Source organism: Pholcus phalangioides, unplaced genomic scaffold, assembly GCF_987345545.1.
Source record: "Pholcus phalangioides strain wild (caught in Gottingen) unplaced genomic scaffold, Ppha-v1.0 ptg000015l_1, whole genome shotgun sequence".
NCBI classification, from domain to species: domain Eukaryota; kingdom Metazoa; phylum Arthropoda; class Arachnida; order Araneae; family Pholcidae; genus Pholcus; species Pholcus phalangioides.
In genome coordinates this window covers 64,287,925-64,345,494 of record NW_028301608.1, presented here as the reverse complement: position 1 = coordinate 64,345,494, position 57,570 = coordinate 64,287,925, and the positions used below count along the sequence as shown (strand labels likewise).

The 57,570-nt window shown below is 36.1% G+C and overlaps 2 protein-coding genes across 2 annotated transcripts; both read left to right on the top strand.

The window, feature by feature from the left end:
* The first annotated feature begins 12,384 nt into the window (after nucleotides 1-12,384).
* Nucleotides 12,385-24,713, top strand: LOC149076505 (alpha-tocopherol transfer protein-like). The gene is made up of 5 exons (XM_089244080.1): nucleotides 12,385-12,555; nucleotides 14,872-15,117; nucleotides 19,131-19,324; nucleotides 21,621-21,731; nucleotides 24,467-24,713. Exons 1-5 carry the CDS (start codon nucleotides 12,405-12,407, stop codon nucleotides 24,641-24,643), a joined length of 879 nt encoding a protein of 292 aa, XP_089100206.1. The 5' UTR covers nucleotides 12,385-12,404; the 3' UTR covers nucleotides 24,644-24,713.
* A 5,124-nt stretch (nucleotides 24,714-29,837) lies between these two features.
* LOC149076504 (retinaldehyde-binding protein 1-like) lies at nucleotides 29,838-56,719 on the top strand. The gene is made up of 6 exons (XM_089245554.1): nucleotides 29,838-29,966; nucleotides 48,440-48,619; nucleotides 49,672-49,917; nucleotides 50,379-50,572; nucleotides 53,817-53,927; nucleotides 56,249-56,719. The coding sequence occupies exons 1-6, from the start codon at nucleotides 29,951-29,953 to the stop codon at nucleotides 56,423-56,425; spliced, it is 924 nt and encodes a 307-aa protein (XP_089101680.1). The 5' UTR covers nucleotides 29,838-29,950; the 3' UTR covers nucleotides 56,426-56,719.
* The last annotated feature ends 851 nt before the right edge of the window (nucleotides 56,720-57,570 follow it).

Sequence of the window (57,570 nt, the reverse complement as noted above, 5' to 3'; positions counted from 1 at the left end):
AAAACAACTTTGTGATAGTGTGTGAATTCATACATAGATAGTTAAAGAAATATTTCTTTTATTGTTATTATATGAATTATTTAGGAAAGCTTATCAAAGCATCCTGCAACAGCGGGTTGTGGTATATAAAAAACATGTTTTTGATAGTGTATACGAACGACGAACGCGTCGTTATATACGGAAAACGCAAAGGTTTCAATTATAATAAAACGTTCATTTAGAGATGAGCAAAGGAGCGACTTTAAGGCCAGACATGACCGAGTCTCTGTCCCTTAGGGGATAGCCAAGGAGCGACTGACTCGAGCCGATAAAAAATAACATCTGCCTCAAAAGGCGAGAAAAATAACATAGATAATAATTGTGTAAGCGGTTCCATCTAGTGGCGATACAGAGAAAAAGAATAATATGAAATACTGCAGCGACAAACACAAACATACTCCCACCCTATCAAGAATATATGCATGGTGTCATATTATTCTTGATACATGGGTAGAACACATATCTTACCGTCTGATTAACAAAAAAAATTTCTTTTAAAAATACCCCTAGTAGTTCGAATGGCGACTACTCGAACGTAACATTTCTACTTTAATGAATTTTATGGCAATATCAATATAAATATGTTTAGTAGCACCTCCAACAAAATCGTTGAAAGGCTGTAATAAATGCACTGGGTGTAAGATCACCCCTCCCCACTGAACCACCGATGCTTAAAGGGTAAGATCACCCCTCCCCAGCACGACCCAACCCAAACGGGTAAAAGGCTTATATCCCCGGGAGGGACAGAGCCGGGGCCGTGTCTGGTCTGTCGGGTGTAAGACCACTGACAACTTCGATACGAACAGCTTTCGGGCAAAACACAAAAACAGCAATATATTCCTTCGTCGAAAGAGATCCGTGACCTCTGTGTTGTTTTATATTGACAGGCCTTGTAAAGTCAACTCCTCAAACTGAAAGGAAACGATTCAAAGAGGAATGTTGCAAACGATCTCCCACCCGTGAGATACGATCACCACAACTTTCACAACGGATGCATTTTTCGAAGAAACATCCCAAGAAATATGTTGAATTGGTTCCAATGAATTAGAACACCACTTTCTCAAATGAAAACCATGCTCTTTGAAAACACCGATAAGCTGAGTCTGCGAACAAATGTTTATAGTGCTAGTGCTTGTCAAATCCTCACAACCGGATAATATATCTTCAACATACGTGTCCTTCTTAATGACGTCAGCAACAGCTGATAAGCTCTCCTCACAGTACAAGGCCATCTAATGCAATGATCTAGTAGCGAGGAAGGGGGCCGATGATGTCTCGTAAGTTACCGTGCACAGTTGATATTCCCGTGTCTCTGCACTCTTATAACCTCTCCAAACTATTCGTTGATACCTTTGGTCGACAGGATAAACTAAGATTTGACGATACAATTTTTCTATGTTCGATCCGTAAGCAAATATGTGGATAGGGAAATTGAGAAGAATAGGGAAAATGTGTCACGTTGCATAATGCTTCCTACGCAGAGAATAGCATTCAAAGATGCCCATATGGATGGCTGACAAAAGTTATCAAAGACTACTCTTAATTTAGTAGTGGGGCTTGAAGGTTTCAGTACATGATGAGGCAGGTAAAATATCTTTATATTATCTGCAGCAAGGTCTATCGAATATACCTCCACCATATGCCCCAAAGCTTCATATTTCTCCATGAAATGTTTATATTGAGTTTTCTCCCATTTTTTGATTTTTCCTCAAACTTTCTTTCCATACTCAATGAATGAGATATCGCTGGTGGTTTGAAGATATCTGGAGTATCTGGAGAATTATTTAATAGTAATTTTACCACAAATCTGCCATGTTCGCTGATACGATAATTGTCCTGAAAATGCCTCTCACAAAATTCCTCTTCGGGGAGAGACAGTTTTCATGGAACACTGTAGGAATCTCATCGATATTCAATTCAGAATGAAGACATCAAATTAGCATTAGACTGACAGTTATTATTAGGTTCATTACATTTTGTAGGGATCTTTCCTGACAGCACCCAACCAAACAATGAATTTTGGGCGATGAGTGCACTATCGTTATCCCGTATTTGCCCTGGGCGTATCAAAGAGAAAAAGCTTCAATAATAATGTCAATATTTTTAAACTTATCAAGTAAACATCAACTAATTTAAGCGAATCAGCACAAGAATTCAGATCATCCGAACGGACAAACTCAGTATGCAATGGAGCCGTTAACTTTCTCAAGCTATTCGAACCAATATCAATGTAATGATTATCATTATAGGTAGAATATAATTTTACGTTCACTAACCCTCTAGTTATACCGGCATTCACAGCTGCTACTCTTTTCACAGTGAAGTGGGCATTTTTGCGGGGAATTCTCGAAGCTTGAACACATACCTCACTAATAAAGGAACACTGAGAGCCCGAGTCGAGAAGTGCACGGATAATATGGCGATTACCCGACGTATCCAAGACGCACACTTCAGCTGTAGGTAGTAGAGCACAAAAAGAAACATTAGCGGAAATATTTGATTGCAACACTGTGGGATCATGCACCTTAGACTCGGTAGATTCAGGCATATCTGATGACACAGCGGTAACATTAGTGGAAACGATTTCGTACAAAGTTAAATGATGCCACTGATCACATCGCGAGCACCTGAACGACGACGAACATTCATAAATTTTGTGAGAGCTGGAGAAACAGTTGAAACATAACTGTTTCTTGCGAACGAATTTTTTTCTTTCGGTCACTGACCAGGACTTGAAAATCTGACACTTATGAAGCCCGTGAGGTCCGTTGCATGATGGACAGCTCTTGATGATACCGCTAGGTGACGATGTTGATTTCTGTGGCACCTTGATTCCGCTTGCTGACCTTTGATTGAAGATCTCGAGGGCAGCGCATCTTGAATTGAGAAACCCGAGGAAGTTTCCGAACTTAATCTTGTTCTGCTGTCTTATGAGCCCAAAGCTGCCGCGTTTCCGGATCAATCTTGTCCAGCAGGATTTGAATGAGCCAAGGGTCCAGAGTAACAGCTTCGTCAGCAATGGCACGCGAACTTCGAATAATCTCATCCGAAGTATCGGCAATGCGTCTCAGTTTCGGTTCATCAGGAGTACAAACCGGTTGCTGTTCGGGAAATGAGGTAATTTGCTGGGTAGGAAATGAGTACTGTATTTATAGAACTCCAGTGCCTATCCGTCCTTTCTGTTATCCATCCCGTCGTTCCAACACATTAGGCCGGATAGTGCGGAGTCTACTGTACTCTTTAATATTTATACTGTGTTATGTACATGTGTTTGAATATTTAGCTGATATTTTTCATTCAATTTTTCTTCAGGAATGTATACCGTTGCTGGCAAAAGCAGTTCATGGAATATATCCATCAAAGATCACGAAACTTCTCTTGTCATTGATCAGAGCAGTCGCTTCAGAAAAATTAAAAAACAGGGTAATTCTTCCCTCATTCGTTTTATGTGGATAGGCATCCGGATAATGCTTAACAAGCTATAATCTCTTCAAATACAGTCAAACCTCGTTAGTGCATCACCCGGTTAACACGTCACTCCTCTTACCGGATCACTGTTTGAAAGTCCCAATTATCCTTAGGCAGGAATTGGCACAACTATGGCTTACTCCGTTTAACGAGTCACTCCGCTTATCAAGTCATATTTTTGCTCTACCAAGAGTGACTCATTAACGAGGTTTGACTGTATTCATTCTTTGAGCAAACCTTCACATGAAAAACGAAAAATTTACATTAGTATAAAATGTATTCAGTTACATATTATAAAATGAATGAAATTACATCGTACAAATTGTAAGAAAATTTCATGGTACAAATTATAAAGAAGTTTCATGGTACAAATTGCAAAAATAATACATAGTACGAAATGCATAAAATTACTAGTATGGAGTGTGTGTATTACATGGAATGATTAAATTATGGAAAGATTGTTAGCACCTGAGTACATTTTCATGTAGTGTCTGAGAGTGAAGGATTGATAACTGCGCTACTATCGCCTCTTGGTAAACGAAGCCGTTCCCACACACAATACAATACAATACAATACAATACAAATACAACGCCACAACAGGCAAATTGCCCAACGAGGTGACTGACTTAAGAACATCATGGATCCCCGAGCCCCTACCTACTACTGCTACACCATACATGCACCCCCCACCCCGCGGAACCCCCCAACGAATCGGTACATGCGGGAATGTGCGTGTACGTGTAGTGAAACCTGACGTGAAGCTTGTTTCTGTGTGATGCTTGTTATGTGTAGTGCTGCCATCTGTCCCCAGTTTTTTTTACTAACTATGAGTGAAGTGTTATGGTTGAATGATTTACCGTTGTAGGACTGTTGCTCTCTGTGGCGAGACTTTTTAACGGGGAGATCGGCTCGCATTTGCGCCTTGAAGTTGGGAACCACAGAAAACCAACTTCAGCCGACCACCACTGTGGGGTTCGAACCCGGATCCTCGCATCACGAGTCCGGCACTATAACCACTCGACCACCACAGCGGCAAAAAGTGTAATTATTTGGAGGTGGGCGGACTTGAACCCGCGTACCCTGAGCTCTTCCCATCTCTAACTCTGTATCTTACCAACCCACCACTACAGCACTCAACACATCCACTGCTTTTTTTTCATTATTATTATTACTTTAAACGTTGAACCACTGACCGTTATTCCGAATAACTTCATTTCATACCATACAATCTTTATATTAACTGGCGCATCACTGCGCTATAGAACGAAAACATTTTTACCTCTGTGTTAGCATATCGAACATTTTTTTGCAAGACTGAGAATGTCTCGGAGAGTGCATTAAAAGAGCCCTTTTTGGCGAGAAAAATTTATGTGAGAAAGTACTGCGTACTGGTCTTGGAAGGATCTATTGGACACTTTAAAATGCATAATGTTGGCGAAGGAAAAGAGAGAAAAAAAGTGAGTTTGACCAGAAAAAAAAGGAAAACATATTTAAGGGGACCGTTAGAATTTGAAGATTTTCCTCTCGCCTGAGATTCTTAACCACATCCCCTGAAAAAACAAAAATTGTCTTATATGGACCGACATAAAATGCGTTATTGCATCAGAATGTGCTACAACCCTTGGTAAATCGATCCGTGTTTCACATCTCGAGTCTCCAGCAGTACAATGTTGTACTACCCTAACGCCGGCATTACACTATAAAAGTTTTGATAAATCTCTTTGACAAAACTTGAAAAATGAAACCAATAAGCATATCGGTTACATTCGAGCGAATGCACTGAATAAGCAAATTGGCTGGTTTTTTTTTTTAAAGTTTTTAAAAGAGCTTTTATTAAACTTTTATAGTGTATTCCCGGCCTTAGAACATGCAGCCACTTTGTATTGAAAAATACTGGCTTTTGTGCTATTATTATTTTTGTACGAGTATTTTTAATTATGTTATGAATATACACACCAAAGAAACAGTTGGCGCAGCTTGACCTAATTGGTCCTTGCGCCAGTAAAATTTAAATCCAATCCAAAAAAAACAGATTTCTCGAAAAACATATTGCAACTTTTTTATCCTGATAAAAAAAATTAATACCCTTAGGAAAACAATAAAGGAATTAATTATGCAAAATGTATCCTTGTATAAATTTATCACCCAACATCCAATGAAATCAATCAGATACATAGATCATTTATATACAGGGTGATTCAAAACTCACCGTTAAGTTTTAGAGTAGGTAGAAAACACAAAAACACAAAAGACAATCACATAAGAATGTGTGACCGGAAACCCCAACCTGATCAACTGGAGGTTAAACGAAGACTTGACAAGCCAATAATGGGTAGAAAACTTTATTTAGCGATACCTTTGTGAAGCGTGCATAACTATGGATAGTAGGAACTTTCAGCACTTGTTGTGAACCTTAACGTGTACACGTACTGTTCTCGTGTAAAGCATCGCTAAATAATAAGTTTTTCCACCCAATATTGGCTTGTCATTTCTGCATCTTCGTTTATTCTTCAGTTGATCGGATTACGGTTTACGGTCATACATTCCTATGTGATTCTTTTTTGTTTCTGTGTTTTCTACTTCCCCTAAAAGTTTGTACGTTGAGTTTTGGATTACCCTGTATTTCTTTTCTCTATAATCAAAAGGATGTTAATAAGTTATTGTAAAGTTATTGTAATGAGTTTGACGAATTCAACATAACACACAGCAAGCATAAGAGTAATTTAAAAAATGGAAATTTTTAGATTTATTACTAACCTATTTTTTGAACTGGATTTATCTCGACTCATATTTAAGTTCTATAATTCATTTATTTTCTGTATTATATGTATTTTACGCGTACCTCAGATTTTCTTTGTTTTGCAGATATTTGTTCACGACAAGTCAGCTGATATTATTCCATATATGCAACTGAATATTTTACCCGTTGATTTAGGAGGTACCCTGCCAAAAAGTGAAGAGACGAGGAATACGTTGGCAAAGACGTTAGCAATGCCTGACTACATGACTGCCATTTTGAAAGGAATCAAGTCAACGGAGTGATACAATTTGTGCAGTATTTCGCTCAGTGATCAAGAAAGATGTTCTACATCGTAATGAACGGACTTGTACATATATAAAAGCTTTTGTGTTCAATGTTCCTCTGCGTACTTAATAATTTTTATCACTTTACTACCGTTAATTACATTTTTGTAGAATAATATGACTGACTTAAAAAAAAAATTGGATTTCTGAGTGTATAAGAGTTGAGGTGCTGAGTCTACATGCGTACAATGTGTCCAAAGAAAAGAATGTACTTTTTATCATTATTATTTTTAATTCTAATAGCATGAGTCGAATTGTGTGATACAGAGACAATAAACATTAAAATCTTATTTTGCACGTCAGATTCGAGAAGTCTGTGATGTTTTTGTTTTAAAATGGTAAATATAACGAGCAATGCTCACAAAAATTAGTGAATATGTAACTAATTTTTCTCTCTCCAAAAAATACTCTCATAAGATCTTATTCCATTGTAGAGATAAAATATAAATTCACTGAAATAAAAACACGTAATCGTTATTATTCAAAAGGATCTATTGACCAGCTACTAATAAACTTTGTAAGTAGACTAACCCCAAAGTAAATACTAAAAGGTTAGATAATCATTTTTTTTTTTTTTTTGCTTCCACAGCATGCTGTGTGGAAAAAAACACAAACAAATAAAAATAAGCAATATGGTATATTAATTATATATTATGTACGATAGAAATGACGCATGGCACTTCCACACGTTTATGAAACGTAAATGAGAAAAAAAAATTTCTCTCCTTGCTTGGATAGAACTATATTTGGAAAGAACAGCAAAAACTGACGAACAACGATTCTTTCCTTTATTTACGTTGCTTCAGTGACCAATCAGTGCAGTGCTTTACAAAGTGTGTGTCGTGGTTCCGAAAGGCGTTGTAACGAGCTGGAGATATTGATTTTTGTGTCTATTTATACTTTGATGCGGTTCTTTTATGAGTGAAAATGTATCTACTAAATTATTCTGATATGATTCTGGGTGACAAAAGTTTGAGACACTGTATTGAAGCATAAAAGACCATAATATATCAAGCCAAATTACTGTCCGTCTTCGAAATAATCCATTCTGAAGGCAAGATATGAATAAATACCATCGTACACAACTTTTTAAATGATCTCGAACGAAGTGGAATTGCGTAACTGCAAATTTCTCAAATGTACACCACGGCTTACAAAAAAATAAGAAATACGTCCCAGAATCCCTGTGCCCGCTTCCTTAGAACGCGCCCTCGAAGACTCAGACCCGTGAATCCTAATACATCCCCGATATATTCTGCTTTTCTTACAAGATTAATTATTGACGTCGTTTTCGCTAGACGTCCACCTCAATTTCTAGACAGCACAAAATCATCAATTTCTTCGCATCATTAAAATTCTAATCACGAAAACTCACAATTAAATCCTTCTTTGAAAACAATAAAAATGTCAGCACAGCAAAAAAAAAAAACTAATCTTACAGCTCAATTTCATAAGTAATGCTATTCACGTCAATGTAGTTTCCTTTCCTGGTGATATTTTTTTCCGGATTTCACGAGAACATCATAAATAGTTCTTTTAAAATACTAATTCAAATCGCTTTTTTTGTCGATTCTTTTCAGAAAATAACTTTTTAAAGAGATAATTCGGATTTAATTGCTTTATTAGCATATCAGAGACATCCTCCCCCCCCCCCTCTTTCTTTCACTCACTTTTTATAATATGATTGATTCACGTTACATATATTCCTGAAATGTAAATTAGTAATGTCACTTGATTCGATAAGGTATTCAGAAGCGTGTATTGCGTCGTTTTGCAATAATTCGGCTGATAATTTTCGTGTCCTTTATTTGAAAAATGATCTCCTCACTCATTATTGATGGAATAGATTTGGTTTCATTGCGTTATAAATACATGAGTAAATTTCATGAAACCATCTTTTTTCGTTCTTTGCTTTGAACATTGGTGGCGTTGATTAGGAGTTACTTGGATCGTCACATGCGCGGATATATCTTCTCATAACCGGTAAGTACAATGCACAGTCAAACTTGGTTGATTCGAAGTCCAAAATCACACTAGAAAAAAAATTCGAATTATCCAATTAATCTATCCTGGATCTGTAAAATTAGTACAAATTGCTACTTAATCATCAACGTTCACATAAGATAATGGTTATCAAATATTAAAATTTCATCATCGGTTACGGAACTGTTTCCCAAATTTTAAGAACTTATCAATGTAATATATATGTATATGTGTGTTATGTGTTACGTTAAATGTGACAAATCAACTATTATATATATATTAACCGGTCATTAAACATACTTACCAATCGTCTTGGTAAGTTTGATAAATTAATCGCTTTTACCTTCGAATATGCATATTGACCGTGTGTCGTTGGAAAATTTGATAAATACTTGAAATTTGGGCCCATTTATCTGTGATTATGCATAACACCACAGTATAACTGGTGAATTTGATAAATATGAAAATAATTACTAATTTGTATGGTAATAGATATGGTAATGGTAAAATAATTACTATTAGTATGGTGCGATGAAAATAGCGGGACCCCGATATAGTGATAACAAATTTTACCATCGTACTCCGATATAGTGATAACAAATTTTACCATCGTACTCCGATATAGTGATAACAAATTTTACCATCGTACTCCGATATAGTGATAACAGATTTTATGATCTCACCCTGATATAATGACACACTACATGAATGAATTATCACGTATAGTATGTCATAGAGCAAGATTTATCATGTTTACCAACGACGCGACTCTTGGGTATTATGCACAATCGCCGGTAAAAGTGATAATTTTTTAGTACTTGTTAAATTTACCAACGACGCTTGGGTACTATGCATAATCGCCGCTAAAAGTGATAAAATTAGGGAAATTTATGAAACTTACCAAAATTCTTGGTAAGTTGGTAAGTATGCATAATAACCGCATTTATCACATTTATCGTAACCACATTTTTCCAAACTGAATTTACTAACAGAAAAGCATGATGTTTTTCCTTCAACTTCGAATTCTCCAAAAGATATCGGAAATTATTCGAATCAAACAATAAATTTTAACATTAAATTAGCTAGAAACTAGCTCTCTCGGGGGAGTTCGTAAAAGTGCGAGTTATGAAAGTTCTACTGTATTTCTGCACAATATTTTTGGTTCAAATTATCCGGCTACGTTTAAAACGTTATTTTGGAAGAAAATGTTGAATTTTATTTTATGTTTCAGACACGCTAACTTCTATAAAATGGTCTATCACTTCTTTCTCCATTGAATTCGTTCTCCATTTTTCCCCCCAAACAGAAAAAGCTTCTAGTCTTAAATAAATGTTCATAATATATTGTGAGGAAAGAGGCTTTTTTATTCAACCATGCAAATAAAAATATATTGTGGTATAGATGTGTATAAAAAACATTAAAAACAAAAATAGATGCGTTCGTTGGTTAAATTTTTGGCTAACGGAATTCGATCCCAGTTTATCGATTTTATTTATTTTTTTTCACATTTATTATTACTTTCATAAATTATGAAATTATTCCTTTCACTTATTGTAAAGTTAATTTCTTTTCAAATATTCCAAATTGATTTTTTTGAAAATTCTGAAATCATTTCTTTCTCTCATTAATTCTCAAATAATTTTTTTCAAAGATTCTAAAATAACTCCTTTTACAAATTTTGAAATAATTTCTTATTCTAAAGTTATTTTTCTCATTAATTCTAAAGTTGTTTTTCTCATGAATTCTAAAGTTATTTTTCACATGAATTCTAAAGTTATTTTTCTCATGAATTCTAAAATTATTTTTCCGAAAATTCTGAAATTATTTCTCTCAGAAATTCTCAAATCAGTTCTTTCAGGAGTTATAAAATCGTCTGTTTCACTAACTCCGAATTCTCACCGATTCTGAAAGTATTTGTTTTAATCTGAATGTTTCGTTAATTGGTTAATTTCTGTTTGGTTTGTCCATATTTTTCCATGTGCATTTTTCGTTATATCTCTCTGTTTATTTTATATTATCCTGCTTTCTTGGATTCTTGGATGCCGACTCTCTCTTCCCAAAAAAGTTTTAAATTATAGCTCGGGAATGGGAGAGTGAATTCATTGAGACAGCCCTGTGTAGAGAGATTATTAAATATTTTGCTGAAATCGGTTAGAAATATAGATTTATAGAAGATAGTGCCAAAGTTCGATATAACAAAGCTATTTGAACTTATCTTTAGGAAAGATATAAATAGGTAGTTTTTAATGTACAGTGATACTGCGACAAACGAAGATGATTCGAAATCAAGGAATCACGTTAGTCCGCTGAAATCTTCGTTAGCCGAAGATTTCAGTTTAATAATTCGATTTAACGATTCGTTTAAACGGTTATCGATTTCAGATAATCGTTTGAATCGTTCCAGTTTCTGCCCAAAATTTAAAGATTAGCTTTTTAAAACACCAAGGAATGCTGTGGAAAAGACGAAAAAACAAAAGCTGATTAAAGGCTAAGATGAATAGCTTCAAAACTGCATAAATGGGAATCAACAGGAGGATCGGACACGCTTTTTATTTCGCAGTGTGTATGCAACAAACACGAATCGAGTTAGTAGGTGTCCCCATCCATTTGTTATTTGGTCATTCCAGTGTCTGATACATGCAGATGAAAAATATAAGCTCTTAAAATGTCCAGACTGTTCAGCTTGAAGCACAGTCTTGCATTAAAAGAACGCGTGCTCTGAAACATGGGCAGGAATACGGGGGGGGGGGGCCCAGCGTCGAAGGTGGAGTCGACTGATCTAATATATAAATGTATATATGAATTCACATCATCATCATCGTGCCCCCCCCCAGCAATAATGACCGTGCCCCCCCCCCAGACTTCCAAGTCTATCTCCGCCTATGCTCTGAAAAAGCGCGCATGGGCTTCCCCCCCCCCCTTTTTTTTTTCAATGCATTCTCTTTCAGCTGAACCTTTTATTTGACATGAAATGGTTCAAATAAATTCAGAAAGAGGTGTCAGAGTGTAGGTACATCTGGAAAAATATTCCGAGGTGATCATGAGTAAAGGGGAGATCATAACTTTAACATGGGGAAATAATATGCTCTAATATAAAATATTATTTAACCATTGATTCATTTCAAATTTTTTACACATCTTTTTTATTGTATATGCTATCCTATGCTTATATAAAGTTTTAAGTATCTTCGATAATTCAATTATTCGTAAATTTTCAAAAAAATTCATTAAAAGCTGCTTGTGCAAATTATATTCAATTGCATTGATGTCATGGTATATTGATGTAACATACGCGCAAGCTGTTTTTAATACACTTTTTTTAATTTGTAAAACATCAAGTATCCAAGATATGTAAAACTTTATACCAGTGTAGAATAGCACATACAATCAAGAACATGTGCAAAAAATTTTAAATAAGTCAATACTTAAATAGTATTTTTAATGATATTCTATTAGAGCATAGTTTTTTCACCTTGTTAAAGGTATCAGCTCCCCTGAATTGGGCTCAAGTAACAGTAATTCTGAGGTGCGCGAGATGTCTGGCATGAAAATTCAGTTCACGACGCCGCTATTTTATGTTATCAACGAAAACGTTCGTTAACCGAGGCAAAAAAAAAATCTTTTGTCGAAACATTCTCATGTCGAGGTATGACTGTATATGTAAACCTTCCCTGACATTCATTGTATCAGTTTGGAAGGTGTGTACAAAACTATTAGAAAAAAAAAACTGCAGCTAATTCAATATTTTTCGAAGATTATGTATTTTTTCATTGATGAAATCGTAATCTTTCTTCTTTTCTTCAGGTGTTTGAAGACCATTATCCACAAGATGAAGAAGACTAGTGCCGATGATGAAATGTATTACAATTTTCAAATGGATCATATACCGCAGAAATTTCTGGATAAAGCCGAATTAGAGTTAAATGAGACACCAGAAACCAGACAGACCTGTACTGAAGATTTGAAAAAACTTATCAGAAGTGAGTATTGATTAATTTTTCTCATTCAACTTAACCGAATAGGCAGGAAATTAGAACCATAAGTGCAGGTCTGATTGGTACATTGAAACAGCGTGAATTCGTCACTATGTATGATCTTTGTCACGCATAAGTTAATGAAGTATATACATTCAGTCATAAAACGATACAACCATTTTTATCCGACTTAGTAATGTGTAGGAGGTCTTCAGCCATTCTAGAAATAATATTTCTTTCAATAATTCAGGAAATATTTTTCACCCTTAGGAATTTTCATGATTTGCGAAATACTTTTTACCTCAAATTTGTGAAATTATTTTTTTAATTAATTTCATAAATAATTATGAAATCATGTTGCCCATTAATTTAAAAATAATTTCTTTCATAATTATGACATTATTTCTCTCATTTCTTCTGAAAGTATAATTTCAAAATTTATTTTTTTACCGAGTTTGAAATACATTTTTCATTGAAGGATTTCCAGTGTTTCCTCATAATTATGTAACTAAGACTTTCCGTCGGTGGGCCAGTGTAAAAAGCTTCGGGGGCCACATGTGGTTCACAGGCCATTTGCGTAGATGACTCCCTCTAGTAAAGTAACAACGCCGATTCATCAGTGTTTAAGGTGTTTATCAGAAGAACAGTGAAAGAAAGATGATCTATCTCCCTCTATTGATACAAAGAGAATCCTTCGCATTGGGGTATCGATACAAAATACATAATACTGGATACATTGAGAAGATAAATTTTTGAAAGAAAAATTTTACATGCCTCTGTGTGGGCAACCCCAGTCCTCTCACATTCCGGACGAGTATGCTATAGCACTACCAATAAGAGGACTTTTTCTGGAGCATGGGTTTCCTATTTGAGGTATATAGAATGTTTTTTGTGTTCCGCATGGTCAAACACCACGGAATACTTAAAATCCTTAAATCTGGGAACCCGGAGAGCTTTCAAAGAAGACTTTCTTGAAACTAATAGGCTACTTATAAAGCTGTTCTTTATTTCGAATTTTAACGAGATATAACGAACACACGCACACACGGAGAGAGAACTCTATGATTACTAAGCAACTTAGGAAAACAAAAAGCCAACTTGATATTTAAGCAAATATTATTGCTCAAAAAATATTTATTAATATCATACTATTAAGGCGGCTTTCTCAGCAATGAAGACTCTCAAAAGAAACTTGTATTGATATTGCAACAACAACAAAAGAACAAAATTAACTATGGGAACATGTTAACTGAAACGGGAAAGTTCGCGAGTTACAATATTCGTTACGTATTTATACACGAAGAAACATGATATCGGTATTACATGAGCTTTACCGATTTGCATGAGTTCACGCCTGTTGCCACACTATAATGGACTTTTGCTATGTGTTCTTTCGAATTCTTTTCGCATTCATCAGAAACCTGTCACCAATTTCAATCGAAGAATTATCGCACAAGGGTTATTGATTCATAACCAAATTATGTTTATCACACATAATTTAATACTGTTCTGTATACTTATTTTCAATATTTGCAAAAAATTACAAAATTATTTTTTTCCAAAAGACTCCAAAATTGTTTTTTTACAAAAATTCTAAAATAATTTCTTTCAGTAATTCTGAATTTCCATCAATTTTTATCCACGTTAACTGTAGAATTAATAATTTTCCTACATTTCAACCATTGTTTGAAAATGATCGGAGGACCACGACAAAAAGCTCCGAGGGCCAGATGTGGCCCGTGTTGAAGACCTTTAATTTACGTATTAATCACAGTGAATTGCGAGATGGGAGAGAGAGAGAGAGATAGGGCTCTCTCTCACTCTCTCTCTCTCTCTATCTCTCTCGCTCAGTGATGGTAACTCATGGGAAAAACTGTCCAAACTTTGTCCACGTGGGAAATTTCTCAGCATTTGTGAGAAATTTTGAGAGTTCGTCAAACAAAATAATTTTTTTTCGAAAAAATAATAATATGCTCAGTATATTAAGTATCAGTATAATAAAGTATCAGTGAACCTTTCTAGTGAACAAAAACATGACTACGTATTTTCTTCGATAAATGGCTGCACATTTACTTATTCATTAAGTAACTGTGTTCATTATTCTTATTATGAAAATCATGAATTAATATAATAGAGTGAAAAATACATGAATGATGAGAACAGTATGTTCTATGTATACGCTGTATGATTCTTGCATTGTATTTACATGTTGAAGACACGAATACAAAATGGATTTCATTGTTGATACCAAATGAATACTGTGTGTTGCACAAATCTTCTTCCATCAAATTTGGATTAATTATAGTTTTATGTTCGATTTAGAGGAAGACAGCATGAAAGAGGAATGGTTCACGGAACAAGTTATTTTGATGTATTTGCGAAGTCGGAAGTTCGATGTCCGCAAGGCTTTCGCCGCCATGAAAAATATGGTTGCTTTCATCAAGAAAAATAGACAGTATTTTGAACCTATCAATCCCGAAGTTATTGACGAACTACTAAAATGCTGCGTCATCGGACTTTTACCTCGAAGGGACAGTGAAGGTAACGCCATCTTTGTGGTTCGAATCGGTAAGTTAACAAGCAGTCAGTCTAACTTCGACTTGAAAATCGATATCATGACGTATCATGTGTTTTCCTAACCTTTTATGCCATAGTTTCCCAACTTTTTTTGTCCCATCGCCCCCTTCTTCAAATGTTTTTCTCCCATAGCCCCCCAACACAATCTAACCCATAGCAACCTATGTTACACCCGTAGTTTCTACCGCCCGCTGGAACATTCTATCGCACCCCACGGGGCGTTAACGCCCACGTTGGGAATCACTCCTTTACTCAGCACAGCAGAAATTAGTGAATCCCCCTTCGAAATGCCATATCATTTTTTTAATTAAGTCGACATTCTTGCGATTTTTAGCAGGTGAAAACCAAGACTTATAAGGAAAACTGTTCCATTGAGAAATCAACTTTACGAAATATCTGGGCAAGTTAATTCTGAAATAATAGGCTTTTAAGGAGTCCAGATATTTCGTAAATGCTGCTTAAGGGGTTAATCAATATCTCAAAGAAAACCGGCGTATGCAAATAGATGCGACAAACACTTCCACTAACTCAAGTTTACGGTATTTCAAAAATTCGATTCTCGCTTATGGCCGAGATGAATTAAGGTTGTTGGACTTGTTAGGTACTGCATAAACTGAACAATATGGACACATATCTCACATGGAATGCAAGAAATAGAGTTGCTTTTAGAATAAGATGGTTCACTTTCACCCAATACATCAAAGAAGGAAAAGTTTTCTGAATATTATGTCGATGTGATTAACGGAAATAGAGTCTACTGTCCTCCGGGAATTGAACCCGTCCTCCCTTAATCGGACAAGCGCGCTACACATATACACCACGAAAGACACGACTTTGTTTTCCTTAGTGCTGTTCCCCCGCACTGGGATATATTATTCAGAATAAGTCTGGTTCGGCTGAGAAAAACCATCTCACTATTGCTGCTGCCGCCCCTTAGTATCCATTTGCTAAGAATGATAGGTTGCTAAGTCTCTTTATGAGCGCGTCATGTCTCCACCAAGCATGAAATAAGGGAAGAGAGCTAAGTCGTGTCCTCCATGGTGTATACGGATAGTAAGCCAGCCCGGCTTGCAAGACGACTTGGTTCGATCCCTGGCAGAGCCCTCCTCCTCCTAAACAGATCATGGTCCGCCGCTCTGTCTTAACGAAGACATACAAGCAAGTGCAGACCAGCAAGACTAGTCCGGTAACGCAACCGAACTCGCTGCCCTCGGCGGGAACTCCAGGGAGAGTAAGACCAGTTGACTTTTCTTTCCGAGTTCATTTACTGAATGTACAGAAAAATTCCGTTATAACAAATACGGTTTATAACGGGAATCTCGCTCACTATAAGTTTCTGTCAAAAAGCTAATGATAATCATGCAAAAGGGATTGTCAAAGAGCTAATGTCAAAGATACAAAAATATCCGCTTATAGCGAGTTATTTATGAATGTAAATCAGAACAAATTTGCTATAACGACAACGGAAATTCTCGAAAAGCATGTTCCCATTTCCCTTTAAGAAATGTACGTAAAATGGATATGTGTGACATTTTTTTCCATCCTATTTACAGGTTTTCATTAACGGGGGCATGTCAGTACTCCACATACATAAGAAGACTACATACTGCAAATTTTCGTGTTATATATACAGGAGGTGGAAAAAAACACATAATTTTATCCGTAGGTGTGTTGGTTGGGCAAGTGGGGCCTGATTCCTGATTTTGACATCGTTGTTTTTTCTTTTGAAAAATCCTCCCTCCCCCTGGTCTCTCCTTTCTTGGAATCTTCCAAAACTGGGCTGAGGGAAATAGGTCTTAATCATTTTCTCTGCCTCATAAATGTTATTAGATACTTTCATAGTCCAAACGATTACTCCAGTTGCAGAAACTGCTATGTTCCACAAGGTGCAAAATTTTGTTATGCAATCAAACATTGTGGATGCATAAACAGTTAACTCTAGAAGCATATTTAAGCAAAGTTAAGTACAAATAAAAGGGAAAAAAGAAAGGTGAATTTATCTATCCCTATTTTGTTCCCACCCCCATTTATGTTTCTACAGAAGACTAAAATTTTTAGAAAATTAAAATTCGTTAAAATTACGACAATTTTGCCTCGGGTTGTGAACAGTCGTTATTACGAACTTTTACTGTACTTGCTTTCAAAGATGGTTTTGCCTGAACTGAGGAGATGAAAACTGATTTTACAGAGGAGGAACATACATTTGATGGTGAAAGTATTCATTGTTCAAATTTCCAATGGAATCGTCCATCGAAGAAAATATCTATTCTCACCCCCCCCTCCCCCACTCTTTCTCTCCTTGAACATAGTTCATCAAAACTAAGACCACGGGCATTTCTTTCGAAATGACAAACCATCCTGTGTTACTACAATCGACTCTACGAGCCTATTTAAAAGCCGCTTCATGATCGTCTGATCATAGGACTCGCGGCGAGATGACACGGGTTCGAATTCCCACCGGTGGCACAGTGGTGGTCGGTTGAAGATGGTTTTCTGTGGTTCCCAACCGTGATTATGTAGTCCTGTTGACATCGTAAGAATCCAGGTTCGAACCAAATTGCTCGCTCTTTCGTGGCACTACCACGTCCTCCAGGACAATGAGCTTATATCGCGTAAGCGACAGAGATTGATCGTATTCCATCCGTTATGGTCTGTTGTTTCCCACTTCGAAGTGTGAACTCGAAATGACCTCCCATTAAAAGATATAGAGCACCAGATCTAAGATGATTGTATAAATATTCAATTATTACACTTCGATAAAAGTTTGAAAAACAGATGGCAGCACTGAAAATTCAAGCACAACGCTAGATAAGAACTCAGGATACGATTACAGTACATGTTGGTTTCCCATTCTGCAAGGTCCGCACCTGTACGGTTGGTTAAAAAACATAAAATTGAAGTTTTTTTTAAGAATCCGTAACGGCGCGAATTAGCAGAATTGGATACCAGCATGCACTATGTTCACACCCCCGGACTATAAAGTGCACGTGCACGCTTCCAGCACATTCATTTGGTAGTTAGCCCATGGCGATAGACAAAAGCTGTGTTCGATTTGGAAGAAAGAAAGTCTATTTAAAAACAGACAGAAAGAACGTTAGCCCATTTCATTTGAGTAATTCCAGTTTTCAATGAAATTATTAGAGAAAACCACATTTCTTGATATTGATCGGTTATTTGTGATTTTGTTGCGTAAGTTATAATATTTAGGAAAATCATCCGTCACTATAATACTCACAAGGAAAGGGTCCAAAGGTGTCATCCTTAAAATGTTTCGAAAAAGCAACTGATTCTACTCATTTAAATGTGCACAAAAATGAAGGAATATTCGGCAGAATTATTATGGACTACTCAGAAAAGGAGTAAATATTAATATTTTGAACGCCAGTAGAGGCCAAGAATTAATTTTAAAATCCCGCAACCCAGTTTCTGAGTCCAGTCTCTGAGAGTGACGTCATTCAAACAATACATGATTGGATATAGCCAACACCTACTACAGCGGAAAGAGCTGGTGACGTCACTGAAGTCGTCCATTTCACCTATAGTGATTGGACATATTGCAAAAAAAGGTAAAGATTTCTCATACGTCGGACTGCTATATCCAATAGATGCAGGTGAAATACACGACTTGAGTGACGTCAAAGCTAAACGCGAAGGCTTTCTGCTATAGAAGGTGTTGGTATAAAAGAGGGTACAAAAGAGAAACTACTAGTTTCTAGGGTGGGAAACCAGAGGGAAGGGGGAAAAGGTTTTTTATGGATATCACCAAGAAGTGTGAGAGGTGATGAGTAGCCAACTGTTATCATTTTTAATTATTTTTTGTGGCTTTTCCATTCTGCCGCCAATATTTTGTCTTTATGTGTTTCTGGGCGAGATGAAAAAATGTACTTAAATTTGTTCGTAATGTTTAGAGGATGACGCCTTTGGACCCTTTCCTTGTCAGCATAGCATCTCGTTGGTACTGATAACGACAACTCAGCTTCCGAAAAATAATTTTTTTCTAACAGGCGCTTGGAATACCTCGAAAGTCACGACACAAGAATTGATACACTGTGGTGCGTTACTAGCTCTCAATGCAGTGAGTGAGCCGATGTCGCAAATCAATGGTGGCAAGATCATTGCTGACTTCAAATGCAATACATTAAAATACATCCGTTACATAACGCCATTCAACATTTTATTTTGGTGCCAATTCCTATTAGTGAGTTTTTCGTTTGTTTTAGCTTCTTTTTCTTTGGGATTCTCTTATATTTATATATGTAAATATGTATGTACAGTTAATATATATGTACCGTAAATTATATATGTACCATAAATATGATAAATCGGTTATAATCTATAATAACCGGTTACTATGCATAATACTTGAGCGTTGTTCGTAAATTTGATAAATATTAAAAAAATTATCTCTTTTACCAGAGATTATGCATAATACAAAAGCGTCGTTGGAAAATTTGATGAATACTTGAAATTTATCGGCTTTATCTGTGATTATGCATTGCAATTGGCAAATTTGATGAATATAAAAAAGAGAAATTCCGAATGAGTCCAGTATATGTGATGAATACAGTTGGACACCGATATAAGGATAACAGATTTTAAGATCGTACCCCGATATAATGTTGCAATACATGTATTAATTATCTTGTACCGTATATCATACGGTGCGATTCATCATGTTTATCCACGACGCGACGCTTCTTGTACTATGTATAATCGTCAGCAAAAGTGATTAATTTAAGAAAATGTATCAAATTTAACTTTCGCCAACGCTTGGGCACTATGCATAATTGCCAGATTAATTTAGGGAAATTTATCAGATTTCAAGTTTACCAACGACGCTTGTGTGCTACGCAAAATCGCCAGAAAAATGTGATATATTCAGAGAAATTTATCAAATTTAAAATTCACGAACGATGCTTGGGCACTATGCATATTCGCCGGTTACTATGCATAATCACGACAAAATGGTCAGCGATTATGCTGACGATAATAACTGGATATTGTGGTGGATATACAGGGGTGGCCAACTTCCTCTCGACGGTCAATATAATGGTTAGACGCATTGTCGACCAGGAACAAAACTCCGACATATAAGCTCCGGCATATATGCCCCAACGAATATGATTGCTTGCTATGACATCGCGGGCCATAAACATTTTGATGAAATTTATTAACTAAACTCTTCATTTGATTAAATATTAATTTAAATAATTATTATTAAATTATTAACTGAATCCTTCATTTTTTGGTATATGAGAGTATTTATATGTTCTCTCATAGAGCGTGGGCAACAATTGTGGACGGATTCGAAAGTTTTCCCCCATGCCCAGCTCTCAGGACTGATGGTGGGATTACAGAGAGGTTGTGGTAAAAAGCCTATTGAGGTGTGTTTAAATACGTCAGTAAGTACAAACGGTGAGTAAGTAAGTATCTGCTCCCGGCTCCTCACTGGATAGAATTTTTCCAGAGTTTTTGTATATAAAGTCGGAAGATCCACTCCGCACGTCCGTCCACAAAAGCGGACAAACAATTTTTTGGGGTTGACACATCTTTTTTTTCCATGTTTCTCGGCAACTCATTAGATTCAGTAGATCCTTTATGTGCGGGTTTTGAAAAATTCTCAGTGATGGCTGGATTTTGGACATTGCTTTCTTCATGGTTGCGAAAGTTTTCCCAAGCACTTCGCGATAGAAATACGGTGCTGGAGATCTTTTCCCCGATTTTCCAAACGTTTTGAACTTAATCTTCTGAGATTTTCCTAGTTGTGGTTGTTTAGTCCTCGAGTTGATGTTGTGAGTTGCTCGGAGCTCGACCAAATCTTTTGTTGTGTGCTTCGCGTATTTTTCTTAATTTTACTTACTTAAAAGGGAAATTTTTGAGGGATGCGGGCCTTCACTGAGTCCCGATGATTGCGCAAGAAAATCTGCTGCTGTTACTTCCATAACTCCTACAGTAGGTCTTTGAAATCAATCATGTAACCTGCGTATTTAAAGAGGTTTTACATAAAAGCAAATCACTGATATATGCAAATCAGATTCCTATAAAGTGCAGCGTGTATGATTAACTGCTCATTGCTGACTTTTCCACTTGCCGCCGTTCACATAAGGTTTCCATTGTGATGTTGGCATTGGTGCATAAAGAGCTATGCTGGAAAAGCTGTTTTACCTCCACCATGAATCACCGGATTAGGTTTTATGAACGTTTCAGGCACAGATGAGATTGAAAAAATGCTCGGGACCAATCATTCATGCCGGACATTCGTGCAGCGTCCTCTAGCGACAAACGTTTTGACTGTTCTGTACCTAAAAAATCCCCATCCCTCCATGAGAATTACTATTCGCAAACCGCAAATAAAGTTTTCCTTCCTAAAATGAAAGTAAACAGAAATGATTATTATGAGTAAATTAATAAAATACAAATTAACATTATATTGAATTGTTAATGCGGTTGCAATATATAATTTAATAAGCGTATTTTTGATTCTTTCTAAACAGGAATGTATTCCCTTAAGAGCAAAAGCGGCACACGTTATAAACCCATCTATGATCACAAAAATCATCATGACAGTGTTTAAGTCGGTTCTCTCCGAGAAGATTAAAAATAGGGTAAGTTGTAAAACCAATTCCTTATTCATTTTGAAAGATCAAAATTGAAGTTGGAGAAAGATTTTTGCTCCTATTTTGTCGAAAACGTGTTTTTTTTTTTTTTAACTTATGCATGATGCTAAAGTATAATGGAAATATAATGTCAAATGAAATCCTTTCAGCATGTGCACTGTACAACGGCCCCTCCTTGATATGGGCTTCCAGAGCCCCACTCGAGTACACAAAATTATGCCCCATCGCCTAGGGTCGCGATGGGGCATCACCGCCATTGGACTGTTGACGACTGCAAACATGTCGCGAGTTTTGTTGGTCTGACGAGTAACGTATGGGGCTGATCAACATGTACGGGTGAGACCTGTACCCCATAAAACCATGAACCCAGCATGAAAAAAGAGACTGTTCAGGCTGGTAGAGGCTTTTTCGTGGTATGGAACGTATGTAGTTCGCATGATGTGGGACTCCCTGATAAGGGTACAGATGACTCTGAATGGTGACCAGTAGGTAAACATCCTTTCCGATCACTTACATTAATTCATGTCCTTTATGCATTCCCACGGGCTTAGGCAGTTCCAAGAGGACAATGCGACACCACGCACGTCGGGGAGTCGCTCCCGAATGGCTCCAGGAACACTCTTCTTACTTCAGCATTCTCTGTAGGCTGGATACCTAAATCCCCAGACATGAATATTATTGAGCATATTATGGGTTCCCTTGCAACGTGCTGTACAAAATAACCTAGCACCGTTATGGAATTGAGGACTGCACTGACAGAATCGTGTTGTGAATTGTCTTCATCATACCTTCACTCACACCAAGGGGTTAGCGAGGGCGTGGTATTGGGGGGTCTGGTTCCCCCCCCCACCCCCGAAATGTGAGAAAATGACCGAAGAAAGGGAAAAAGATGGCCAAATCTATTGTTCTGTCACTTCGGTTCCCCCCCCCCCGAACGAAATTTCTGGCTACGCCCCTGACTCACACATTAGTGGAGTCCCAGCAGTTTTCGAGAGAGTGCGACCGCTGTGCTACCTTGTGAATTACACAGTAGGTTTTTTTGCACAAATCGCTGTACTGCCCATTTCACTGAATGTTTTTTTTTTTCCAAATCAGTTTTTCTATTATTTTCGTTAGTATCTGTTTATTTGTTGCCTTGCTTCGTTCAACTTTTGAACATTTCAAATAAGATGTTTTGAATCTGCTGATTTGAGATAACTCCACTAAAAATATTTTTCTCGGATCAATTCACAGTAATCGTTGGCTGAAGTTGGTTTTCTAGGGGTTCCAAACTTCAAGACGAGGATGCGAGCTTATCCCCCCCCCCCCCACTCCGTAAATAAAATGTCTCGCCACAGAGAGCAACAGACCTACAAACGGTACAAATATAATTCAATCATTACACTTCACTCACTTCACTCCTAAAATGCAGATGTCAACACTGAAAAATCGCTGATCAATTGGAAGTGGTAGCTATGGTTATCTGCACGAAGGTTCGCTGTTCGGCTAAGATCGGCGAGCTCCTCGGCAATCGAATGGGACGCAGGAGTGCCTACGGCCAACACCTTCTATAGCAGAAAGCCTGCGCGCGAAACTCATGACGTCACCGAAGTCATCCATTTCACCTATAGTCATTGGAAATACTTGAAAAAAAGGTAAAGATTTCGCATACGTCGACCTTCATTGACGTAACGAGCTTCGCGCGGAGGCTTTCTTCTATAGAAGGTGTTGCTACGGCTCCCCTCTCGCTGCGGGTTCGATGCACGGGATCGCCCGATACTGAGGCATCCTGTCCCCCTGGCGCTTTGCATGGGTAACCGAGGCGCCGATGCGGACGCGGACCGAGCACTGAAAAATCGGACACAGCACTAGATACGCACTCAGACTGTTATGTACACACACTTGCACTTCCGGCACAACTCACTAGGTAGTAAATCGCCCATAGATGGCTATACGTCTGAAATCATCAAAAAATCATCAACAATGTCAGTATATCCACTCACTAGACGGTACAAGTTTCCAACGACCCTCATATACATCGGAAACACGGTGTTAACAAGAAAAGTTCAAGTCAAATATCTAGGAGGTAAACTAGATGTAAAGCCTGACAAACAGTTGGGATGTTATCCAGAATCACATTTCTACAGGGCCGACTAACGGTGAGGAATAAAGTAATTCTTTTTAAAGCTATTATTCGTCCTATTATGACGTATGCTGCCCCAGTGTGGGGTCATGCCAGTCTAAGGCCAAGATTACACTATAAAAGTTTTTGAAAGTTATTTTATAAAATTTAGAAAATCCAACTCGTAAGATTTTCGGTTGCATTTTCTCCAATGTAACTTACGAACTTTATTGGCTGGATTTTTCAAGTTTTATAACAGGGATTTTATCAAAATCTCTTTTCGCGAATGCACTTTTTATTCCTATCCAAACTTTTAATTCTGGTAAACGTAATTCAAAATAATCCGACTTACAAAAGCTACTATTGAAGAGATCTCGTCTCTGCGAGAAAAATGTAGTGGGGCCGTGACGTCACACAGTGGCTCCAAGACCACGCCCACTGATCCAAGACGTCAAGCGCAACATCGAAATGATGAAGCATACATACTTACTATACAGCACTTTGACCCTAGAGGGTTAACTACAAAAAAATCGAAAACATGCATTTGACAAGTAAATACTGCATTTGTTAATGACTGGAAAAAAATAATTAAAATATTTTGTTTTCTTTCCTTTTTTTCAAGATTTTCATCCACGATGATCCGAGTGAAATATTTTCGCACCTACCACGCTGCACAATACCGAAAGAATACGGCGGTACGTTGCCGAAGGAAGAAGATGCCAGAAAAACGTTGGCGAAGACGTTAGTTTGGCCCGATTACGTGACTGGAATCTTGGAACATTTCAAAAACACACAATGAACATTTGTGCTGTTACTATGCAATGTATAGATACCGTGCTCTGCAATAAATATTCAAAAACGTTTTTCTCTCCATGTCTTTCCGACCCCTGTTCTTTCTTGATGAGAAACACTATGATTTCAACGGTATGGTTTCGTCAAGTAATACAAGGTGGACGAGAAGTCCAGGTGCAAATTTAAAAAATTTACAAACGATCAACCAATTACCCTAAGAAAAGTTGCGGTAAAGGTTCGCTGTAAAATACTTATCATGGCTTATAGGTGGTTTTTTTCTGTGATAAATTAAAAAAGGGCAAATATTGCACTCACAGATGTCTCTCAAAGTAAAATTTTGAATTATTTTATTGCTCTTAAATTTTCTTCGATGCAGAAATTTCCGAGTATAAACGACTTATTAAGGTTTCTCTCTTCCTGGACCCCCCACCTAAAATGCAACCGGGAATTACCCAGGAATTCGAACATATTTCCCCTGATCCCGGAAGGAGAAATAAGTTCGACCAGATCCCATTTCTGTACGGAATCAGACATACCTAATAAATTCTAATCACTCGAAGCATGCATTTTAGAAGCTACAATCAATAAATTTTGAATAAAATCAGTCACATTAATATACATAAACTCTTAAATTAATGAGTTACATACAGTATATTTAACCCTTAAGGCAACATGGCCAGCATAGGCGGAGATTGACTTGGAAGTCTGGGGGGGGGGGGCAAGGTCATTATTGCTGGGGGGGCACGATGATGATGATGTCAATTCATCTATACATATATACATTAGATCAGTCGACTCCACGTTTGACTCTGCCCCCCCCACGCCCCCCCCGTATTCCGCCCATGATAGCCAGGTATCTATTCAATCTTTTGCTACTTTAGCATTTTTTTATTCAAACTTAGACATTTCTTAATGTCAAAAAATTTCACGTAATTTGTTGGCCAGCGGGAATCTAGAATAAATTGATCACTTGAATTCGCGATTTTTTTTTTAAATTTATTTAAATTCGTTTTTCAACACTTTAAGTGTCATTGACGAGATATTTCGCCTCCTCCAAAGCCTCTTACTTTAGCTTTGGCAAAAAACCCAGATATTTTGTAATGTGGACTTTTCCCAATACCCCTTAGTTTGCACCTACTGAAAATCAGAAGCAAGCTTACTCCACTAGAAAAAGATATGAGATTTTGAAGGGTGTTTAGTGATGTCTGCTGTGACGCTTAAAGCGAGTTAGCAAGTCCATCAATGAAACGTAGACCGTGAGGTGTTTTTGCAACGACGGCGAATCTTTTTATATTTCAAAACTTATTCAATAGAATGTTTTTTTGAAAAAAAAATGGTACTTACCTCAAATTTTTTGAAGGATTGTTGAAGGGGGAAAAAACCCGACTTTTTTTAATTTTATTATTTATAAAAATATTGTAATATAATTTACACTACGATAATTCTTGTTAATGAGAATATTATAGTGTAATAGTTTGATTATAATAATTTATTAACCGCACTCTTTATTAAATAATATTTTAGGCTTAAAGCACTATTGGCAATCCACGAGATACGTAAACCCCCCCCCCCCCCCAGACACTGAATTGTACCGGGGTCGAATCTTCGTTGAGAAGAGAACGAATTATTTTTCTACACATCACAATGTATTCGTTATTCAAAATTTATTTAATAGCAAATTAATAAACTTTAAATATCACACAAAAAAAACCCTTTTTATTTAAAAAGTTTATCTGTTATTAAATTTCTTTAAATTTACTTAAATTGCTCATGTGTTTACGGCAACCGGACCCCGGGATTTAGAAAAACCCGGGGAACGTTAATCCCTACCACTTATTACTGTGCTGTCATCTAGCTTCCAACTGCGCAACAAAGATTATTTCATGGAGATTTTTTTAACGACCAATGTTTTTATGTTGAGAAAGTAAATTATTATGAAAATGGTTAAAAATATAATTTTTAGGCTGAATATTACAATGTATACTATGCTATCCAAGTAGCCTATCATTTAATTCGAATCCTGTTAGTTACAGTTCAAAATTTGGCGGCGATCGGTCTAATATTGTTGATTTAGAGGTTTTCCGCATGTTATATCTAAAAAGCCTATTGCAGTCGTTCCCAAGCTTTTTGAGTCACGGAGCAACTTTCGGGAGAAAAGTTCCTCGCGGAGCATTAACGTTCACCGGAAGTCACACTCAACCTCGTTGAAACTAACATTTATGCTTCCGTATATATCATGACGATGCGTACCGATTTCACCAAAATGTCCCGTTTTCGGAAGACTAAAGTAATTTGATTAAATAATTTTTTAATTTGTCCGTCTCCCGAACAGAATTTTTCTTTTCTTGTGCCAATTTTTATTTAACTGCAAGGATATGATAAATAATTCCACCAGTTCTTTTTCCAAGAGTTTCTTGGGAGCATAAATACTTTTGAGTAATGCCCTGCGCGACCAAATCCTTTTCTATTGTTCACTTCCATAGCAAGGGCCATCCCCCATGTCGTGGCATTATAATTGAATTGCTATTCTATTTCAGTAATCCATCTATTATAGAGATTATGTAACATTTAGTTTAGCATGTGATGGAAGGAAAAAATATATTTTTTTAGTTTATTTAAAATCGTTTCGATATTTGTTTATACCGTTCAAGTCGTATGAACTAATTTAGTTCATCGAGACGAAAACGTGGATACACAATAGATAATAAAATACACGAACAGGGTTTACAGGGTTTTCAAAAAGGGAGCCGCTGTATTTTTAGGGTGATACGAAACATTTTGAGAGTCAACTTCTTTTAACTTCAGTATAACGTTGATCACGTTTAACGTCAATTTTACTGATAATTTTTCATTTCATAGTGGACTCAAAAATTATGAATTAAATGAAGAACCGAATAGTAAAACTAGGTGGAACCTGGTTCAACCGTGCACAAAAGCCAGGGCTGAACTCACTGAGCTTAAAAAGAGCATCGAATACGAAATAAAACACTACCCTCTCCCAACGTTTGTGCTCCAGGGATCGGAAATTCATATAAGCGTAATTGTTGCTTAAATTCAAGTATTCTTGCTATAATTATCACTTTAAGGTTTAAAAGTTTCAACTGTAATTTTTTAAACCGTTTCAGAACGATTTTGTCGTCACTCCTCTCTAGAATGATGATCAGTCAGCCGACTGTGATATTTGTGGTGACAATATGCAAGAAAAACCATTTTAGCGATGAGTTTTTAAAATCTACAAAAATTACGTGGATTCGGTGAATAGTATTGATATCGCTTTCCAAAGATTTTATGTTCATAGGCGAAGATGTGTATTTGAAAGGATGGGGGGGTAGGAGGGGCACGATGATGATCTCAATTCATATACAGTATATGCATATGCATTAGATAAATCAGCTCCTCCATTAAAGTTTTGGGGGGGGGCGGTAGTGCCCTACACCCCCCCCCCCCCGTATTTCCGGTAATGTTAAATTTCCAGGCAGAGTTATTTGTCGTATAAATGAAATATTTTAAGATTAAAATCTACAGGAAGGAATGGTGACCAGTGTTATCAGAAAAAAAAAATAATTTCCAAGAGTAATTTCACTTCTCTCCAAAATTTTAAGTGATAATTTTGTGTAGAGAGGAATATTTATTTTTAGTTTATATATATTTATTTTTTATTAAAATGTGTTTTTTCACCAACGGCCCATAAGATAATGGGTGTTATAAGGACTTAACTTTAAGTCCTGTTTATGATTCTTTTGATTTCTGCGTTTTTTTTTGGAAGCATTCCGCTGACAACTTTGCAACCTATTGCGCACCACCTTTTGAAACCCTCGATTCCGCGGAGTTTGTTTTGAAATTCCAATACAATGACCTTCACTAGGGCCATAAATCGTTAATTTCGCTTGTTGTTGATTATGCATACAGAGAAGGTAGTTTTTCTCTATTGTAATAGGACTCCGACCAAGAGCGGTCAGCAACAACTCTATAAACAGTGATTATATAAATATTTCTCAGTATCGTGATAGTTTGGCTTGACATTTCGAAAATATGTTTATCGATGGGCATTAATTTGTTATCCGATCCTATGGTGTACAACCACCTGAAAAATATACTCAATGGATATTTCCTATATTTACCCCCCCCCCCCATGCCTCTTCACATAATCTAACATTATTTGAATGGCGCGTTTTGCGTCATAGGAAATAATAATGTCATATGATAGAGAATAATTTGAAAGCAATTATTTTACGGGGGGGGGGGGGACACACACAACAGGAAAATGCGGACAATATTCCTCAAAGAACCTGCACTTTAAGAACTCGAGAGGATTAGACTTATCAATAGGCATTCTCAATGGAATGAAAAAAGTGCGTAATTGGCTGAAACAGACGCACAAAACTGACGTGAAACCTCATCTAAAAAAAGAACTCATGTGACCGGCAAACATCGTCAAGATTGTGTAACGATATCGCACGTGTTTCATATTTTTCCCGAAACAAAAGATGTTTAACGAGATTCTTCAAATATATCATCTACAAAATCTTAACTTGTCCTTAAAAAAAAGTGAAAAAAGTCGGATTTCGAATTCACTTCATGATAGATTAGTGATTCGAGGAAAGTGAATTTCCAACAGATTTTCTAGTACAACTAACTGATAACAATCATTAGAATAAAATAGACACGGTAAACAACTTGAATATACGATATTCTTAAAGATGGTTCTGTTGCCGCTTTGGTGACATTTAACATAAAGGATCGTTGGTCAGTTTTTTGTGTGGATTGTTTATTATTAATTTAGTGAAAATTCTACCCACTAATTTATGTTGCTGTTTATTAGAAAAAAATCATTAGCTCCTCCTACAAATTCATTTATATAATGTTCGTGCCACTCTTTAAAAAACATCTATTAATTTGATAGCATCAAATAGGTTTCAGCGTGCGTTACAAATAAATAAAAAATGCCAGGAAACACATTTATCACTGATTTATGAAGTGTATCCGATGATATATTGCTTAATCTTGTATTCAAGAGATTGTCAAAAACACACGATAAATCATATACATGCTTTCCAAGTAGTGGGCGGGGGAAATGGTCTGAGAATTCTCAATTCGAACGTATTATCTATTACGGGCAAAGTAACGACGCAAGATAACACCCACTATTGATTACAATACTAATCTTGTCTTCAATACTAATACCTTTCGTCTCTGGTAATGAAACGTGTTTTTTGTTTATTGCGTTCAATGCTACTTTTTTGTATATAACTCCGCGTTCGGACAGCGGCCAGAACAGGCACTATATAGTTGAACTTGGATTTGCTCATTGAAAATGGCCTTCTTGAAAAGTGAGTGTTTTTTCTTATGTTCCAAAAAGTTCTGGTAAAACGTCTAATTTATTTGAGCAACCCAATGACAAAAATGCAATATTCGTGAAATTTTTCTTCATGGATTTTAACTAAAACTCTATTAGCAGAGTGAAGATGATCCTTTAAAATTGTTAGTATCATTTTAACAAAGATCACTTCAAATCATATAAATAGGCCAACAATATCTCCAACTAGAGGGTTACCTGCAAATGTTAACCCCCCTGACAATAAAGCAGACATTGAAAGGCAGGGCATACCAGTGGTCAAGGTTTGTAATATGAAAAATTATTCAAATGGGAGACCTTTCCCACTTTTTTTGGTAGAAGTTTTGATTGAACATAAGCATTTTGCTAATCTAACATGCATAGGTGACATCACATTAGTATCGAAAGATACAGAGGAATACAGTCTCCCTTGCAGTGTAGGAACTGTCAGAAGTACGGGCACAGCAGTTATTTTTTTATGGACCTCCCTGCGTGTGCATTTTGTTCAGGGTCTCATGAGACTCGGAATTGTACTCATAAAGGTGATAAATCTAAATTGAAGTGTCTTTTATGTGGTGGCCCTCACACGGCTACATATTCTGGATGCAGTGCTAGACCTGAAGTGCCGGGGAAAAAAGGCAGGATTTTTGAATCTAAACTGCCTGTATCACTTACGGCCTCTTCAAATACAAATACAAATACAACGCCACAACAGGCAAAATGCCCAACGAGGTGGCTGATAAAAAGATGCCCATAAAAATATGGATGTCATATGTTTCAAAAATACAGCAACCCCATTAAAAATGCAATTAACACAAATTATAAACAATATATACACATGATAAAATATCATACAATGCCCATAAAGAATACTTATGGTTGTCTTATTCTAAGAATGGATAGCTTCTCGATTTACCCCAACATGTTTATCGTATTTCTTTTTAAACGTGTCAATTGTGTTACAATTTACTACCTCCGGGGGTAAGCTATTCCATTTATTAACAACCCTATTACAGAAAAATTCCCTGCGACACCGTAACCTTGCATTGTCCATCACCAATCGATATTGGTGTCCCCTTGTAAAAGCAGTTGATTGGCGGTGTACTAAAAGTTCATGGTCCATCCTATCCATCCCATTGAAAATTTTGAACACTTCGATCATATCTCCTCGACACCTGCGTTCATCCAATGTAAACATATTCAAAAAATGAAGTCTCTCTTCATAACTCAAGCCCTGTGTGCCAATAAGGACACGCGTAGCTCTTCTCTGCACCCCTTCAATCAAGTCTATGTCCCTCTGTAGGTATGGTCTCCAAAACCTTACAGCATACTCCAGTCCAGGACGAACTAAACCTCGAAAAAGCGGAAGAATGACTTTAGGAGAACGCGAAGAGACCTTTTTGAAAATGAGACCAAGCATTCTATTCGCTTTTTTGACAACCGCTGAACAATGTTCAGAAAACTTAAGTCGCTCGTCAATGAGAATTCCCAAATCGGTGACTCTAGTTGCATCCGGGATAGTGACACCATTCAACTCGTAAGATAACCATGGGTTGTTCGAACCAAAATGAGCGACCATGCACTTATCTACGCTAAACGTCATGCCCCATTCATTTGCCCATGCTGCAATCTTGTTTAAGTTGATCTGGAGCAACTCCCTATCGCTTTCATTCCCGATTACCCCCATTAGCTTCACATCATCTGCGAATTTGCTAGTAATTCCATCGATACCCTGATCGAGTTTGTCGATAAAAAGTGAAAAAAGTATGGGGCCAAGGACACTTCCCTGAGGAACTCCACTTGTGACGTCTGTCCAACCAGAGAATTCCCCGTTCACCATAACTCGTTACGACCTATCTCTTAACCACGATTCTATCCAATTCAGCAAGTTGCCCCCTATTCCAATCTCGTGTAAACGCTTCAAGAGTTTGCCATGTTGGACCCGATCGAATGCCTTCTGGAAATCAAGGTAAACAACGTCGACATTTTTGCTCTTACCCAAAGCCTTAGTCACGTAATCATAGAAGCAAAGGAGGTTAGTTACACATGACTTCCCCTTCCTGAACCCATGCTGATTATCCGACAATACATTATTCTCGTCTATCCACTTCACAAACTGCCTTTTGATGATAATTTCCAAAATTTTCGAGAAGGAGCTCGTCAAACTCACTGGACGATAATTAGACACCACCTCTCTACTACCCTTCTTAAATATCGGAACAACGTTAGCCAGTTTCCAATCTCTCGGGACGATACCCTCAGCAACACTACTCCTGAATATCTGTGCGACTGGCCCCAACAATTCATTAGCACCTTCCCTGAGAACCCTGGGATAGATATCATCTGGTCCTGGAGCTTTGCTTGCACATACATTTCTTAGAAGATTTAGGACCTCCACGTCTTCTACTTGAATATCGTTGAGGGCTTTATTACCCCATGCAACACCCGTATATCGAATATCATTATCTCCATTAAAAACCGACGCGAAAAAGTCATTGAAAGCACTACACATGCCTACATTGCTCTCTACCTTAGAGCCTCCTATCGAGAGGGGGGCCAACTGTCCCCTTACATCCATTATTGACGTATCGAAAAAATGATTTTGGGTCAGAGCCAATGTTATCTGCATCCATCTTCGATGGAAGAATTTCCAACTCTCCCTTGTCAAGATGAAGACAACTTTAACATAGGACACAGCTCATTATTCATAAAATCTACTAACAACACAAACATTACACCTAATTCTGATAAAACACATGACAGAAACATGGAATCTGAAATTTCTGAACTAAGGAAAAAACAAGAATTTTTGCATAATACTGTTAGGAAAGGGCAACCATCCCTTAGGACGAGGTAAAGTGATTAAATCAATTGATGATATTTACCGAGAATTGCATCAAAAGTTGTATAAAATGTGATGAACCAGCTTATTATATACACAGAAGAGCTGGACATGAGTGACATCGACATGGTCAATGATGATAGCTATCATACCTCAAATGAGGAAGTGGGCTTTTCTAATCAAAATGCTATCTCACTGGCTAAAAAAACACATGGTGATCATTCCAACTCTGATAACCTGTCTAAAAATTGCACGGACACCGAAAATTTAATCAACAATTTTGGAAAATTGTTGGAAGGGGCTAACATTGACAAAAACAAGATTCAACAAATACTCTCAGTTTTGATTACTATTCTAATATCGCCTAACAATAGCTCAAACAATTGATGCTCCTCCCAGGCCACTCATTGTAATGGCCTGGAATGCTAATAGCCTTAGAGGCTCTAAACACTTATTCACTCAAATGCTTTTTGATTATCAAGTAGATATTGCACTTATCAATGAAACTTGGTTCCTTCCCAGCACGGTTTTCAACATAGGTGGTTATCAATGCGTCCGACGGGATCGACTACATAACCGGGGGGGAGGAGTCTGTATATTTATTAAAAATTGTATTCCCTATCAACAAATTATTCTTTCTGACTCTACTGATATTGAAGCTGTGGCGGTCTCTATTCATATAAATAGAGTATCAATGGACTTTTGTGCAATTTATAAACCGCCTAATAACAGCTTGGACTTAAATTTGTTAAAAGAAATATTCAACACCAGCTCACCTGTCCTAGTAGCAGGTGACTGGAACTGCATGAAATCTCTGTTTTTCTCGAAGTCAACAAATAGAAATGGTAAAATTCTTAGGAAATTCTGTATTGACAATTTTCTTCAAGTAATCTCTTCCCCTCAGCCAACTCATTTTCCTGGCCAAAACAGAGGAACGCCTGATGTCATTGATTTTGGTCTAGCAAAAAATTTTTTGTACGATACACAAATGTATACTAAGGCAATTTTGTATTCTCCTCACAATCCCCTGTGCTTCAACATTGACTTTTTAATACCCAGAAAAAGGCTTTTGGTAAATCACATTGACTGGAATGCTTATAATGACAGACTTTCTTCAACCGCACTAAACACTGTTGATAACCCAAACAGTGATGACATTGACCAAGCTGTTGATAATTTGACCCATCTTATTAATGACTCAATTAAAGTCTCTTCTACTCAAAAAGTCAAATCTGAGAATCAATTTGGCTTGCCTAAAGAAATTTTGGATAAAATTAGGCATAAAAACCAAGTTAGGAAAAAGTGGCAGAGGTACAGAGGTGCCTTAGACAGAATAATTTTAAACAGACTCCAAAAGGAGATCAAAAAAGAAGTTGCATCTCACATCAATGACCGTTTTTCTGACTTTGTGGGTAATGCTACAGCAGAAAACTGCAATTTATGGAAAGCTTGGCGGATATGTAAGCCCAAAACTACACGAATTAACAAAATTAAAAAGACAGACAACACAATTGTTTACACAGATCAGGAAATTGCTGAAGCATTCGCAACTACTTATGAAGGGCAATTTTCACCCAATAGGAATCAGCCTAACAATACTAAATTACGGCTTCGTAGAAAAGTCGCACAATTTATTCACTTTCACACAAATAATTCTACATGTCACATGGATCTAACAACTAATGATGAAATCAGCTCAATCATCAACTCATTCTATGTCAAAAAAGCACCAGGTGCTGATGAAATTAGCAATAAGGCCTTAAAGTGCCTGCCAGAAAATATCATTACTCACATAACAGAAATTTTCAACAGTGCTTTAACATTAAATTATTTTCCAAAACCTTGGAAACATTCTGTTATAAAAACAATTCACAAAGCTGGGACTGACCCACTTATGGCACACAACTTCAGACCAATAAGTTTACTGCGCAACTGGAGTAAAATCTTTGAAAAGATTGTCGCAAATAGACTTACACAATTCATCAATAAAAATCATTTAATTAGACCCGAACAACACGGGTTTCGGCCTGATCACTCTTGTGTGGCGCAGCTGGTTAGAGTCTCAGAGTTCATAAATGAAGCTTTTAACAATTTTGATTTTGTGGCTGCATCATTCTTAGACATAGCAAAAGCATTTGACCGTAGAGATTATGCTACATTGCTTTCCAAACTCATTGACTTAAATATGCCTCCGTATATGGTCATATTCTTCTATCACTATCTTTTAGGTCGAACTTTTCAAGTAAAAATTCAAAATACACTTTCTTCAATAAAACAAATTCATGCCTCTGTGCCTCAGGGCAGTGTGTTGGGGCCACAACTGTTCCTGCTATACATTAATGACATACCTTGTCCCCAAAATGGCATAATATCTTTATTTGCAGACGACTGTGCAGTTTTGTGCAGTAGCAGGGATGCAAATCAGGCCTTCAACAATTTACAAGAAACCATGGATGAAATAGAATATTGGTGTGATCAATCTGCCATCCAACTGAATAGTGACAAATGCAAATTTTTATGGTTCACTAGACGTCGTAAAATACCGGACAGATGACTTCAAATTGGTACACAATCTTTAAGCCCTGTCAGACAAATAAAATACTTGGGCTGTATCCTCAACAAAAATCTATCTTTCTCTTCACACATTGATCATGTAATAAATAAATCTAATAGAATTATGGGTATGCTCAATCGCATCACATTTCCACAGGCAAAACTTTCATTAAAGAACAAAATTATTCTTTTTAAATCCATAATAAGACCTACTCTACTCTATGCTTCGCCAGATCGGGCGCATGCTTGTAAAACGAATATCAAAAAACTACAGACTATGCAGAACAAAATACTCAGAAAATTTGTTGGAGCCCCTTGGTTTGTTCGTGGAATAAACATCAGACAAGACTTGGACATACCTCACATATCCACATACATTAAGAAATTAAACAATGATCAATTCGAGCGAATGTTTAGTTCCCAATACGAACATCTGAGGGAAATTTTTGACTATGATGCTGACTGCTTAAGGAATATAGGAGGCCCAAACAAATTGGGCGCCTTACATGGGAGAGTTTGTAAAGATGTTTTTTTCTACAAATCTCATTGTATACATACTATTTTAATACATAAATTCTTTCATGCAATTGTATATACTCACATTACTTGCATACTATGTATCTATCCACTTTTGACATTTATTCGCATCTATTCGGTTTGTATCTTCTCATTATTGAATTTTGTATATACACATATACTTCCCAATTGAACTTGCATATTGAACTTGACCTGCATATGATGTACATTTGAAAAAGGTGTTAAAAAAAAGAGCGTGAAGACCCTTTTTGAACTTTGGATTGTTTTGCTTACATAAAATTTGTCAATAGTAAATCCCCATTAATTTCTGATGCACTGAGTTGGAACAGAACTTTATTACCTGTATTACATTTTTGATGTTACTGCTGGGGTTTTTGCGTCACGACTCCCTTGTGATGTTTTTTCCCCCATTCCACTTCGAATAGATGTTGCTAGCTGCAGATTGTGTGACCTGCTTCTGTGAACTGTGATGACATTTGCCTGCTTATAGCCAGATCATGACTTTTAACCAATTTGACCAGTTCTTTTTACATACACTACACATTCATGCAAACACATATCTATCTACAAACATGTACACATTTTCTTCTTCACAGGCCTTCTTGGCCAGTTTTTATGCCGGCAGTTGGCCCTCGCGGGCTGGGAACCGGCTTAAAGTTCAATTCTGGTCTGGTCTGGTCAATATCTCCAACTCGCTGCGACGCTCCTGACGAAGGTTGGCGGTGCCTCTAGAAGCCGCGACGCACACTTTCAGAAACACTGCCATAGAAAATGCTGAGTTTTTATAATTAGAAACTCATGATGCTTTTTGAGAGCGACATTGCCAAATAAAGAGTTAATTGAAAGTTTTTTTATTTCCAATGGTCCAAAAGATACTGGTTTTTTTTTTGAAGCATTCCGCTGACAACTTAGCAACCTATTGCGCACCACCTTTCGAAACCCTCGATTCCGCAGAGTTTATTATGAAATTCTAATGCAATACTCTTCACTAGGGCATAAATCGTAATTTAGCTTGCTGCTGATTATGCATACAGAGCAGTTAGTAATTTCCTTATTGTAACTGGACACGGATAGTGAGCTGTCAACAACAACTCTATAAACAGTGATTATATAATTTGGAAAATAATGTTTATCGATGGGCACTAATTTGTTATTAAGAACTGGTGTACGCAACCAACTGAAAAATTTATTCAATGGGCGTTTCCTATATTAAACCTATGCCTCTGCACATAATCTCATATTAGTTGAATTGCGCGTTTTGCGTCAGAAAATAATAGTGTCATATAATAGAGAATAGTTTGAAAGCAATTATTTTACGGATAACACACACGTAACAGAAAAATACGGACAATAGTCCTCAAAGAACCTGTAATTCAGGAACTAGAAAGGAATTGACTGAACTAATAATAATGACGCAAGATAACACCAACTATTGATTACAGTACTAATTTTGTCTTCAATACTAATAATACCTTTCGTCTCTGGTAACGAAACGTGTTTTTTGTTTATGGCGTTCAACACCACTTTTTATATATAATTGCGTGTTCGGAACAGGCACTATATAATTGAACTTGGATTTGCTCATTGGTAATGGCCTTCTTGAAAAGTGAGTGTTTTTCTTACGTTCCAATAAGTAAAACGTCTAATTTTTTGAGCAACCCAATGACGGAGAGAGATAGACGGCTTTTTCTCAGTCCAATATATTAAAGAAACAGATATTTTCTGGATTTTATGCAAAGTTGAATTCGGAAAGAAAAGTCATCAGGTTTCCACCGCGACTCGTGCCCAGACTCTCTTGCATTTCGGGCAAGCATGCTACTATCTACACCACCAAAAACACGACCCTTGCCGGGAATGCTGGAGGGCCATGGTTCGAGTCCCAGCGGAAACCAGATGAGCTTTCCGAATTCACCTCAGTATAAAATCCATAAAATACTGTAGCAGGACTGCTAGTCTGTCATCTTCATGGGTCCCTCCTTAGCAAATTTACAGTGGGGGAAAAAACAAAAAAACAGTATTAATTGTCCCAGGTGCCCAGGGCTGGAGCACTGTCAGCCCCACCCCTGCAGGGGTGAAGAGATAATTACTGATTTTCAAAAACAAATTTCATGTTCTTAAAAACTTTTATAAATATTTAAGGAGATGATGCTTTTCATGAATTGACAGTTTCGCGGATCTTCAAGGCTGGTAATTTCAGTTTAGAAGATGAGAAAGAAATTAGATGACGGTAGAAAATGACCTACTCTGCAGTATAATGATATCTTAAGAGCAGAAGTCATAGAAAATGTACCATTCCAAATTCAGTAAAGATTTTAAATGCTCTTAAATGTACAGTTCATAATCATTTCGTGAAACATGCCGCAAAAAAACATTGTAATATGTTGAGTGTTGGATATGCATCTGAAACCCACAAAGAAGGAACCATTTTACGCACCCATTTTTGCTTTCGTCACGCAAATAAAATTTTCTGAGATAGTCTAGGGTGTTTTTTTTATCTCAATTGCCATTCATTGAAATATAACGTTCATTTGTTGCGCTTCCAACAAAAAGTTTTGTGTGGAAAAATCACGCAATCAACTAATGCGCTCAAAGGCACACACAGACGAGTTTTTTCCTCTAGAAACCTTTGAAATCCCATAACAATGGAATTCTGAAAATGTCGGAAAAAATAGCTTGGAGTAGTTTAGAGGCGGATTTGAGCTCCAATACTAAAGTAAATTTCCAAATTTTTCCCCCCGCTCAAATATTTATTGGAAAAACGCTCAGAAAAAAAGAACTCAAGGAAAGACGCATTGTAATCAAGAACATTACAATGTGTCTTACCGTTCTTTTAGTGCGTTTCTAAGTAAGGTGTCGGTCGATCCTTGTTCAGATTATTTTTATTGAGGGGGGGGGGATATTATTATCATTACAATATCTTTTCTCCATTCATATTTGTACTGTTTCTTTCTCGAGTTGATATATAGTCATCTTTCAAATTTTCATTACTTTGGACTCTATAGTGATTTCCCCTTGGTTTTCGATTATAATCTTTCTTCGGTGGCCTCTTCGCTGTTCTCACATTTATCTGTTACTTTTTTTTCCTCACATTGTTTCCCGATTCACACCAAAACTGATAATCTGTGACATAATAATCACATTCTAACCAATGTCATATGGTAATCACGAACACAATTTTTCATCTTAATATTTCATCATTTCGTCATATTTCCACCGCAATAGTGAGAGGAAAAAAATCTCGAACAACGGAGCAATGATAAATACTCTAACATAATGGTTTACAGTCAAAACAAAAAAAAATTTCTAAATTGAATGTATATATAATTACCACTTATTTTACCAGTAAGTAAGAGCATTATACTGAATGTATCATAAAGATATTTCTGTTCGTTGATTTATTCAACGGTTCATGGTTTTTAATACGGTGGTGAATTTCTTGTAATAATCTCTTCTATTCATCTTTTGATAAACACCAAAGGTGCCATTTATACAGTGAATATCTCTGTTTATTATTGAAATAGGTCTTGGTCGTCTATGTGTCTCTGTAGTGTACCAAAAGTACAGGAAATTAATAGCGCTTATCTCATTTTTGAAAAAAAATGGACACAGTGCCTTTTTTACCTTTGACATACAGATATATAAAATTGATTTTTCTATGTGTGTGCGTGTTTTGTTCTCTGTACAAATCGACAATTTTCGACCGATTACCGACAAATTATGCATACATCTAATTTAAAAGAACGTCAGAGCTGGACAAGTGCTCGAAATGACCGAAAAACACGTGTCGGGCAACAATGGTTTTTGCACATCAACAATGATTTTTCGAATGTTTAGTTTGGTTACCGTGGTTCCTTTACAATATGTTACAATGGCTTTTCACTTTTTCAGTCCTCCCAGTAATTGAAGAAAACAAGCGCAGCGCCGGTCATTATAGCCAATAAATCATAAAAATATAGTATTGAAAAAGTATTGAACTCTCAAACTTTTTGCATTAAATTTTCTTTTTTCATTTTTTAAAGTCAAAGTTCAATTAGAGAGTGCTTTGACCCCAAAATAATATCATGCTATATATTACGTCTACTTATACTGTCATAGGTGACAATAAAAATATATATTTTTTTTATTTAAAATTTTCTTTTTTTAAATAAACTGATTCTCTGTCGCGCGCGCGCGCGTGTCTGTGCGCTGACTACACAAATCTACAATTTTTCACTGATGTTCGAAGAATTGCGCATATATATACCAAACAGGCCCCCCGACTTGAACGATAGGCTGCTTTGAAAGTTCGTCAGAGCTAAAAAAAATGACGAAATTGGCAAAGAACTGTCGGGCAACAATGGTTCCTGGGCCCTCAATAATGACTTTTGGAATGTTTGCTTTTGCTTACCGTGAATTCCTTACAATGAGTTTCAGACAAGTATAGGACCTTTACAATAGTTTGTCGCTTTTTTAATGCTACGAATACCTGGATAAAACCTGGGCAGCACTTAGCATTGCAGCTATAATAGTTATATATAGCAGCTATTATAGTTGTATATATTTACTTGAGTATAAAGTGATATATAAGGTGATTATAATTAAAGTTCCCGTAATCCGAGTTGTTTTTTCTCAAAAACTCCTTATCCGCATACAGTACGATGCTCGTCTACCACCGTGAAGGTTGTTGTCACGGTCTTCAAACCCGAGAGCGAGGACATAGATATTTTCCCTAACGAACCTGGCAGATGGCGCCTTCATTTCCAACCCAACTCATTGATGGCGGTAAATTGCAATACAGCGATATCGCCAAAGTTGGTGTGACAATCGGTCATTCAGATTCATGAACGTTTTCGAAATGTTTGCACGCCATCGAGTTGATGAAAATTAATACGTATATTATGATAAATCAAGTTTGAATGATGTCAAATTTGAAAAAATTTATATTTTTGTTCTAATTATTCACCAAAGTATTTAATTTATAATTTGTTAATTAGCATCAAGTAGTAATAGGAACATTGAATTAATCAATGATAAATTTTCAAATCTATAAAATTCGAAAATTCATATTTTTGTTGCAATTAGTTACTTGGAAATTTATATCGTCTCGGAGGGCATTTATCTTAAAATTTTAAAGATCACATATGAGTAGTTTGAAAAAATCCTTTAAAACAATGATTGTTAATTAGCAATCATTATTTCTAATAAAAGGTATCGACGTTAGTGACAAGAAAAAAGGAAATGACGTCAGTCAGCAAAACAGTAAATAATCACAATCAACAAAATAATCAGTGTGACCGTCAACTTCTTATCTGACATCCGACTGGCAAAGCACACACTCACACGTTCATGTCGCACAAATAACTTTACTTCCATTCAGGGAGGAAAATCGATGATTGTTATAGATAATGGACAGCAAGCATGTAGCATTATACATTTGGATTATAGTTATACGTAATTGAAGATGGAGATAAAATCATTGTCTTTTTCTAATGCCAAATTTTGTTTCTCGTTGAAATGAAAGGAGTTTCACAGGACAAGGTATTTACCATAGACTTAAAATATAAATAGACCGCGCATGCTATTCATAAAACTTGTCGAACGTGAAGAAAAGATGAGCAGTATTTTCGGGGAAAGAACAGGTTCTGCGCTATTACATTTGGCGCGTTTTCGCAGAAGCTAGGATGTTGCTGTAACGAAATTTGACTCAATTCGATCAAGTTGATGAAAACTTTCCTTCATTTTTTCAATGAATTTCACTCATTTTTATGTGAAATATTTAGGGAGTATCAGATTTGAAAAAATAAATTCTATAAAATAAACAAATATTGGAAAACGGAATTTTTTTATTTTCCATTAAGGGATAATTCTTAATAATTTCTTAACACATGGGTTTTTAAATTTTAATTGAATATATAATATTTGAAGGAAGTGAATATAAACAGTATAAATTTCATGAAATAAATTTTTTTGGCACAGTTTTTAATAGCTTTCTAAATATCTATACACACACAGGAAACAAAATATTGTATACAACAAATATATAATGGTTATGTTACTGTAAATTTGATAAATCCGTAGTGCGCGTTATCTTCAGAAATTATGCACAATAGTTGGTAAATATATGCATAATTACCAATATTTTTAGTAAGTTTGATGAATTTCGTAGCATTTATCACTTTTTACGAATGAATCGAATAATTCTCAAAATGAAGTTAGTAAGTTTGATGAATATGGAAAAAATCCATGCTGAAATATCACTTTATTTCAACAACTTCGTTCTGCCCGTATGAGATGCGTGCACTACACATATTTCGCCATAAAAATTAAATTAATAATAAATGCGAAGATAGAGAGAGATTTTTTTTCATCGGCTTTGTTCATGTTAGCTTTTGCTGTATTTATCAGCATATGCAAACATAACCGTTACGAAGAGGGGTAAAAATACTATTATTTTTAGAGGTTGTTATGCATTTTTATGCAAAACTGCAATTGTCTAGAGGGGGGGGGGGAGTTTTCCTCACATTCTATTTAAATAGAATATTTTTCGTAAATTTCTCCTTCTGAAAAGCATATTTTCTTCCAAGTTGAGCAAAACTCGAATGAACTCACCAGCTCGCCAAATCTCGCCAAATCTTGCGGAGACGTATATTTCAGTTAAAACTTCATAAAACTCCCAATTTCAATCATTTATTGCCAAAAATTCTATTAAAACATTTAATAATGATTCATGACATTTGAATTTTACCAAAACTTGGAACTTTAATTGAATTAAATCCAAAATGGAGTCGTTAAAAACTGAGATTACGTCAGAAATCCATTGCATCGTCAATTTAATATTCCAATTTTTAATTTATAAGAAAGGAAATAAGCAAAAAAGTATTCCTTTGTGAAAGGATAATGTTCCTCCTTTCCTAAACCGTTCCGAACATCCGAAAGCTGCACACGTGGTGACCATTCTAATGAAAAATAAGACAGCACTTGGAGATCGTCATACGAACAGCCATAAGGAAAGCATTGCCAGCGAGATTCCCTGACCAGCCTTTCGACTGGAGTCACGTGACTCCGGATCTTTGCTTCACATTGTAACCCCTCGCGCGCACTCTATAGTATTATTACTCTGTGGTATTTACACCACGGGTAGCCAACTTCGCACTTTTCAAGGGCCAACATAATTGTCAGCTGCATCGTCGCGGGCGCACCAGGGACCACACTTCTGTGTATAAGCCGCACCCGAGAAATGACCCAGAAAACTACCAGATTTGTGCCCGCCATAAGTAATGTGGTGAAAAAGGGGCAATTAGTTATTAAAATTTTACCCTGGGCTCCACTTCTTCATAAACTCATACATATCCATTATTTATCTGGTTTCCAGCTAGTAGATGCGATGCATCAAAAATTACTCTTTCTTTTTTAAATTACTCCACCCAATTACATCCAAAGTTTGAATTTTCACAGACAAAACATTTTATCCACATATGTCTGCAATTACTTGTATCCCTCACTCTTGATTTTGCAACCGGTTAGGACGCACGGGTCGAATAGACGCTCAAGGAATTCATTCATGGACCGGCTTAGTAGACTTAGTTTTATTATTGGGATGGAAATCGGGACAAAATCAGTCGTGTGGACAGACGTAGTCCTGAGTGGCACCGTGGTACGATGCTCGTCTTCCACTATGAAGGTTACTATCAGGGCATAGAACGTTAGAAGCAAGTTCTTTACCTACTGAACCTGGGGCGACCACCGATGGATGGAGCCTTCCTTTCCCACCCAACTCCTCTGGTTGGAAATTGCCGTATGGCGATATATATGACCGGAGTTGGTGTGCGGTAAAGCAGTCGTGTGGACAGTACCGTCTATCCAGAATGGATAAGCCCGTCATGGTACCAAAATAAAATGGACTAGCTTCGCATGGACCAGGCAGACTGCCTGCAGAAGTGAAGGGATACGCACTATTATCTGATGCTCCCGTATGCCCATGAGATTACAAGGAACCATATTTACGATGCACGTATTCTTATTGCTTGAGTTACCCTCTCGGAACAGAATATTGGTATTTTGGTTTGATAAAGTGTTAGTCTGCTTCAACACAGAATGTCAACAACCTGCTACTCAAAATTTAGAAAAATGGCCGCTTTTTTTCTTTGTTTTCGACATAAAAAATGATTGTGTCTGTGTGTGGAGTTCAGCAGCACAATATGAACTCGACCTTCCAATATGGCACATTTTTGCTCTTTGGAATCATGTCACGGGCCACGCCTGATTTAAAAAATATTCCAGAAAAAATTACCTTAAAATTTATTTGCAAAATTTACAAAGAAGATGCTAAGAAATGGAGTTACAAAGGATAGTTTTAAAAAAAAAAATTACAGCAAAACATATATGAGTTTTAGTTGAAAATAACGTATAATAATATAGTGGACGCTCGGTTTAACCTCCACGTGTTAACGCGACCGTTACCTCATAACAACCGGTATAACAAGTATCACATATTTTCCTATTCATTCATGTTATTTCTATTCATCATATCATGTCATTTTTAATCCAATACAATATACTGCAAAGACCATTTAATCAAATACAATATCCGAACCCACCCACCCACCCACCCCCTCTATTTTGCAATGAAACCATTAAATTTCAAAAAATGACTTTCCATGAAAAAAAAAAAACCCACTTTCGATATAACGTCCGTTTAACGTGGAACGGTACAGATCGTTATCACGGATGTCGACTGTAACAATAATAAAGCCTTACCATTGATATTTTAATTCCATTACTACGTCAAAAAAATCACTTTTTTCATATTTCACCTTTTTCAGCAATAACTGCGTCAATAATATTATCTTGTATTTCATCTCATTTCATCGTTCTTTGACTTTCTATTACAGGATGATTATATCAAACTATTCAACGTTTTGAGATCATTTGGCGTCCACATGTGAAAAATGTTTTTTTAATAAACATTCCCTTTCATCATTTTTGTCGCACCACGGTCATTTTCTGCACACGAGGGCTAATTAGACCGGGATCTACAATTTATTGCCGATTCCGAAATCCAAAGAAATTTTCAGAAATTGGAAAGTTTCAAACAAGGACGAAACGGGTATTGAACTCGTGACACCTCTGAATATCGTTTGTTACTTCAGGTGACCTGAGCCACCGAGCCCACCTTCTGTTTCATAGAAATTATGAGAAAAGAGTAAAAATGAATTAAAGGAAAATCTTCCTTCTTATTGCAGGTAATACGCAACATACACACACACGTAATAACAATACTTTCAACAAACTATATAATAATTTGTCGATAAAAAAATTTCCGCCATACGTGAAAAGTTATGATTCATTTTTCCATCAATACGCATATCATAATGTATTTTCCCGCTAAGATATAGTCACGTTCTTTTCACGCTTCAATGAAGTTAATAAAAGAAAAGAAAAAAGAGGATAAAAGCAATATCTCACAAAATAATCTGTCGAAGAAAGTGCCAAAGAATGCACGCGTATCGCGCCACACATCTCGTTAGCATTATACAAACTGTACATGTTTGTATTGTATACGTCAATCATTTTATTAAATAGTCTCACATAGTAATTTCCTTTTCTTCTCAATATAAATTCAAGGTAAAAATGATTTTGAACACTTCAACAGCAAAATTTAAATTACTTTAGTTACGTTCTGTGCGCAAATTCGCTCTTACGAGGTCATTTCTGACGTAAAGAACAGGCGTCTTTATAACAATGAAAAGATTTCAGATGCGTATAGCTATGAATTATTTGCTTATTTCCTAGAGGAACAGCAATAGTAATCATGCTAAATAGATGATGAGTACTCATGGAAATAATTTAAGAAAACTATGTACTATTTTCTCGATCTTCGAAAAAAGTTAATTGAAGGTGAAAATCAGATCATTAACCCTTTCACTACCAGAGCTGGAAAAATTCTCCAAAAATTTATATCCCCTTTCGGGCAGCTTAATTACAATCCACTTTTTAGTAGCACAGGAAGTATTAGCACGCCGGTGATTGGTTACTGCAAGCAAAAACGCTAGCAAGACGTCACGAGAGAGAAGCGGAGTTTTGGGCGAAACAGAATTTCAAAGTTCATTAACGAAAAATTAAAGAATTTTTTATTACAAAATCAGTAAATGATAGCTGGGATCATCTTCGCGAACCATTATTATTGTCTTCTCGCTGCATGTGAACCGCATTTGATTAAATCAGAAACAAAAATGGAAACATTTCTTAGTTAATCAGTAAAGGAGGGAAAAAAATTAGAGTGGAATTCAGACCGACTCGAACACACAACCTTCGGTACGGGAGTCTCGTACTATAACCATTACTCCAACGGTAGACGTTGGACTCAAGCATAATTCATCACTTTCGTTCAATCACGATGCACTAAATTCCTACCACGTAGGGATTTTTTATTAGCGGTCGGGCACATCTAACTTGCAATAACAGATGCCAGAATGATAATATCACATGATTTACGTGGAAAAAAGTTAAGTTGTGAAAGCGGCATAATTATTTTAGCCAAAGTTTGAAAATTTAAAAAGAAATAAATACCTTTATATATATATGGGGATATACATATATGGGGCCGTTCAAGTATTACGTCATCATCGATGGGGGGGGGGATTCCGATTTGCTGACTTTTGATGGCAAGGGGGAGGGGGGGTTTTCTATAATGCTTACGTCGTCAACCACCCTTTATGAAAGTATCAAATATTCTTAATAGCATCTTACGATAGTTTGTGGGCACTTGAAGTGACATCTCCCCTATTGATAAGTGCCCTACAGAGCCACTTTAGTGATCTCTAAATTTTTCGGGAATCCAAGTGCTCTGGAACTGTGCCACGCATCATTCAAGTGATCCGTAATTATATGCCGCGGATCACTTAAATAATCTGAGACTGTGTCGCGGGTGACATGAGTGATGTAGAACCGCACTGGGGGCCACTTAAGTGCTCTAAAACTACGTCACATGTCACTCAAGCGATCTCTAAATGTGTCACGGATCGCTTAGGTGTTCTGTAACTGTATCCCGGGTCATTTAAGTGATCTGAAAATGTGCCACGGGTCGCTTAAATGTTCTGGAATTGTACCACAGGACACTTAAGCGATCTGTAGATGTGCCGCTTAGTTAATTTTTTTATAAAAATAGGTTTGAGGAGGGCCGGCCACTTCAGATAACCCCCCAGGGCCATATTTAGTCCGTGGGCCAAGAGCCTTTATGCGATTTATCATTGTATGACTTAGAGGGTAGGTCGCAATGAATTTATTAATGATAAATTTTGCGTTCATAGCCTTCAAATAGCATTGAAAGTAACAGAAATTGATTATAATAACATATAAAGGTATTTTCTTCCGAAATTTCAATTAAGAAAATATTTTTTTTCGTTAAAAAAATAAATTATATTATGGGGTTAGCCACTGTTTATAGTAATACATAAACAATTTGGAGGAATTGATGAATGCGATACACCGACATATCCGTAACATTCCTTCTGATATGCAAAGAGCTACCATTGAGAACACAGTAATGCGATTTAACTTGCTTTCAGAAAATGGTGGAATTGAACATGCTTTGTAACACGTTTTAGAAAAGATTAAAAACAATTTAAACCGATGTCTTATTTGAGTTTCATGTCTTTGTTGAGTTTTTGAACTTTTTTTTACGGAAAATTGAATCCCATGAGTTCTTGTAAACTATTACCAAGTTTGACATTTTGTTCAGTACTTTTCCTTTTACGGCCATTTCAATATGAAACTTTAATTATAAAGACCATGTACGTTGACTACACATTTGCATCTTTACTGCCAAAGAAAGCATTTCTGCGGAATTTCATGCATGTGAGTGGGAAGCCTTGCGTTATCGTCGATGAAAATACAAAAACCGAAGTAAGTGTTTAATTTTTTTTATTTGCACGCGTCGTATGATCCGGTGGAAGGGGTAAAACTAATGATAAATTTGTTTTCACCTTGTTTTTTCGCTCTTGTTTTGGTGAATTTCACTGTTAGACCCATTTCTTTTAACATCGCAAATATTGAAAAATTATTCTTAAAAGAAATGGGTCTAACAGTGAAATTCACCAAAACATATTGAAATGTAATAATATGTGAATAATGTGAATAATATATGCATTAGAAATGCATTGAAATTACATATTGCCTCAGACAAACAACTTCGTTTGATTTAATTAACATCGCAAATATTGAAAAATTGTTCTTAATTAAATCAAACGAAGTTGTTTGTCTGAGGCAATATGTAATTTCAATGCATTTCTTCATATACATTTTGGTTTACACTAAGCGAACACTAAACTTTTACACTAAAGTGAGTTACCGGTACAACAAACCACGGATTTTAATTTATTTTTCATAACCCCTATTCAAAAAAAACTTTGTGATAGTGTGTGAATTCATACATAGATAGTTAAAGAAATATTTATTTTATTGTTATTATGAATTATATAGGAAAGCTTATCTGGGCATTTCATTCTGTATACTAATGACACCCTACATTCTGAGAAATGTTTTTTTATTTAATACAGATTCACAAAAATGCCAAGTCGGGAAAAAGGGAGATGGTCAGGTGGAGATCGAGGAAAATTACTATCCACATCATATGGAAAATTTGCCACAGAAATTCCTAATGAAAGCTGAATCGGAGTTATTTGAGACGCCAGAAAACAGAAGAATCCGCATTGAAAATGTTAAAAACCTCATAAGAAGTAAGTGTATTTCTCACTTCAAGGTTCTTTCTGTCTCGCACAATTGATCATCTTCAATTAGCTGTGTGTAACCAAGGACGAAAGGCGGGTTCCGTCTTCAGATTTTGGATCATTTAGCTTACTTCAAAGTAAAAATGTTTTATGAAAACTTTCGTGTGAATTTCAATTTTTTGGGCTGCCTTATTCAAAATAAATGAAAAATCCTATCGAACAAAAAGCGCAATTAATTCAAATCAGGCTTCTGTCAGCCCCAGACATTTCTAATGTATTTTTGAAATGAGTTGTTTTTTTAATTTTTTTTTGGAGGGAGGGGAACAGGTTCCATTTGGTGCGCTGTTTTTGTCGAACATTTTTATGCTTTATCTTCACTTTGTTACATTACGTCCTTATATAAGCGTAAAATTTTGAACTATTTACTAATATTCAAAATACAAAGTAGGTGGAATGTTCTTGACAGTTTTTAAGGCATAAAAAACATCAATTAATCGGCAGAAAACGATGCTCGTCTGCAACTGAAATACTTGTTATGGCATAGAATGTTTTATTTTCATATGAATTAAAAATAATTAAAAAGAAATTCTCCTGCCAATAACACTATGGGTGAGTGAAATTTAGGACAGTCTTTAAATTCATCAAAGCCAAGATTATAATTTTAATTGTGCAAACCACACATCGTTTTATGTCGATAGATTGATTCTCTAATGATTTTTAAAATGTATCATGGATTTTCGACCAACCATGTACAACCCCCTCCCCTTTTCCTCCTATTCGCTGAACATAATCTAATAGATATTTTCTTTTATTCCTTACATTCATAAAAATTAATGTGATAACGTAATTGGAGAAAATTATGTTCCAATGAGCCAGCCTTATTAGCTCTAACTGAAACATGAAGTTAGTATCCCTGTAATCATCGACGAAGAAACTAAAAAATTAATTTTGTGAAATAAGTTATGTAAATTATATAACTACATGGATAATAGCATCAAAAATTTATTTTCATTTGTTGAGTTCTACATGTTATTAAACTTTTTTTTCTCTGTCCTTCGTAGACGAAGAAGGTATGAAAGAAGGATGGTTCAACGACAATGTCATTTTGATGTACCTACGAAGCCGCAAATTCGATGTCCACAAGGCTTTCTCGTCTATGAAGAGGATGATCAGTTTCATTAAGAAAAACGGACGTTACTTTGAGCCAATCGATCCTAGAGCCGTAGAAGAAATTCTGAAAAGTGGTGTTTTTGAGCTCTTACCCCAAAGAGATAGCGAAGGTTGTACTGTCTTTGTTTGTCGGATAGGTATGTGAAGCACTTGAAAAAAAAAATTACCTCTACCAATCAACTAATATACTATATTTCTTCTCACTATTATACTATTGTATCAGTTCTTTTCAATATTATAATATTTTCCATACTATAATATTCAGTATTATACTATAAACACTTTCATACTATTTTTCTTTTCTATACTACTTAGTTCGTTTCAACCCCATCCCTTCCAGTATTTGCATGTATTTTCACCTTTGACGCTAACACCTTTCCAAAATTCTTAAAATATTTTTCCGCCGAAACAGTTGCGAAATTCTTTCAGGAAAGATTATCTTCATATATGTATATAAATTGCATATGAACAAAAAAAAATCAAGATTTAAACAAGAATAAAATATTAATGCATATCAAATTCACTTCAGAAGGATGTATTTCGGCTAAATTTCATTTATCCACTATATTTGGTATTTTATAATTGACTTTATTTATAGGTGCCTGGGATACATCAAAAATCACGGATGTTCATTTTGCACATTGCGCTGCATTGATGACACTCAATGCACTCAACGAGCCGATGTCACAAATTAATGGCATGAAATTAGTCGCCGATTTGAAATGCAATCCATTCAAATACATCCGTTTCGTCACACCGTCTTACGTATTTCTCATGTATCAGCTCCTCATAGTAAGTGCATCTCCCCAAATTTCACTCGAATTAATGTGTTTTGCGTTTGTATTTTTTAATTGTAATTATACAGGGTGGATACTTATCGACCGCACAATAATTACACATGATCCCTTGTGAAAAATCAAGACAAAAAAGTGTTTTCCGTTTTAGGATTGGGGGAATATTTTGCGAGAATAATAATTTTTTTTTTTTCAATTTTGGTGACATGTCCATTTTGTAGCGGTCAGTTACTGGCCAAACACCCAACGAAAGGGAATTTCTCCCCCAGCAAAAACTTGCATATTTTTGGAAATGAACTGAAATATTAAATCCCGTTAGAAGTCGAATTCGGCTTTTTTTTCCCCGGGATTGGCGCTTTTCTTTCCATGTGGTGTCATGACGTTGTTATTACGTGTTAGCTTCGCCCACTATATTGGCAAATTTATCCCAAGATTTGTAAAAATTTAGCTAAATGAGATCTACTAGAAAAATTATTTCAAAAGTCATTCCCCTGATATTCCAAAAAGGGTTGTCAGAAATTCTACGAATGAAATGTTTTGTATTTCCGCAGTACATTCAGCTGGTAATGGTGCAGGTTATGAACCAAAATTAAAAGGATTGAATGATATGCTCATAAGTTATAAATTATTTACAATTCACACTTTCATCGAATCCGTTGATGAAAGTGTGAAATTTTAGAAATCTCATTCTACATACCATTTATAAAACACTGTAATTAGACAAATATATATGATAGACAGATTTTAGTTGATAACCTTGGCAATATGTAGCAGAATATCACATCAAGATTTCGTAATGATGCGATGAATAGATTTTTAGAAATCATGTTTCAAACTCAAGCAAAATGTCAGAAGTGTCATTTTTCGTAAAACTCGTTTAAAGTTTTTATTCACAGATTATTTGTAAAACAGCAACACTTAAGTGAACGTAACTTCGGTCCTGAGTGTTGTATAAATAAAACAAGGCCTATTTTGTGACCACAACGAACAAAGCTTTTGTAGCATTGATTTTTGTAATAAAAACAAAAATCAATATTTTCTTCCAAAATAACATTTTCAACGTAATCGAACGCCTTAAGTTAAATGTTTTCAGGGAAGGTCTATATAGTGCATAGTTTTTAACTAGAGATAATGAAGAATAATATAGTGAAAAATTAAATATAACTCTCTTCACTACCCTATCCCCCTTTTTTTCCATGGTTACTATAAATACCAAACCCAATAGAATGATGTCACCCGGTCATAATATTTGAATTATTGTCAGCCTTGTTTATCTTCCATTTAAAGACTCTCGTGCCGCCCATCTTGGCCCCGTCGTCGGACAATTACGACCGTCTTCTCGGACGGATCTGCCGGCCACCGAGATTGACAGTGTCTTTGCGACGGTCCATCTGCGTCCGGCCGCGGCGGCCTCGCATCATGAACTCTTTCTTTCGCGTAGGTTCGGGACTCGGATACCATGTGCAAGCGTCATCCGACCCATTTAAAGACTGTCAACATTCGGTTATTTTTCAAACCAGTATCTTAAAAACTTCGATTTTCGTTTCCAGAATCGATGATTAATTTATAAAAAAATTAGATATCGTTATAAACGAGCTTTGCCGCAAATGAAGTGATGTGGTCTTATAAAATCTTGTTTGTCTTGGGTAAACCTGAACATTTTGTCCTTGATCTGTTTTAAGACTGAAAAATGAATAGAATTTTTCTTTAGTATTTTTCTCTGCAACAATGAAAATTTTTGCTTAAAAAAACGGGAAAAATTTTGCAGTACAAACTCAATGTAATTTGATCATGAAAGTACGTCATAGCATGTGCGTCAAACAATGACATTATTCATACAAGATATACGGAAGACTGGATGTGTCATAAGCAAAGAAAAATGTAAATCTCGTATTCGTACATATAAACTTGCATTTATTTATTTCTTATTGATGAAGAGTATGACGGCTGTGAATACACCAATATCCCTTGATTTTATTCATCATTCCGCTTGTTTATGCACTATATTTGTATTTTATTGCATTTGTCTTCTCTTTTCTGTCGTTAGAAATGAGCAATGCTTATCTGGTGAAAAAAAAAAATTGACGATTCTATCCCCCCCCCCCCCCACATTCTATTTCTTCATGCATATGCAAATTGCTAGTACAGTACTCTTTCGACTATGCCACTCACGACTATAGGGCTTAGTTGTTTAAGAAAAATAATGAATTAATGAATTACACACAATATTACCTCTACATATTTGTGTGATCATTTATCAATGACAGTAAAATAAGTTTAAATAATTTTTGTAATAATTTAGCTTACGTTTTATGTTCATGTGTTGTTCATTTTGAAAGTGCGTGTATTTGTACTGCACAGCCTATTTCCCCAACCCTTTTTATGCAGTGGACCCCCCCCCCCCCAACTTTAGTGAATGACAAGGCACAATGGACTCCCTGTAACGAAGTCGATTTCCACGATTATTTTTTTCAAAGAAATTATTCTTGTTCCTTTTCTTTTTAGTTTTTTTATGTTCGATGCGACCAAATTTGAGAAATATCGAACTTTTTTCTTTTATACCTCTTCAGAATTTAATGAAGGGTTGTTGGACTTGCAAATGCACCCCCCCCTCTCCCCCCCCCCCGGGAAACGCTTAGAAATCTCCTCTTGCGGATGTGACATGGGGTGTTAATGGTCCATCAATGTCAATGCCTCCCCATGAAATCCAAAATGTTTTGTTATTTTTTTTAAATAATTTATATATTATAAAAAAACTGAAGTAGTAAATTACAATTTCACAACACTAAACGTATCCTTCATGCAATAATAGTAAATGAAAATGATACCATGAACCCACGGGGGGTCTGTTGAAAAAAACATTGCTCTACAGTGTACATGATTTTGTGTTTCCTGCAATTAAGGTAGGTATTATAAAAATATATCTGGAAATGTGTGTTTGCACAGTTCAGAAGAGCATAACAAACATTTATCAAATACCTGCCTGTACTTCGAGGTTAGAAAACACCAATAACAACAGGTTATGGTATAAAAAACATGTTTTTGATAGTAATGGGTGAGGGTAGGAAATGAGTACTGTATTTATAGAACTTCAGCCTATCCATCCTTTCTGTTATCCATCCCTTCCTTCCAACACATTAGGCCGGATAGTGCGGAGTCTACTGTACTCTTAAATATTTATAATGTGCTATTTACGTGTGTTTGAATTTTTAACTAATATTTTCCATGTAATTTTTCCTCAGGAATGTATACCGTTGCGGGCAAAAGCAATTCATGGAATATATCCATCAAAGATCACGAAACTTCTCTTGTCATTGATCAGAACAGTCGCTTCCGAAAAGTTAAAACACAGGGTAATTCTTCCCTCATTCGTTTTATGTAGATAAGCATCCGGAAAATACTTAAAAAGCGTTAATCTTTTCAAATATTCATTCTTTGAGCAAACCTTCAAATAAAAAACGAAAAGTTTACATACTAATTAATTACTTATTCATAGTAATGAATAAAATTACATAGTACAAAATGAATGAAATTACATAGTACAAAATGTGAATGAAATTATATAGTACAAAATGTAATTGAAATTATATAGTGCAAAATATGAATGAAATTACATAGTACAATATGAATGAAATTACATAGTACAATATGAATTAAATTACATAGTACAATATGAATGAAATTACATAGTACAATATGAATGAAATTACATAGTACAATATGAATGAAATTACATAGTACAATATGAATGAAATTACATAGTACAATATGAATGAAATTACATAGTACAAGATGATGAAATCACATGGTACAAGTTGTAAAAACATTTCATGGTACAAATTATAAAAAAATTTCATGGCACAAATTGTAAAAAAATTTCATGGCACAAATTGTAAAAAAATACATAGTAGGAAATGCATAAAATTACATGGTAAGTATGGGATGTGTGTATTACATGGAATTATGCATGGAATGATTGAATTATGAAAAGATCGGTGGTGCTTAAGTACATTTCCATCATGTAATTCTCAGCGTGAAGGATTGATAACTGCGCTACTATCGCCTTTTGGTAAACGAAGAGTCCTTTCCCAGACACCTCCACTGTTTTTTTTCGCCATTATTATTATTACTTTAAAGGTTGGACCACTAACCGTTACTCCGAATAACTCCATTTCGTATTATATAATTTTTATATTAAATGGCGCATCACTCCGCTATAGAACGAAAACATTTTTACCTCTGTGTTAGCATATCGAACATTTTTTTGCAAGACTGAGAATATCTCGGATAAAATTTATGTTAGAAACTGCTGCGTATACTGGTCTTGGAGGGATGTATTGGACACTTTAATGCATAATGTTAGAGAAGCAAAAGAGAGAGAGAAAAAGTCAGTTGAAAAAAAAAGGGAAACATTTATAAGGGGACCGTTAGAATTCGAAGATTTTCCTCTTGCCTAAGAACCTTAACATACCCCTGAAAAAAACGTGTTTCACACCTCGAGTCTCAATAGGCTGTTGGAGGATTGTACTGCTCTCTCGAGAGAGCAGTACAATCTTATACTACCCTAACGCCGGCATCACACTATAAAAGTTTTGTTAAATCTCTTTGATAAAACTTGAAAAACGCAACCAATAAGCGTATCGGTTACATGTAACGCATAGGCAAATTGGTTGGTTGTTTTTTTAAAGTTTTATAAAAGAACTTTTATTAAACTTTTATAATGTAATCTCGGCCTTAGAACCTACAGCCACTTTGTATTGAGAAAGACTGGCTTTTGTGCTATTATTATTATTATACAAGTATTTTGAATTATGTTATAAATACATACCTCAAAAAAACAGTTGGCACAGCTTGAACTAATTGCTCCTTGCGCCAGTAAAATTTAAATCCAATCCGAAAAAACAGATTTCTTAAAAAATATATTGCAATTTTTTTTCCTGATAAAAAAAATTAATACCATTAGGAAAACAATAAAGGAATTAATTAGGCAAAATGTATCCTTGTATAAATTTATCACCCAACATCCAATGAAATCAATCAGATACATAGATCATTTATATACAGGGTGATTCAAAACTCACCGTTAAGTTTTAGAGTAGGTAGAAAACACAAAACAGAATCACATAAGAATGTATGACAAGCCAATAATGGGTACAAAACTTTATTTAGCGATACCTTTGTGAAGCGTGCATAAATGTGGATAGTAGGAACTTTGAGCACTTGTTGTGAACCTTAACGTATACACGTACTGTTCTCGTGTAACGTATCGCTGAAGAGTTTTTCCACTCATTATTGGCTTGTCATTTCTGTATCTTCATTTATTCTTCAGTTGATCGGGTAAACGGTTTACGGTCATACATTCCTATGTGATTCTGCTTTGTTTTTGTGTTTTCTACTTCCCCTAAAGGTTTCAACGTTGAGTTTCGGATCACCCTGTATTTCTTTTCTCAATAATCAAAAATATGTTAATAAGTTAATGTAATGTTACGATGAGTTTGACGAATTCAACATAACAGCAAGAATAAGAGTAATTTATAAAATTGAAATTTTTACATTTATTACTAACCTATTTTTTGAACTGGATTTATCTCGACTCATATTTAAGTTCTATAATTCATTTATTTTCTGCATTATATGTATTTTACGCATACCTCAGATTTTCTTTGTTTCGCAGATATTTATTCACGACAAGCCAACTGATATGATTCCGTACATGCAGCTGAATATTTTACCCGTTGATTTAGGAGGTACCCTGCCAAAAAGTGAAGAGACGAGGAATACGTTGGCAAAGACGTTAGCAATGCCTGACTACATGACTGCCATTTTGAAAGGAATCAAGTCAACGGAGTGATACAATTTGTGCAGTATTTCGCTCAGTGATCAAGAAAGATGTTCTACATCGTAATGAACGGACTTGTACATATCTAAAAGCTTTTGTGTTCGATGTTCCTCTGCGTACTTAATAATTTTTATCACTTTACTACCGTTAATTACATTTTTGTAGAATAATATGACTGACTTAAAAAAAAATTGGATTTCTGAGTGTATAAGAGTTGAGGTGCTGAGTCTACATGCGTACAATGTGTCCAAAGAAAAGAATATAATTTTTATCATTATTATTTTTAATTCTAATAGCATGAGTCGAATTGTGTGATACAGAGGCAATAAACATTAAAAACTTATTTTGCACGTCAGATTCGAGAAGTCTGTGATGTTTTTTGTTTTAAAATGGTAAATACACTGCTCAAAACAATTAGGGGAGCACAGTTTTAACAAAATTACGCAAAGATGTATACCGATAAGTAACATAAAATGAATCATCCATAATTTAAAGCCTAGCAGGAAACGGAAGAAGAAAACTTCATATGCAAATCAAAGTTCATGACGTCAAAAACCAGAAAAAGGAGATAAGGGCAGAAATCGGGATGTTGCAGAAACGTCTGTTTTACTGCCGTAACTGTGAAATTCGACTGCGCAGTATTTTTTTTTGAGACAAGGTGACTTGAGGATGTCTCAACAACGTGATTTACCGGAATCCATGGCATGGCGTGTTATAGGCAGACTGGAATCCGGGAAAACACAACGTAGTGTCGCGGACGCTGTTGGAGTCGCCAGAAGTGTTGTTGCAAGGCTGTGGAATCGATTCCAAGAAACAGGAAATATTAGACGTCGACCAGGGCAAGGTCGGCCACTACAGCAACTGATGACCGGTATGTACGGTTAACAGCCCGTCGAAACAGAACAGAGAATGCTACGCAGCTGCAAAGACGGTTGCTCTTGGCAACAGGACGAAGGGTGTCCAGCCAAACAGTACGTAATCGGCTTCATGAGGGAGGGCTGCTGAACATCGAGATTGGGAGCAACATGATTGGAGCCAAGTGCTCTTTACAGACGAGTCCCGATTCAATGCGGAGTGTGACACCCTACGTGTTCTGGTATGGAGGGACAGGGGCACTCGAAATAACCCCGCATTCGTTCGTGAAAGGTCACAATACA

Excerpts from the sequence above, each read along its gene's own strand:
- LOC149076505 (XM_089244080.1), top strand. The coding sequence starts at position 12,405 with ATGAAGAAGACTAGTGCCGATGATGAAATGTATTACAATTTTCAAATG. Across the intron at positions 12,556-14,871 it reads TTTGAAAAAACTTATCAGAA|AGGAAGACAGCATGAAAGAG; the intron begins GTGAGTATTGAT and ends TGTTCGATTTAG. Across the intron at positions 21,732-24,466 it reads CCGAGAAGATTAAAAATAGG|ATTTTCATCCACGATGATCC; the intron begins GTAAGTTGTAAA and ends CTTTTTTTCAAG.
- LOC149076504 (XM_089245554.1), top strand. Across the intron at positions 48,620-49,671 it reads TGTTAAAAACCTCATAAGAA|ACGAAGAAGGTATGAAAGAA; the intron begins GTAAGTGTATTT and ends TGTCCTTCGTAG. Across the intron at positions 49,918-50,378 it reads TGTCTTTGTTTGTCGGATAG|GTGCCTGGGATACATCAAAA; the intron begins GTATGTGAAGCA and ends CTTTATTTATAG.